Source organism: Eptesicus fuscus, chromosome 7, assembly GCF_027574615.1.
Source record: "Eptesicus fuscus isolate TK198812 chromosome 7, DD_ASM_mEF_20220401, whole genome shotgun sequence".
NCBI lineage: Eukaryota > Metazoa > Chordata > Mammalia > Chiroptera > Vespertilionidae > Eptesicus > Eptesicus fuscus.
In genome coordinates this window covers 18597105-18668405 of record NC_072479.1, presented here as the reverse complement: position 1 = coordinate 18668405, position 71301 = coordinate 18597105, and the positions used below count along the sequence as shown (strand labels likewise).

The 71301-nt window shown below is 48.6% G+C and overlaps 1 protein-coding gene across 1 annotated transcript; it reads right to left on the bottom strand.

Annotated features, from left to right (window-relative positions):
• Positions 1–16858: 16858 nt before the first annotated feature.
• On the bottom strand, positions 16859–44284 carry CCND2 (cyclin D2). The gene is made up of 5 exons (XM_008143744.3): positions 43972–44284; positions 41942–42157; positions 39088–39247; positions 30960–31108; positions 16859–22205 (listed from the first exon to the last, which is right to left on the bottom strand). The coding sequence occupies exons 1-5, from the start codon at positions 44164–44166 to the stop codon at positions 22056–22058; spliced, it is 870 nt and encodes a 289-aa protein (XP_008141966.1). The 5' UTR covers positions 44167–44284; the 3' UTR covers positions 16859–22055.
• Between the last annotated feature and the right edge of the window lie 27017 nt (positions 44285–71301).

Here is a 71301-nt window from a genome sequence, read left to right as displayed (position 1 = left end):
TGGGAACTGCTTTTAAAGCAGAAGCAAATTCAGTCCACCAGGATGAGACTTTTCACTAAAACTAATCTCATAGATATGAGATGATAGAAATAGCAGTGGGGAAATGTTAGGGGAAAAAATAGAACAGTGGGGACTAGATATGGTTATGGGAAATATTAATCATGCTCTGTTAACCATGATTGCCTTGTTCTGGTACACGTACACGCGCGCACACACACACACACACACACACACAAAGACATTCTAACCTGGCTGGGAGTTGTATGCCCCCGGGACCTGGGAGTCAACCTTGGACCTGGGATTCAGTCCATTCTCATTCAAGAACTGCTTATTATCAGGGAAATATTAACAACCTTGTTGCCCAAACAATGGGGTCCCATCCCAGCCTGCATAGCCTACTTCCGCATGCCTGTAAGCTCCACATCCCCATGTACTCTTTGTCCTACCCTGTATAAGCAGCTAGTTTATGGGGGTTGCAGAGCAGATTTTTGTGGATGACCTGATGCTCTCCCATACTGCTGGCATTATTGGAATAAATGCTCATATATGATTCAACCCTGTCTCTGCTGAAGTAGTGACAGGCAGCCCAGACCCATTCTTTGTCTGGTTTCAAGCTCACAGCTGGTCAGTGTTGACACAGGACTAATTCAGAGATTCTCAGATCTACCAGCACATTCGGACAGTCTGGGACCTTTTGAATTCCAGGCTACATCCCAGAAAAATTAAATCTAAGCCTCTGTGGGAGGGACCCAGGCATCAGCAATTTTTAAAAAATCCCCAGCTATTTCCAGTGTGTGGCCAGTTTTAAGATCCAGAAGTTTAAAGCAATGTTTCTCAAAATTCAATGCGTACACAAATGATCAGGGGCTCTTGTTAAAATATTGATTCTGACTTAATAGGTCTGGAGTGGGGGCCAAATTCAGCATCTCTAACAAGCTCCCAAATAAAACTGGAGGCATTCTCAGGATGAGGGTGGAAGGATCACTTGGTGGGCCCTAACAGTGGGACCCAGCTTACTGCCTGTACATTGTTCTAAATGACTGAAATGAACCACTCCAACAGATTCTCCTGGAAATTTGACCTAGAAAAGTGCAATTAGTTAGGTGGTTATTGTTAGGTCTGATCAAATAATTGAATCAATACTCCCTCCCCTGGGAACTGACCTTTAGGCCACTTCACAAGGGACATTCCACTTGCTTAGACCACATTCCACTTGCTAAGACCATTATCTCTCCCCTCCGGAGTTTCCCAGAATCTGGACCTGCACAGAGAATTCTCCACCTAAAGTCCTTTTAAAAATCTCTGACTCCCTGTCTTTGGCAGCTGGCGCCATTTTTGGGCTCAGCCCATCTGGGAATCCAGATGACCTAATACATTTATAATTCTTTACCCCTTTTGGCCTCATGTGTTCCTCCTTCAGTGACCCTAACATTTGGTGTCGAAACCCAGGAGGGTTCCATGGGGATGGGGAGCCATCGCCCCAGCTTCAGTCACCCCAAGTTTTCTACTCGAAGAGCAGTAGACAGCAGCAGCTCGACCTGGGCCTACCTCTGAATCCTACTCAAGTAACTCGATTGCTGGCCTTGATTAGGCCTCCCTCCCTTATGGACCCTCCCAAACTAGCCAAGGAGGACGCCTGATTGGGAATCTCTCCTTCTCCATTGCTGACTCTCCATTCCATACAGGCCAATCTTCTCTGTTTCCCTCATCTCAAGTCTTCTGCCCACTCTCTCTCACTAACTTCTTGAAAGTCTCAAAAGTCCTAGGCCAGAAGACTCCTCAGCCATTTGGCTCTGGGTCCTTCTAGACTGGGGACACCCAGTCCAGAGGGTCACCTCTCATTTCTCATGGTGATTTGTTTAGCAATGGGACGCCTGCCCTAAACAGCCACCTTTGGATTTGTGGTCTGTCACTCATCCTTCCTCTCTGGAAAGTGCTGGGACAAACGGCACTTTCAATTTTAACACATTGTACAATTTAGATAATTGCTGTCACCACAATAGAAAATGGTCAAAGATTCCCTATATCCAGGCCTTTTCACCCTCCAGTCTCAACCCTCTCTCTGTCTATCCTGCTCTACCTAGCAGGTCCTTCTCCTTTACACAAAACATCATACCCCTAACACTTCTGATTCTGGATCTATTCTCATGCCCAGCAGACCACAGACCTCCACCTCCTTACATGCCTCACCTGCAGTAGATTCCCAAAACCCAGACCCTTCTAACCAGCAACCACCTTTTCTCTGGCCCCCGAGAGCCCAACTCCCAAAAAAGCAAGCTCCAAATCAGCCTTTTCCCACTTAACACTTGCTCTTGGGCCACCCAAAGACCACCCTCCTCAGCAGCTTCTTCTATTCTCATGCCCATTCTACCCCTGAGGGAGGTAACAGGAACTGAGGGTATTGTGGTCAATTATGACAAAGTTAATGAACTCACTCAAGGCCCTGATGAAAATCCAGCTCTCTTCCTCTCCCGCCTCACAGAGGCCTTGCAGAAATTTACCACCTTAGACTCCACCTCCCCAGAGGGAGCCCTTCTTCTGAACACTCATTTTATATCCCAGTCAGCCGCCGACATACGCCACAAACTTTGAAAAATAGACACAGGTCCACAAACCCCTCAAAAAGACCTCATTAACCTGACCTTTAAGGTCTTTAATAATAGAGACAAGGAGACACAAATCCAAAAACAAAGGCAAGATCAGGCCAAGGCTGAGGCCCAGAAGGAGGCCTTCCAGCTCCTAGCCACCACTCTCATAAACCCCAAACGAAGTGCCGGTCCTCCAATCACGAGTAAGTCAGGAGCTAAGCCTCCTCTGGGCCCATGCTTCAATTGCAACAAGGAAGGACACTGAGCCAAGTCCTGCTCAAACCCAGACCCTCATAACCAGCAACCACCTTCTCCCCAGTCCCTGAGAGCCCAAATCCTGAGAACATGAGCTCCAAAACAGCCTTTCCCATCTAACAATCATTCTCAGGCCACCCAAAGACTGCCTTCCTCAACAGCCTCTTCTATTCCCGTGTCCATTCTATCCCTGAGGGAGGCAGCAGGAACTGAGGGCATAGTCTGAGTCCACATCCCATTCTCTATGTCCAGCCTCACACAGATTGAGAGGCATCTCAGGTCTTTTTCCACTGACTGACCCCCTTTACTAAGGAGCCTGACCCAGTCCTATGTCCTGACATCTATGTCCCCCTGTCCTCCTCTGTAGAAATTTACCACCTCAGACCCCACCTCCCCAGAGGGAGCCCTTCTTCTAAACACCCATTTTATGTCCCAATCAGCCCCCGACACAGGCCACAAACTTCAAAAAATAGATACAGGTCCACAAACCCCTCAAAAAGACCTCGTTAACCTGACCTTTAAGGTTTTTAATAATAGAGACGAGGAGACCCAAATCCAAAAACAAAGGCGAGGTCAGGCCAAGGCTGAGGCCCAGAAGGAGGCCTTCCAGTTCCTAGCCGCCGCTCTCATAAACCCCAAACGAAGTGCCGGTCCTCCAACTGCAGGTAAGTCAGGGGCTAAGCCTCCTCCGGCCCCTGTTCCAATTGCAGCAAGGAAGGACACTGAGCCAAGTCCTGCTCAAACCTGAGACTCCCGCCTGGGCCCTGCCCAAGGTGTGGAAAGGAAGGCCACTGGAAATCAGACTGTAGTCTGGCCCCTCCAGGTCAGACCTCAGCCAGTCCAGTAAGGCTGCCCTCTGGATCTGGTTTGAAGTTCCCGGACCCCCTGGGACTGGCCACCAAATATTGAAGCTGCCCAGGCTCTGACAGGGCCTCACAAACTTACATCACCAGGCAGAGCCTCGCATAACAACTGTGGTGCCAGATCTCCTTTTTAATTGACACTGGGACCACTAATTCTGCCCTCTTTGAATTCACTGGGACCCTTGTCTCCTCCTCAGTCTCTACTATAGGGGTTGACGGATTAGTCTCACAGCCGTTAGCCACCTCACCTCTACACTGCATCTTACTAAATTCCCCCATTCACTCTTTTCTCTACCTCGGTGCCCGGCCAGGACTGCCATGCATCCCCTCATAAAGCCCAGTTGTCCCAAACCACAGTCATCTACCCCAGTTTCACTGTCTCACGCCACAAGGCTGAACCACTTCTTGAACTGTAAATGCCTTATCTCCTTATCTCCTCCATGCCTGTCCCTCCTCTAAACAAGAAATAGTCTCCTTTCTTGGGCTTGCTGCACACTTTCACCTGTGGGTTCCCAACTTCAGGCTTATCCCAAATCCCCTCTATGACACAGCAAAGGGACCCCTCACTGAGCCTTTAGATCCCAAGGCCAGAATTCTCACCCCTTTAATGCTCTAAAAAAACTGCTCTCACCTCAGCACCTTCTCACGACCACCCTATTACTTAGCAGTCTGGCTACTATCAGAGGCTGAACTCATTATCACCCAAACCTTAGCATGTTGTCTCAAAGGGAAAATGTGGCAGTTTTAAATCCAAGAAACTGGAGGTCTGGAAACTGCAGTCCTAGAACAGGTTTTGGGGCCTTGTCCCCAGCGCACCCTGCACCCCTTTTCTCCAGCCACATATTCCTATACATAATTTTCCAAAGTCTTTGATAACTTAAAGGCTTTGGAGCATTGCTGAGTTAAATGATAAACATCTAAATATTTTAAAATAACAAAAATATTGAACATTGATTTCTAGGTAAGTTTTAATTCACCTGCTCTTAGCTTTTATTACAGATGGTCTCTTGTACTTTGTTGGAGGTATATTTTCTTGAAAGTAAGAGTGCATTTAAAATGTGTTCATAAATGTTCATCTAAGAAATGCTGGCTGTTTACTTTTTGGTAATCATTGGAAAATTAAGGTTTCTAAGAGTTGACAATAGAAGGCATAGGCATGGACATGCATTTTGAAGGAAAAAGAAAGTGAGTTAAAGTTGTAAGAATGTCTGTGAAAGTTTTAAGAGGATTTGTGAATGTTATAGAAGGTTTGAGGGAGAAATGTTAAAAGGAAGTTATATACATGACACAGCCCAGTAAGCCAGGACAAGCTGAACGGGGAAACTGGGATAGTAAAACAGTAGTTTGCAACCATCTAGAAAGTCCAGATGCCAAGCAGTTTGCAGCCATCTAGAAAACCCTATCGTCCCTAAACCAAGGACACTTAAGAGTAAGTGATTTGAGGATAAACCTCATTTTGGTATATTAAACTATAGCCCTCCAAACTAATGTCTCCTTCTTTCCACCAGACCATTTATCATGATTCTTGTTCTTCTAACTTTTGCCCCAGTAATATGAAAATTTATATAACAGAGAATTATCTGAATGTCTTGAAGCAGTTCTTAGATACTTCCTGTATTTGTTGTCCACAGCTACTCAACTGGCCCTTTCAAACTGCTAAGGTGAAAAAGCCCACCTAGAGTCCTTTAAAAACCTCTGACTCCCCATCTTTGGTGGCTAGCGCCATTTTGGGGTTTAGCCCATCTGGGTATCCAGATTACCTAATCATATATAATAAAAGGGTAATATGCAAATTGACCAAATGGCAAAACGACCAGTCACTATGACATGCACTGACCACCAGGAGGCAGATGCTCAATGCAGGAGCTGCCCTCTGTTGGTCAGTGAGCTCTCATAGGGGGAACACCACTCAGCCAGAAGTGGGGCTCACGGCTGGCGAGCGCAGCAGCAGTGGCAGGAGCCTCTTCTGCCTCCACAGAAGTGCTAAGGATGTCTGACTGTCAGACATCCCCTGAGGGCTCCCGGACTGCAAGAGGGCACAGGCCAGGCTGAGGGGACCCCCCCCCCCCTTGAGTGCATAAAATTCATGCCCTAGGCCTCTAGTAAATTTATAATTCTTCACCCCTTTTGGCCTCATGCGTTCTTCTTCAGCGACCCTAACAGTTATCTGTGAGGAAGAAGGCAGAAAGAGAAACCACGAGATAGAGTTAGAGCTAGGAGGGATCACATAGACTGAAGCAATGAAGAAACAGAAACTGCAAATAAAACAAGCTTGAGAACAGATGTGTAGAGGGTAGGAACAAGCAAAGGTAATGGAAGAACTGAGTTGATACAAAGACAGAAGCAGGTACAAGTGAGTAATGCAGAGATCTCCTGCCCCTGGTCCCTCAGGATGGCATAGTACTGGATAGTTCCTTGTAGGTTCTAGTTATTAAGTATTTCTCTCTGGACCATGTCCAGCGTGGCTAGAGAGTGGACAGGAGTCCTGCTATGTGATTAAATGGGAAGAAAAGGTAGGATAGAAAACTATTCACTATGAGCCTGATTTTTAAAAAGATTTTTTAAATTGATTTTTACAGAGAGAGAGAGGGAGAGAGAGAGAGAGAGAGAGATCAGAATGAAACATTGATCGGCTGCCTCCTGCATGCCCCCTACCGGGTATCGAGCCAAAACTGGAACATGTGCCCTGACTGGGAATGGAAATGGCAACCTTTCAGTGCACAGGACGATGTCCAACCAACTGAGCCACACTGGCCAGGGCACTCTGAGCCCCATTTTATAAGAAAAAATATATGCATTAAAAAAAAAAAAAACAGGAAGAAAGAAACATGTCATTTGTGTGAAGGGTTTCTCTAGATAATATTTATAATGTTAAAAATGCGTGTGCTACAAGGGCATAGATGCCAGAGGGCAGAGGCTCTCAGGAATCATCTTAGATGCTATCTATCACATTTATTTATATATTTATGTATGCATAATTGTTCATCATTTTTTTTAAATGTCAGCATCTCTCCCTAAAGTTGCATGCATAACTTCTCAGAATACATATGCTTCATTTTGTTGTAAAAAAAAAAACTATGTGGGCAAACTGGTCACCTAATAAATGTTAGCTAAAGTTTAAAAAAATGCTTGTGCTAGTTTATTACTAAAGGATTTTTTCCCAGCGATATATGCATATAATTAAGCAAGATGTGTTTCACAAAGGAAATTATCCAGAGGGTGGATAGGTAAGAAGGCATATATTGTTCTATGTACTATGTGGCCACTCATGCATACTAAGGCAAGCCAACTTAGTATTATTACCATTTAATAGAGTACAACTCTGAATATTCAGAAAATCTTAGTTGATGGGTAGGTGTGTTCTTGGTATTTGTTCTGTTTACTTCTGATTATGTTACTTTATGATTCTGAAATAAAATTCTTTAAGACACATAAGAATAGAGACAAAAATATTTTTAGTTTAAGACTAAAAATCAACTGACATCATATATTAGTATAGATCGAAAGTCTTGGGAACCAACTGAGAATTGTGGTTTTGCAATTACGCAGGTTATTTCCAACACCACTACTTTGCTTTTTTTCTTCTATGGCTTTTAAGTTGGAAATTGTAGTGGTTTATGCAAATTTAGTAAAAGAGAAAGCCTTGGACTTTTACTGGCGGGGATATTCTTGCACCACCCACTGTCATAATTGATTACATGCTGTACCCTGATGGAAGAACAGCATTTCTCGGCCAACAGAAAATCACAAATACGTGGTAAACCATCTGCTTTGTCCAGCAACTGAAAAATAATAATGTGACAATGATCCAAGAGAGAAGGGGCTGCCAGGCCAACTGTGCCCAGACTTCTATCCGCTTGATGTCTGAAGGTGGGAGATTTGTTTTGACAGCTGCCTTGCCAACATCTGGCATCTGTCACCCATAGTTCCCCATTATTGCTGGTTTCAAAAATCAAATCTGCCAGTCAAACAGCTTTTCTGCTGATGGACAGTCGAAAGATGCCTTGTAGGCCTGATATGCTTCTGGGGAACTCCCCTTTATTTTAATACATGCATCCACTAATCCCTTTTCATGCTTTGCCTTTTGGCCTGTAACTTAGTCAGAAAAAGATTTCTCCCCCAGGCCCAAGTTCATTGCTCTTTGGAAGAACGGCTGAAGCGCTGAAGGGGATACTAGGAAAATTGCAAGTGCTTGTGGTTTTACTCCTATAGGATCAAGAGTAGTTTCCTCCTTCAGGATCTACAGAAAAACAATATCCCCTCCATCTCTGCCTTTTTGGGAAGTTAACATTTGCATCTATAACTCCTTTAAAAATCATGAACACGGTACTTGGTGTGTTTGCATATATTCTTGTTGAAGCGTTCTATGTATTAGGCACCTTACATAGGCTACCTTGCTTGATGCTCTAGTAATACAGTGAGGTTTCTTTTCATAAAGGAATAAGCAGCCGGCGTGACTCAGTGGTTGAGCATCTACCTATGAACCAGGAGGTCACAGATCAATTCCAGATAGGGCACATGACTGGTGTGTGGACTAGATCCCCAGTGTGGGGAATGCAGGAGGCAGCTCATCAATGATTCTTTCTCATCATTGATGTTTCTCTCTCTCTCTCTTTCTCTCCCTTCCCCTCTGAAATCAGTAAAAATATTAAAAAATAAAAGAACAAGTAGAGCTCAGAGCTCTTATAGCTAGTACGTGGCAGCTCTGGGATTCAAACCCAGATCTTCTTGCTTAAGTGAAACTCTCTTCCCACACAGCATCCTGACCCTCCCCATCACAATCTACATGACAATTTGTATGTAATATATAAATATCCGATAGAGTCAGCAATATTCCAGGCAGGTGGCAAGAACTGGGTGTATTACTTGAGAAGGCCAAGGCACTTGCTTTTGCCACAGCTCTGACAGAATGTTAAGGAAAAGAGAAGACTTTTAGGGTCCTAAAATCCTGATCCCCCAGCCCAAGTTCTAGAAAGATTTAAGGTATAAAGCAAGTAAGGTGGTAGGAAGTGCCGTATCAGAGCAAATCTTCCCTAGTCCCTTCATGCTGATTTCACAGAGACGTGGGAAATATAAGTGAGTGAGTGCTATTAAAACACCTGCGGCATCGAGACTTCCCAGGAAAGTATTAGCCAGGGTGCCCAGAGCTCACTGCCTGAGCCATGCATGGGAACCTGCAGAAGCTAGGAGTTCTCTCACCACTTTGATGCCTCCATGGCTGGGTGATTCTAAACTGAGAAAGGCAAGAACCCTCGCAGGGCCTCAGATGTATCCGCTGTAGAATAATATTTTTTGAAATAGTAATCAGTATTTTTCCTCCAGTATTTCCCCCCTGCATTTTTTTTGGCCCTTATCCTGTGTCCCCTTTTTCAGGCAATGGAAGGTGACAAAGGAGCCAAGGAAAAGAATCTCTCTCCCTGGAAGATAATGGAAAGAATATTGATGTAAGCAAGGGCTTCAGAGAATGTGATGAGAAGAGCAAGTCTTCCCTGGACTAGAAAGATGCTGTGGGCTGAGTGTGTGTGTGTGTGTTGGGAGGGGGGTTGGGGGGGTTTGTTGGAGGAGAATAGGTATGAGCATAGATGTTGATGGGTCCCTGAGCAGTGGGGACACACTAGAAATGTGATTTTTAAAAATATATATTTTATTGATTTCCGAGAGGAAGGAAGAGGGAGAGATAGAAACATCAATGATGAGAGAGAATCATTGATGGGCTGCCTCCTACACGCCCCCTACTGGGGATCGAGCCCACAACTCAGGTATATGCCCTTGACCAGAATCAAACATGGGGCCCTTCCATCCACAGGCCAATGCTCTATCCACTGAGCCAAACCAGCTAAGGTGACATGTGATTCTTTTTAAACGACACACGTTGTGGTTTGAGAGGAAATCAGAGCCCAATGCCCCTTCCCACATGGATTTCCCATGAGGTGCAGGATCCCAGAGAAGAAGTGGCTATGCAGCATCCTAGACCGGGTCTTAGACAACCTTTTGGCTCCCCCTCCCCCAGCATGGTGTGGGAGCAGCACAGTCTGACTTTTATATGCAAGAGCAAGAAAGCCACAGTTACAATGTTTGTCATTTTCTTTTAACTATTTCAGAATATGCAGTTAAGTGGGTGACTTAGATAAGCTATACCCCAGATGCTACAAGTATTGTGGTAGTCAGCTCAGGCTGCTAGAATAGAAAACCATAGACAGGCTGGTTTGAACAACAAACATTTGTCACACTTCTGGAGGCTGGAAATCAAGGTTGGCCCGCCAGCATGTTTGAGTTCTGGTGAGAGCCCTCTTCTGGGCTGCAGAAAGAGCAAGCTAGCTCTCTGGCTTCTTCTCCCTCCCCACCCCCCTCTGGCTTCTTATAAGGGCACTAATCCTATTTGTGAGGGCTTCATCCTCATGACCTAATGACCTCCCAAAGGCCCCACCTCCAAAACCATCTCATTGGGATTCAGTTTCAACATATGAATTTGGGGGCGGGGGTGTGTGTCACAAAAACTCAGTCCATAACATATTCTAGTCAAGAATGTACAATCTAAGGATATTCCACTGTTGTCCTAATCAGGAGAAGCACAGTCCACAAGAACTTCTGTATCTTACTTTTTGTTGTTGTTAATCCTCACCCAAGGATATTTTTTCCATTGATTTTTAGAGAAAGTGGAAGGGAGGGCAGGAGGGAGGGAGGGGAGAGAGAGAGAGAGAGAGAGAGAGAGAGAGAGAGAGAGAGAGAGAGAGAGAGAAACATTAATGTGTGAGAAAGACACATCAGTTGGTTGCCTCCCGCTCGTGCCCCGACTGGGGAGGGGATTGAACCTGCAACACAGGTATGAGCCCTTGACCGGGAATTGAACCGGTGACGTTCTAACCATTGAGCACACCAGCCAGGGCTGTATCTTGCTTGATGATGCATGCTTTACTAATTAGTATCCTAAATTTCACAAATGAAATTATATTGGTGAAAACAGCAGCCTGTCTACTATCATGATGCAAGCTAGACACAGGCCTCACGGAAAGCAAGGCAGGTGTATTGGCTTCCTTAGACATTGTGGAGACACTCCTCACCCTGACTGAACAGGGTGCAGAGCCTAGGCAGACTGGCCTGCAGCCTTGCTGAGCTTATCTCTTTAACAGCTCTTCCTTCAGCCCTTCCTCCAGGGTCAGGGGGCCTTCTGCTTGCTTGTTGCAGACTCTAAGGGTAAGAGAATCCTACCTGTAAAATATCTGCCTGGAGGAGTGGTTCTTTCATGCAAGGTGGTTGTGGAGACAGAGCCCTGGGTGTCACAGCACTAGGGGCCAGAAGACGCGGACTGTTTAGGACCTGCCCCTTGGTCTGCTAAAATGTGGATGTTCAGCAAAGTTGTGAGGGAGAGGCCAACGCTCACCCACTTTAACTTTTTTAGTGACTGTCAGCATGCAAAAGTTGTTGATCCTGAAGAGGCTCTGCAGGCTTGAACAGGAGGCGCACCCAGCCCCTCCACCCCACCCTGAGTGCTGTGGCTAGGTGACCCCAAACTAGAATGCAAACCTGGGGAGGAAGGAGAACATACTGTGAATGACCCAAGAGTCAGAGTCTTCCTGTCAAAATGAGCTTTAGAGGAAGACAGTTACATACCTGAACATGTGAGTTCTGAGCTGAGAAGCCTAGTGGCCACGCATTTATAGGCCACATGTCCTGGGAGAAACCGGGACAGAATTACTGTGAATAACCAAGAAGCAAGGCAAACACCCCTCAAAAGAAAATGCGATTTCCAGACTATAAATCCCCCGACAAACTTCTCCTTCGATTATAAGGCGCTTTTCTTTCTTCTTGGACTTTGTCGACATTGAAGGTGACAGTCCATCTCCTGATGATTTCAGCAGTGATATCACCGTCCAATTCACCCCACCTCAGCTGAACAGCTCACTCCTTCAGCTCAATTCTCAGTGAGCAAGACAGAAACAAAGCAAGCAGCCCTCTGTGGGGGAAGGTGTGTAATATTTGAAGTCAGCCACATCTGGGTTTCAGTCCCAGCCTGACTCCTTACTGCGAGCTGTGTGACCCTCTGTTTACTCAGCTACAAAATGAGGTATCCACTTCCCAGGGGGTTGTGAGGCTTACTAAAATGCTTATGTAAAGTCTCCCTCATCTCAGTGCCTAAGTTGGCAGTACTGAGTAGGCAAAAAATTGGTCCCTGTCTGTAAAATGAACTTTTAAAAAGACTGAATTGGATCCTAGCTGGTTTGGCTCAGTGGACAGAGCATAGGCCTGTGGACCAAAGGGTCCTGGGTTGGATTCCGGTCAAGGGCATGTACCTTGGTTTCAGGCTCTTCCCCAGCCTGGGCCCTGGTCGGGACATGTGCAGGAGGACATGTTTCTCTCACATTGCTGTTTCTCTGTCTTTCCCTCTCCCACTCTCCCTAAAAATCAGTGGGAAAATATCGAGTGAGGATTAACACAACGAAAAGACTGAATGGGGCCTCTCTGGCAGTCTGCTTTAGCCTTGAAGACAAATAACATTTACCAAGCTCCCGCTACAGGCCAGGTACCATGGAAGTGCTAAAATGAAGGAGCCCAGGAGGTTCTGTTATGTCACCCACTTCACAGATGAAGAAAACCAGTCATAGAGGGGCTAAGTGATGTGCTTAGTGTGAGAATACACAAGTCATCTTTTCTGTCAAAGAACAGTTTAGACAGCCGCCATTTTGGACTGCGTGACTTGGCAGCCGCCATGTTGGCCACATGGCTTGCAGCTCCCCTGGGGGCCGCCATCTTGAAACAGCAAAGGCCAACCCCTCCCTTTGAATTAGCCAATCTCAAAAGACTGTTCACCTGAGCTCCAATCAAGAGCAAAGGACAGGTCATGAGCGTCAGGGATTATAAACCCGAGCAGACCGCCTGCTCAGTGTGCACGTACTTCCAGACCGTGTGTGCGCACCCTTCTACATAGAAGTAAAAATGTTTGCCTTGCTGCCTGGCTCCTGAGTATGTTTTGTGTTCTACAAGGACCCCTGACTTGGGGGGCTCACCTTATTTCTAACATTAGGATTCCAGGGCAGGCAGTTGAGGGAGCATCCTCAGAAGCCCTGTGTTCTTTTTTGTTTTTTTTTGTTAATCCTCACCCAAGGATATTTTTCCATTGATCTTTAGAGAGAGTGGAAGGAAGGGGGAGAGAGAGAGAGAAGAGAGAGAGAGAATCATCCATGTGAAAAAGACACATCTATCGGTTGCTTCCCACATGCGCTCCAACCATGCGCTCCGACCAGGGCTGGGGATCATGCCTGCAACCAAGGTACGTGCCCTTGACTGGAATCAAACCCAGGACCCTTTGGTCCGAGGACCAATGCTCTATCCACTGAGCCAAACTGGCTAGGGCAGTCCTAGGCGGAATTTCAAAAATCTGGCCCACCACCATGTTAAGTAAGTCGTCTGTGACTTCTTGCCTGTTTCTGCCATTAGCCACTGAGCTCAAGGAGTGCCTGGAAAAGCAGGAGCCAAAGAACCATTTGTTGAATGAGGTGTTGGGTGCAGAGTGCCTGGCACACAACCAGCCCTCCTCTGCCGAATGAAGAGCAGGGCCAGGAGCCCCACGCGGGAAAGGGGTGATGAAAAGTCATCCTTACTGATGGATGGGATCATTGAAGCGTAGCTGTGGCATTTGTACTTTTTCAGCAGAAGCAGGTATCTCAAAGCTTTGTCTTCTCCTGGGCTCATTAAGGTTCCAGAGAAGTAAAAACAAATGACGGCCAAAACAAACAAACAAACAGCAGAGAAAAAACACTGATCTGTAATCCAGCCCACCTGGCGACCTCAGCTAGGCTGACAACTCACCTGGTCTCAAAGGAATTTCAAAAATCTGGCCCAGCCCCAACTTAAAACCCATAAAGAGAAAAAGGGGATTAGAGCCTAATGGGGAGTGCAGGCATTTTTTATTTGGGGTAGGAAAGTGGAGGGAGGGTCTCAGGCCTTCTTGCTCCACCTGAGGCTTACAGGAGTCCTACTTCTTAATCAGAGAGGTGAGACAGACACAGTTTAGGCTCCAGAGCTGCAAACTCATTAGGGCACAGGCAGGTGGCATCCATGACCGAAGGTGGGTGTGAAAGGAAAATGGGGCGTGGAGGTGGGGAGCTTGCAACCTAGTTCAGTATCTGTTAAAACTGTAGTCTTACTTCCCCACTCTGATTGAACTTGGGCGGAGCTGCGGAGCCAAACCCCAAGGGCCCACCACAGCTGCCTTGGGCGGAGCTGCGGGGACCCTCAGGGGCCCACCACAGGAGGAGATATATAGGTCAGAGCCTCCCCACGAGTTCAGTTCAGGCATTGGATCCGGAATTCCCCTGGACGAGCAGATCTGCAAGCTGATCCTTCTCCCGTGCATTCTGCCACAACTGGTGGGTGCTGGGGGTGGCGGGGAGCAGGGTCCTCAGCTGCAGCTCCTACTGCCTCTCAGGCCTGTCGTTGCTAGAAGGTAGAGTTCCTGGGTAGTTAAAATCCTGACGTGTATGTGAAAGCCCTCATCCTATATTAGCAAGAAAGTCCAAGGCAATTGAAAACACGGTGGGAGTCAAACTAAATACATCTGCAAGTAGCAGTTGGTCTGTAGGCTGCCAGTATGCCATCTCAGGAATCATGAATCGCACCAGCCACTCCCCGGTGGTCAGACGGTGGTGGTGCTGAGGGAAGCTGGTGAGGGAACTGCTGGTCCTGCTGGGGAGAGGTGTTTGGTTCTGGGCATCCCCCACCTGGCTGCACTGGTTCATGTTGTTCCGTCGTGGCATTGGTGCCACCTAGTGGACTTTCCAGGGAGCGCCCTAGGTTTAGACCTCCAAGTTGAGTCCTGCAGAGGTCTGAGGGTGGTGGGGGAACATGCTGACAAGTAAAAGCCAGTGCTGAAGCAAATCACAAGTGAAATGGAAGTGTGTTTTGGGTAAACATCGACTTAAAGCTGAGTGGGATACCCAGGTAGGGCCAGAGGGAAATCAGTGGGGTTTTGTCTTGCTGTTTCCTTAGGCCGCCCATCCTGCTTGGCCAAGCCTGTGGTCTGAGCTGATAGATTCTGCCCCTCCATTCCAAGGGAGGCGCCCAGAGCCCCGAGCGGGACATAGGAAAGTCATGACTGAAGTCATCATGTCAAGGCTGCAGGCTTTATCTCTGTAGCCTCCGGGGAAATCAGGTAGGAGGGAATCCCCAATCCATGTCTGGGGCCGTTTATCCTGTTTCAGGAGGGTAACACCTGTGCTTACAGCATTAAAATCCCCTCTTTCGTGTGTGTTTGTCAAGCTATTTTACTATTTTCCCTTCAACTTTAAGATCACTTCTCACTCCTTTATTTTTGGAAAAGGACAACCTTTTGTTTCTACTGTTTACACACCATGCTGCATCTTACCAAGTGTTTTCCTAAAACCCATTTGCTTGAGGACACCTGCCCCAGCTCCGCAGAAAGCACCCTCCCACGCTGGGGCATCACCTTACTCCACGGGCATTAGCGCTTGCGGTTGCACCTCTGTGCAGCCTCCTGGGCCTGGGTTTTGTCTCCTGTGGGACGTTGCTTAATCCATGGGGCGTGGGTTTTGTTGTCGGTTTTTCCTGGAAGGCCCGATGTAGCCCTGCACACACGGCTTGGCTATGGACGCTCAGCTTTCCTTTCCTTACCACTCTGAACCTTCCTGCCCAGCCACCAGCATTTTTGTACCGTTGTTACCGCTGTAAGAGCAGGGGGCAGTCATCTGGGGTGATCTTCAGCTTTGCATACTGGCTTCATGACAGTATGTTGAGGCTATTACGAAGCCAAATGAAACACTGTGTTTTGGTGTTAGCTCTGTGTGCTGACTGAACGTTCCAGATCTCTGGGAAATCGTTAAGACATACAAACACACTCACTAAAGCACAAACAAAAGGTCTTGGGTTTCTAGGTCTTCATTCCATCCCTAATTTCCTCTTTCAGAAGGGGCACTTTTGTCTCAACGTTGAGCTTTTCTAATTGGAAGATGAAACAGGTCTGACAGTGCGTAAAGGGGCCATCAAGTGTGTCACGAGCCCACTGCGGGGAGTGGAGCACATGCTTTGTCTGCTCTTCCCACCTTTACACGTCCACAGCTCTGAGTGGGAGACACCCTGTCTGGATGCATTTGGAAGGAGTGGAGTTTTAGTGTTATTAACAGACACTGCCCCAATGCTGCAGGGTAAGCCGATGGGGGAAGGGTGGGAGGTCATGCAGAGGGAATTCGGAAGATGGGTAAGGGTGACAACCTGGGAAACACCCAGGGGGCCCAGCAGACTCCACTAGGCAGAAACCCAAGAAAAACGTTATCCCTGCTTGTCTGCAAGAACAGTGATGTCAGTCGGGGATGGAGACAAAGGGGAATTTCTAGAGTCCTTGTAGGATTAAAAATCCTATTAGGTGTGGTTACTTGAGATGAACAGGGACTGTCTTAATCTGGATGTAGCCAATGAGCAGCATTAATCTTACTGCAGACAGCTTCAGCCACTATTAAACTGGAAAACGGCCTTCAGTAACTGAGAGTGAACTATAGAGAAAAGCTTTTATAGTAACATCAAAATGGCTATGAAGCCACTCTGCCTTTTGCATTACCCGTCACTCCTGCAATGGAAGCTGATCTGAGCAGCTGAGGGCCTGGCGCTGCTGGGACCAGGGCCTGGCAATTCACGTAGTGTTGACTCTCCCACCCCTTTCCCAGGCTCTGCCTCACCACCTCTCCACCAAGGGCAGTTGTGGCACAGTCCTCGAGGGAGGGATACAGAGGTCAGGAGTCAGATGAGAGCCAGGAATGCTGCAGGGGTAGGGCTCTCAGAGACCCTCCATGTGGAGATGGCACCTTCCACGCCAGGAGAGGCTGGCTCACAGCCAAAAGGGAGCAGCTGGCAATAGCTGGGGCCAGCATCTGAGGCCTTATCCTGACAGCAATTGCTTTCACACCTTATGAAGGTGGGCTGAAGCTTCTAGTTTATAAGATGGTAGCATGGGTGACCCAAAGGGGAAAATATGTAATTAATTACTTGCATTGTGATAGCCTGGATGCACCTGTAGGTTACCTGCCGAGTTAGGATCGGCATTTTACACCACTACCAGATGTTGGCAATAGAGTTCTGACATGAGAAAGATATATTCCTTTGTGCGAAGTTCTGGTCTATAAATAAGTCCAAGTGGCCAGAGAATTTAGGTCAAGGTGAGTTTATTGTCCACATAGCATTACCTAATCGCATCCAAAACCATTTCCAAACCCATCTTTAAGCTAGTCAGAATAACAGGTTATTATTTCTTAAGATCACTTAACACTGAACAGATAGGACCTCTTCAAAGGCAACTGACTATACCATGTCACCATCATAGCCAATAAACCATTTCCCCAAACTTCCTAAAAACCTTTTTATACTGATCATGCTACTTCAGCACTTGCTAGCATCCCGACCAAATAAACACCCACACCTCTTATAGAGTACATTGTGAGAGAAGTACATTGACTCGAAATGGCATCACACTCGTTTAAAGCAAAGAAAAAAAAATTATAATAATAATAAAAGAAGTCCAAGACGAGAAACTGTAACTGAGAGAAAGAGAGATCTGAGGTACATGGTACAAGGGTAATGAACATAATGGAAAAAATCCAATGGCCCGGTGGTTTGCTGGGGATTTAAGAGGTGGCTAGCAATAAGAACTGAAACCCATTAACAACAAAACACCACCTTGCTTTTAAAGGACAGGCACCTGTTAAAATACATTGAATACTATAATGGCTACACTCAGTAAGGCACTTTTTTTCCCCAACCTAGGCTGCAGGCAAAGGAATAAATGATGCGGCTACAGCGTGCATGGATACATTTGCTGATGGCTTCTTGAAACCTGAGCCAAGATTCAGGTCTGATAGCCCAGCCAAGCCTAAAGCAGAGGCACACAAATATAGGAGAATCGTTGTGAAAAATGTAGGCTGAATGATGTTCTGGGTTTAGAGTCTAGAATCATGAAAAACCATGTGGCGCGAGGAAGTCATAAACATCCTCTGAGTCTCCCTGCCCTATTTTGTACAAACGGACAGTGGCATGAGCAGCTCTTGAGAACTGGTCCAAGCCCATAGCAGTGGAAGCCTGCACTTTCTATAGCTGGTTTGTTGGCTTAAGGGGACTCGACTGTCTCAGCATTGATTTCCCTTTTAAAGCTATTCTCAGGGTTGGACTGGCTCAAAGATAAACAAAGAGGAATCCTTTTGGCTTAGAAGCCAGCTGGCTTACTCAGACTTCCTCCCATCCCTACCTTCCATTCCCACACTACCAATATCATCTCCTTGAACTAGAAAATCATTATTTACATGATATAAGGTGCAAGTCTATTTCTTCTCCCAGGCCTACCCGCTTCGGCCCATGGAGAGAAAATTCCCCTGCCCTCTTTGAGAAGTCATCCAATCCTCCCTAATGTCCTTATTAACCTCCGCCCCAGAGCCCCCAGGGCAGTGTGGAGAGGCCCTGAAGGGGCCGGACTGCAGGAAAGCCGCGGCTCCCTCTGAGAGAAGCCCACCCTGCTAGCGAGGGAATGAGGCTGATGCAGTCCGAGTTGCTTCCTCCCCCAGCCTTGCCACTTAAGCCCCTGCTGGTCTCTGAGCCCCGTGTGCCCCTGGCAGGACGACAGAGGCAGAACAGAGCCTCTGGAACAAAGCGTGTAGACCGAGGAGGACCTGGCTGTCAGGCGTGGTGAGCCCTCAGCGGTCCTGGGGCAGTCCCAGCCCAGGCTCCTCTAAGAGCAGCCGTTCTGAGGGGCTGTCCTCTCGGCAGCGGGGAACTCTCTGCTGGGGGACCTGTCCCCTGCTTCCACCTGCAGGCTTCGTGGCTGATATGAACCCGCATGGAATTAAATTATGCTTAGCATATATTTTTGGCATGCTAGGATTTTCCCCACCTAGGATTTGGCCAAAACAGGGAGAGGAACAAAATTTGGCAAGCTCGGGGAACAACTTAGCCCCCACTGATGGAGAAAAACAAAAACACAGAGAGGAGGAAGTAAAGAAGAGATTTTTTTGTTTAAAGGTAGAAAAAGATCAGAACAGGTTTGGAACCCCTCTAAGTAGGAAGTGAAAAAGAAAAAAAATAAAACCACGAGAACTGAGCTTCTCTGAGACAAAAGTCCCCTACCAAGGAAACCAAGATCCAAGGAGAGGGTATCAGCCACTTAAACGACGAGCTCCTTCTTTTGTTTAAAGGAGGGGACAGTCAGGAAAACCAGACAACTAGCACCTTCCCCATCAGCAACCCCTCACCTAGCACCTGAGCCCCAGGACAGGAAGTAGGAAAGGCTAGAAGGCCCCGGGGCATCTGGGCCTGCAGAAAAATCGGGAAGTTCTAGGCTGCAAGGAGTCTGTTTCCTGCCTCGTCAGGTTCTCTCATTTGCTGCTGCTTCCGTCTGCGCTTCAGGGCTGGTCCCTACGGAGTAAGTTTGTTCCTCGTCTTGTCTTTAGGCTCCCAGACCCTCCAGAACTCTAGGACCACGCCTCTCTCCGTGCTGCGGGCTCCTCAGGGCCCAGCAGTGTCCCGTGCAAAGTGGGCTCTTAATAAAAGACCGCCTGCGGGCTTTCCTCTCCAGAACTTCAGAACTCACAACCCACTACCCCACCAGAAACTCCCTAGAATTTAGGGTTATGCTAACTCACCGAGTCCTGAGCCGTCTAAACACCCTGTGAGAATCTCCCGCATCAGGACTCGCATCTCTGTAAGGAAGCAGCCTCACCACCCCGCTTCAACTACCATCCAGTCATCACCTGACCTATTTCCCCAATCGAGCCAATTCAATGCGATTTGCACCTAAAAACATGTGCTGCTGCTTAGCAGAGGACCTGGCCTTGCGCAGCGCTTGCTGCCCCGTCGGAGACCAGTGGGGGAGGAATCCCCACAACACTGCGAGCTGCAGATTCAGACCTGGAAAAACCTGTGGTCACTGTGAGCTGGGGATGCCTGTGTGAGGGAAGGAGAGGGAGGGAAGGGTCCCTGCAAGATGAGAGGACCCTAGCGATGAAAGCCCTGCTTTCGGAAGGGCTGCAAGATGAGGGTCTCCAAGCAGCCTGCTGAATGCTTCAGCCTGTCTCCTGATACCTAAGTGCAAAGCATGACTTCCTCATCCACTGCCTAAATGTCTGTGCTGAATGTCTGCGTGGGGGGAGGGGAAATCCCTTGGTTCAATTGTATTTTTTCCATCATGATGAGGATACCAGAGTCAAAATGGAAGCCTGATGACCTTCACTACTGAAAAGGTCCCTGGGTGTGAGGCCCCGGGGCCAAACCCACCCCGCTGCCCACAGCCTCCTCCCGCCTTCTTCTCTCCACACTCATGGGCTCCCAAGCAGAAACTGTATGGTTGTGAGGTATTATGAAAACAAAAATGTGAATTGTTTTCTGTTGTAGCTATTGATTTTTGTCCAGTAAACCTGAGGTAAAGAATACTCTGTCTTTGAAGAATGTGATCAGAGAGGAAAAAAAAATCCAAAAGGAAAAAAAAAACAAAAAACACCAACTGTGAATATGCTACCAGAAGAAAAACTATGGAAGGGCTTTTCCAGTACAAAGAACTCATATATCAACCATCTACTTCAGGACTTGGAATTTAAGCAGTAAAATAATATATTATAAAAATGTTTATAAAATAGCAGCACACTCTGTGAAAAACATTACAGCTAGGTACTGTTAATGTGAATAAGGATGAATTAGCTTCTTAGCAGCGCAAAAAAAAAAGTAATAAAAAAAACTGAACATAATAAAATGAAAATAAGAGACCCTTAGGTTTTTCTCCATCTTCAACCCCCATACTATGAAACAAGGCAGAATCTGTGTATAAAATAATTCTTCAAAGGAGCCCTGTTCTGATTTTTCTTTTTTGCTTAAAAAAAAAAAGGCAAATATTTTAACAAATAGCTTCATTACCTGTCAATTATAATTGTGCAAAAAAAAAAAAAAAAAAAGTTGTTGCTCCAACCTCTTGGCTAACTGAATGTGTGTAAGAAGTGGAGAGGAAAAAATTCAAGTACACTGAACAACTTTGCAACTAATTAACAAAAAGTGTAAAAGGGAACAAAATGCCACACTGCTGTTCAGCTGTCTTTGCACCAGCAAATAACTTTTCTTTCCATGTCCAAAGGGGAAGTATATAGGTGGGAGTTAAGATCCTTACATGCCATCAAAACGATAACAGATCTTTGTTTTCAGGCTTTTCTGAGGAATGTTGTGATGGGAATGTCAGCGGAGAGGGTTGTCTCTCCAGTCCTAGGAGGGACACCAGAACTATGTACCAGAGAATGTCAGATACCAGAAGCGAATAGTACCAGGTGGGAGGGGGCGGGGCACCGGAGAAGAAGGGAGGAGTCTACTCGGTATAATTTGCATAAACCATCCCATCTATCCCTCTGGAACAATTTTTCAAAGTGCTTTTCGAATGGAATGGTTTATAACAACGCTAAAGTGTGGACCAGACATGCCAATCAGCACCAAAAATTAGTTTTCTCCTAATAAGGAATGCCAGGGTCACATTACTCTCTTTAGACGTTAAAAGATTCCATTCCAGATCCCACCCTGGGTCTCCATCTGCCTCTGTTTCATGTGAGGTTTGGTAATGGCCCAGAGCTACGTTGCCCCTTTAGACAAAATATGGTGGTATACGCAATGAACCATGTTTGGAAGAAGAAGCAAGGTGTCAAAAAACATAAACCCAGGTCCCAATCGCCTGTGTCCAACTGGGAAGTAAAACATCTGTTTTAGGTAGCAGCTACTGTAGACAGCAAGAGTCCCTAACTAGAGATCCAGCAATGCTCCTGGCTTAGTCATAGGTGGTCAAGACCAAAGGTGCTTCTGCATCCAAAATGGTTCAGTCACGTTGAGAGATTGTTTCATCCTCCCTCCCCACGGTGTCCATCCTTGTTTCCAATTCCTTCTCAAGTTCATGGCTTAGCAATCTAATGCCATAAAATGTATACGCAGTTCTTGGAAATTATCCTAGTAGGGGTGTATACGTGCTAGTTCATAACATGAAAAAAAAAAGTCTCCTCTAATTTCTTCCCATAATGCAGGCGTACATTTTCTCTAGCTACTCTGCAGTATACCTGTAAGCATTTTACTATGACTTTTAACATAATCAAGCAATAACTGTTTGAATACACAAGGGATTCCCTTCTACTGTACTTCAAATAGGCACCAAATGCTTTTAATTATTCCGGCTTTATAGGACCTTTTTCTCTCACTTCTAAAAGACCTTTCAATATGATCTAGGTGGGAGCAGAATTTTGTTTTGTTTTTAATTTCACCCTAAAACATAAAGAACAAAACAACCAGAGAGGAGAGAGCAGATTTGAACACATCTCTCCCACGCGGCCCGACTGACATCTCACAGGTCAATATCACGCACGTCTGTAGGGGTGCTGGCTTGGTCCACCACTTCCTCCTCCTCCTTGGATCCATCCCCCTGCTCCTGAAACTGCTGCAGGTTGCTGAGCAGCACCTCCTCAATCTGCTCCTGGCAGGCTTTGAGGCAATCCTAGGAGAATGGTCCAGACCAGAGAACTGTTAGCAACATTAACAGGGCATAGAGCATTTGATAAAAGAAAATACACGCAAATATGTATATATATACACACACACACAGTTCAAGCCGCCTATCATTCCATACTAGTTTTGCAGTAGAAATAAATGTGAAGTAAAGGAGATGTCTTTTTGACGTGCCATGGAACCTCATTACTCCAAGTCCATGTTTCGCCATCACCTGGGAGCGTGTTAGAAATGCAGAATCTCAGGGGACTCATGTGCAGAGGAGAATCTGAGAAGCTCTGGCCTAGATGGTGAGCCACGGAGGGGCACGCAGTGTCCGGGAGTAATCTAAGGGCCATGAGACACTTCCTGCTTGGGGAAGTTGGAGGTGGCGGAGAAAAGGGGCCGACAGCGCTGTAGTAGACAAGGGGTCAGAGAAGAATGGGCTGAACTGCACCCGCTCTCACTACAAAAATTCCGTTTTTCTGCTTATTTACCATTCCCTTAACTCTCAGAAAAATACAATACAGAATGCTTACCAAATTCTGGACACTTTGTGCGGTCCAATTTGGGCATAAGCCAAGATGTGCAGGATTGCTCTGATATTAGTGTATTGGTAGGGAAAATGCCAAGTGTCTGCCCAAGGCAGAAGCCTCTGGTAGGTGGCTGGTGTGGAATGCAATGGCAAGTCATGGTGTCACTAGGGAGACTCTGTGGCTCCTACTAACAAGCAGGGCGTGAGCTGAACCACTTGCTCAGTGGGTATTCCAACCTCTGTCCTCTGCAAGGCTGCTTTCCTGCACTCTCTTCAGCAGCACATACACATGGAAAATATGCTCAGTTGAATCTGCCTGGTTCTTTCCATTTGTCTGTTTCACTGTGCAGCTGTCAATGAACAGAGGTGACTGTCTGCCAAGCACAGAGGGGTCATCTTTATATCCCAAAAATCTAAAATAAAGTTGGAGTTAACTACTCGGGAACAGAGTTTCCAGTCCCCTATCTCTCATCCACTCCACATTTCAAACTATAGCTTTTTATGAAAATTAAGAGTAGGAACAACTGCAGACGAGTGCTATACCCCCCCAGAATGTAAGAAGAATAAAAAAGAGGAAGGGCGAGGGAAGGCAGAGGAGAGTTTGGGGGTGCGGGGGTTGAAAAAATAAAAGAGGAAGGGTGGGTATTTGCTGACCTCCCACCATACTTGAAGGCAGCAGCTAAGTTAATTTCTCTGATCTCAATTTCCCCACTTGTAAAATAAGGATAATGAAACACTCATGGAGTGAAGATCAACTGAGATATTATGTATGATGTACTAAGTGGCAGTTCTATAAATGATCATTATTAGTTATGAAAAACAATAGATAATCAATCCAGGGATCTGAAAGAATTCTTTAGACTTTTTTCCCCCAAATGTTTTTTTATATCTTTTGCTTGATTTCAGAGAGGAGGAGAGAGGGAGAGAGAGAGAAACATCAATGATGAGAGAGAATCATTGATCAGCTGCCTCCTGCACGCCCCCTACTGGGGAAAGAGCATGCAACCTGGGCATGTGCCCTGACCCGGAATCAAACCATGACCTCCTGGTTCATCAGTCAATGCTCAACCACTGAGCCACACCAGCCGGACTCTTTAGACTTCTTAAAATGAAGGATGCATTAGCATTTGCTCAAGATCGGTGAAGGGCACTGTGACTGGCACTGCGAACTGAATGTCAACCAAGACAGACATAACCCAGCTGCAGAGGTCCCCATGCCACCCCGAGGAAGATGAGGAGTCGGGGGCTGGCAACCAAGAAACCTACTGACATCTCTCAGCTTTCCTGTGGCTTTTCCTGGTCCTACCCTCTACCCTGCTAGCCCCCCTCAGCAGCGATTAGGAAGCTGGTGGGCCTCTCCTGCCCCCCACTGCTCGGATCTTCCCCTTGCTCCCGCCCCAAGGGCATGCAACAGCACCGGGGCTCCTGAGTTACTCACCACTTGTCAAAAGCTCTAGGCGGTGAAGGCTAAAGGCATCATGTTTATAAGGACACTGGCCTTTTAGTAGGAGACATTTGAAAACCTTAAAGCCTTACGATCTAAAAATATAATCATCTGAAAGTCAAAGTTAATGTGGGGTTAACATACCAGGCAAACATAACGTGGTAAGACAGAACTAGTCTTGACCATCCCTTCGGAAGGTCCTGCAGAGACGGACAGTGAATCCAACTCTGCTGGTTTTTCTTCTTAAGCTGGATGGACAGCTCGTGCTCCGTTTGAGCACCATCTGAAGGAGCTGACTTGTTCTGGGGGCCATGTGGTGGGCACACATCCACCTTCAAATGCTGGGACCCACATGGTGCACCGATGTTCCCCGGGAAGAGGGAGCAAGACTCAACAGCAGCACTCCCGGCATTCCTCACTGAGAAATTTAAGTTAATATTCTCTCTCTCTCTCTTTCTTTTTCTTGCAGAGAATACGGAATTGAATCCAGGCAGTGACTGCGCGATGCCCCTTCCAACTGCAGAGGTACCTCAGGAGCTATTGAGGGTATGTTTAAACGTGTGTTTCTCAGAGGCAGGGGGAAGGAGTCAGAACCATTCCAAACCAGAGAGAGTAACTGTGGCCTCCAGGGAAGACAAATCCTATCCAAAGCACCCAGCCTGAGAGGGTGTGTTCTCTACACAGGATGCAGGATTCTCCGCTGACGGAGAGATGGTGTGTGCACGCAGGCACCCGCATGCATGTCGGGCAGAGGGACAGACAGAAGCTCTGAACCATTACATTTAAAAAGGAGCTCCTGTTAGGTGTCAGCAGTGAGACCTCAATCAGCTGGGAATCCCCTTCCTGAGACAGAGCTCACTCCTGCATATTAACGCCCTGGTTTAGCATTTAGGGCCCTCCTTGGGCTTCCCAGGAGCATGCGAATCTTCTGGGAGCTGGTGGAGAGCGGAGAGGAGTGGCGGAGCCATTACCTGCAACCAGTGTGCCTACTGCACAGAGTCCCCTTCCTGCCCGCGGAGCACCTCGCTCCCCAGGCCTCAGCGCTGTGCTGGGGCTGGTGGGGCGGGCAGTGACCCGAGGAGAGGCGCCTGCCTCCAGCCCAGCAGGGCTGCTTGTGCTAGAGGTCACGCCGAGGGAAGGAAATAGAAGGGGAGGCCAGCTGAGGAGCCTGAAGGGGAGGAGGCCAAGCTGAGAAGAGTGGGATAAAGTATTCCCAAAGGGCGGAATTATAAGACGACATACGCAGGTAACTACAGAACCTGAGAACTTGGGGGTCCAAAGGACTTTTGGACATCAAACAGCAAAATGCTCTCATTTTACAGCTAGACCCTAAAGCCTGGCTTGTCTCCCAGATATTGGTTAAAATCTAAGACTGGGCTTAGGAAGATAAGCCGCCAGTTTCAGAACTCTTTTCCCTCTGTTCCTCTTTTTCTTTCCAGCTCCAAGGAGAGACTTACAGGCCAGAGATTCTCCAAGGAAAGGAGATCTAGCCCGAGGGGCACCCCCCAATGCAAAGATGCTACGTGCACGTCAAGTGTAGCGCCCGCGACCTCCGCCAGCCTCTGCCAGCACCAGCACTGTGGTACGATGCCCCGAATGAAGCCGAGTCAACGGGGAGCCAGAACGCTCGTCTGTCAGCTTGGACAGGTGGCACTCCGCAGCGCCGGAGGCCGGGAAAGCCTCCAACTCCCGTGACTCCGGCCCCTCCTTGCCCGCGCCCCCAGCCTCGGCGCCCTGACAGCGTGTTTGTGACCTCCAGCTCGTCGCACGGCCCGACTTCCTCCACTGGCTGGCTCCAGCCCGAGCCCTGCACCCTCCTCTGCCTCCATGAATGGGCCGACGACGGAACTCCTACCATTAGCCCTCCGTGTCACTGCATCACTCCATTGTCGCCACACACGCACTGCACTCAACGGGCGACAAAGGGCTGAATGAGCCCCAGACCCTCGCCAACTCAGGCAGAGACAACTTAGGAAACTGCCTCATTCTTCCTTTCTCCGCAGGCTGTTTGGAGTATTTCCTTGCATCCCAATGAGGCCCACAGCAAAAATATGGCGAGAGAGGGAAGCCTCAACCTCCAATGCTATCCCCCACCTCCTACCCCAGCTCCCTTTCCAGCACCCCTTCGCGTGGGTCTTGTGAGAGTGGCCTTAGATAAGGGTGCCGGCAGGCCTAGGAGGACCAAGACCATGCGAGGGACCCTGTGACCAACGCTGTCGAAATAGACTTCTTTCACTTCGCTGCTAACTTCTTAAACAGCTCACTGGCCGTCAGGATCATGACATGCCAGGATGACCCTGAAGAAGGGACATCTCGGGACCTTCTCTGGGCGATATTTTAGGATGTGACAGAGTTTTGCTGCAACCTAAGAAGAGGAGGATAAACGTAATGGCCAGATCACTCGAGTCTGTGTCTGTTCTGTTAAATATCTTCCAATAACCTCACATCATCATCATGGTCTGCCAGTCTCAATTCTACTTTTTCATTAGCCCGTTAGTGAAGCTGTGTCGTGTGAAACTGAAGCGACTCGCTCTAAGACAAGGTCAGGTGAGACTTTCCGAGGACCCTGGGCCTATAATTGATCTTGAGAAATCGAAAGCTTTTGAAAAGCCCTGGAGAGACCGGAGGATTAGGAATGCACTTGAGACGCATGTGCCCAGCTTTGTCCTCTGTTCCTTCCTTCCTCCTCCCCTCCTTGTCTTCAGCATCGCTCCTCCGCAATGACTCTGCCAGGGGCTCGGGAGAAAGAGCCGAGTAAAAGCTGGGTCTTGTTCAAGAGGTTCTATAGACAAGTGAGCAGTGAGATCAACGCTGGCACCGGGCGCGAGCCGAGTGCCCGGGGGGCGGAAGAGGAACCCCAATCCTGCCTGGAGAAGCAGGGCAAGGTTCACGGGGAACCAGCCCATCTCGCCTCTCAAACTGACCCTGGGCAACGGAAGCCGGTACAGGCTCCCCCAAAAGCCGGCACGGCCTCTCTGGCTGGCGTCTGTTTTTAGCAACACTTACGAGTGGAAGGAAAAAGTACTTAAAATATACCACCCTCTGAGACTTTTATTCCCTGTAAAACTGTCAGGCTTCTCACTCAGCTTTCTGTTTGGAATGAAGCGTTCCGGTTTATTTTGGCAACCAGAGGGAGCAACAAAGACCAACTTTCTCAGAACCGCATGGGTCCCTCCTATCAAAGCTTTCTGCTGCCGGCCAGGGAGCCAGAGGAGCTTGTCCGGCTGTCTCCAGCCCATCAAGCGGACCCCCTTTTCAGCAGTTTGATCCCTGACAATCCCTGCATAGTGAACGTTGTAAGCTTCAAGAGACCACAAATAACCAGGTGCACAGGGCAGGCCCAGCCTGCAGGGACTCCAGGGTAGGATGCTGGCTCCTCCCGATTCCCACTCAGTTCCCACTGAGTGCCGAGAGCCCGGGGGTGGGGGAGGTGGGAGGGCGCAAATGCAGTACTGTGTGCTTGACTTCCTTGTGGGAGAGCTCACGAAAACCTTTGGGCATTTCAGTGTGGCCCAAGGACACGGTATGTATGTATCTGTGTACATGTATGTTTTATGACAAGATATGGGTAGCATAAAATTGACCATCTTAATCGTGTTTAAGTATGCAGTGGCTTTAAGTACATTCAGTTCGTTGTGCTCCCATCACCACTCTCCATCTCCAGAACTTTTTCATCAGCCCACACCGAGAGACCATAACCATTAAATAGTTACTCCCCGTTCCCTCCACTCCCTAGGCCCTGGTGTCCTCTAGTCCACTTTCTGTCTCTATGAACTCGACTACTCTAGGTATCTCACATAAGTAGAACTATAAAATATTTATCTTTTTGTGTCTGGTTTATTTCACTTAGCATGTTTTCAAGGCTCATCCATGTTGTAGCATGTGTCAGAACTTCATTTATCTTTAAGACTGAGTAATATTCCACTGCGTGTACATACCACATTTTATTTCTCCATTCCAACGACATTTTCAGTGATCAGGGTTACTCTGTTGGGAGGCCTGCATTTGACGGGAGGCCTGGTGAGCACCTTCATCTGACTTGATTTCCTATTGCATTTATAGCTCCTAACACATGACTTGTCATTCATTTGTGACCTGCATTTGCGAGGGTTTACCTACCTTACTCTTGATTCTCCACACCGCTGCTAAAGTTCCTTGAAGGAAGGAACCTCATCTTTTATTTTCCATGCATGATTCACACCCCCAACTTCTACCTTGGTGCCTTGGGTCTATTCCTTGCTCATAATGCAAGCGTCTGGGACAAATGGGCCTTCAATAAACACTTCCACAAGTGATGGAGAGTAAGTGCTTGGATGAAATATACCACTTCTCAACCCTAGATATGGTACACAGAGCTCAGGAAGCAAAACTCACCTCCCTCCAAGAGCTGGTGCATCCTAAATTCTAGTCCTTACATTTCCCTTCACTCCGTGCTTCAGCTCTTCAGAGAACACAGGCTGGCGGGTGGGAGGAGACTTAGCACTTGGAAGTTAAGCACACAGACAGCCTGGCCCGATGATGCTCAAGCCTTTCCCCTAAGAACTTTCCTAGCAAGAGGGTGAGCAAGCCCTCTGGGGACTAGGGGTAGGCTTGGAACTTACTGAGGTCTCAAACTGTTACCTGAAAAGTGGTATAATTTCAGATTCGAAGTTTCTGCTTCGTTTTTTTTTTTTTTTTTTTTAATATATTTGATTGATTTTTTACAGAGAGGAAGAGAGAGGGATAGAGAGCTAGAAACATCGATGAGAGAGAAACATCGACCAGCTGCCTCTTGCACACCCCCTACTGGGGATGTGCCCGCAACCAAGGTACATGCCCTTGACCGGAATCGAACCTGGGACCCTTGAGTCCGCAGGCCGACGCTCTATCCACTGAGCCAAACCGGTTTCGGCCCTTCTGCTTCGTTTTTACTATTAAAATGTTTAACCCCAAGCTCTGTGAGAAGGAGGCACGTCCACACTTCTGGGGTTCAATAGCTGGGATTTATAGAACTCGGAGGGAGTTTGTATCCATTTAACCCCCATTTAACCCAGTCTGACCGCTGACTTGAATGGACTGGCTACATCGTATCTGAAAGGACAAGTAGTTTCTCCAGCATGAAATGACAGACAGTGGTTTGCAGTCCTGAAAAGCCAAGCAGCCGGAGAGCCTTGGTGGTGCCCCAGAAATGACCTCTACCCGTTTGAAACCAGGAAGGGGTGATAGAGAGAGAGATGGGAGAAGGACGGAGACCCCCCAGTGGGGCAAACAGCCACCTGGAGCAGGTCTGTAAGCACCTGAGAGATGTTACAAGGCCTGGGGGTCAAACTCTTGTCGCTGACATTTTTGTTCCTGGGGGTCAAGGAAGGGCGTGTCTTAAGCTGGTTGGGAGTCCTTGTTGAAAGGCAGCCTTAATAGCAGGCATTACTCAGAAAAGGGAGGAAGTGAGTCATTTCTATAAATGTTAAGTCCTGTCTCTAGAGGATTCAAAAAGCATTCCTCACCTGGAGCTGCCCTGGAGGGGTCGTTTCAATCTATATTTTGGAAACCATGTTTCCAACGCCTATGCTTTGGAGCCAGCATTTTAAAAGCATATCTAAGAACTGTTTCAGAGGAGGCCGGGTTGGTTCTATCACAGCGTCAACACCTCCCTGCGTCACTTCCTGGAGATGGTCATGAGGGGCAAGGTGGGTGGGGGAGGAAGCCAGCAAGCGGCAGGTTTTACCTTCTGCTCAGTGTCCTCAGTGAAGGCACAGGCCAGAGGCCTGTCAACCACATCATCCCTTAACTCAATATATTCCCACGGCACGACATTCAGAATCCCCCCTCCCCCCAAGAACACCCAGAGGGGCCATCATAAAGTCCCCCGGCATTCCTGAGCCTCTCCATGGTGACTCACAAGGGCCTCAGAGCTAACACCCGCTCCAGTTGCCTTTAAACCAAAGGCCTTTTTCAAACAAAAAGATCCCAGGGCTGCGGCAAGGGTGGAGAGCAAAGTTCCCAGGCCACGTCAGAGCTCCCAGGTTCTAATCCCAGCTCTGCCACTGCCCTCCCCCCAGGCTGGCTATCCCCCACCCCCTCTGTGCCTTCCCGATCTCTCAGAACCCCCTGGCTCAGACCTTCTAAGGGCTGCAATCTTCTACCAGCTGACTAGGAGGCTCACTTAACCCTGGTCTGTCTCAAAACCTTTCTCCTTGTAAGGAGCTTCAAATTCTGACAACCCGCATTACAGCCTCTGGGCCTTCCACAGGGCAAACCCACGTCTAGTAACAGTTCCTTCCGTTGGTGTGGCCCTTCATTCTTCTCCAAGTGCCTTGTAACCTATTGCCACATGGAACAGAAGGGAAGTGAGAGGCAGAGGAGGCGGAGGGGCTTGCCAAGGCCGACACCACTCTCATGTGGGGTCCTTGCTCAGGTGCACCCTTCTCCTCTGTGCCTTCCAGCCCTGGCGTGAGCAGACACGAAAGCTCGACCCAAGCGGGAGGAGGCAGCCTGTCGTGTATGTAAATGGAAAGGAAGCGAGTTCACATCCACTGGGTAGCCCATGCCATAAAGCCAAATTAGTAACCAGCCTGCCCTCCCTCTTGCACCTGCTTGCTAAGTGCTTTTCTCCGTTTTAAGGCTTTTGAAACCTGAAGAGAAGGCCTTCCCTGCTGGATTTTGTACTTCCTGGGTTGTTGATCTTAGAAAACAGAAACCACCACCAACAAAAGTACCTGACACATCATCCTCAAACCGGCTACCCTCTTTCCCTGAGCCGAGCAAGGAGGTGTCTGGTCTTAACCGAGAAGGTGGCTGCCACCTACCACATCGGTGTTGGTGATCTTGGCCAGCAGCTCCACCAGGGCATCCGCGGTGAGCGAGCTCACTTCCTCATCCTGCTGCAGCCCGCAGACGGCAGCTCCCACACTCCCAGTCGCAATCATCGATGGTGGGTACATGGCGAACTTAAAGTCTGTGAGGACGAGGCACAAGGTCAGGGCACAGGAAGGAACGAGATCCAGGAGCTCCCCAGCCTGAAGGTACTCAGAAACAGACCCCGGCCCTACAGACCCAACCTGTAAGGTTGGGTGGGGGGTGCAGAGGGAAGACGTGGGTTGCACTTCAACTTGAACCTTCAAAAACAGTTCAACCTTGTATTTCCCTTCCTTCCTCTACCATGCACAATTACAACCGTCCACGGGAGCACTTCTATCAGTGACCCCACTGCCCAGCGCCAAGTCAGTGGTGTTCCTAGAAACACTGCTGCTCACGGAGCCATGCTCAGCCCTCCCTCCCAGCTCGGCCAACGCCATGGACGCAGCAGGCCTGGCCATCTGACGGTCTGTCTGGCGTTCTTTCCTGAGCCCTCTCACCATGTCTACCTCTTGAGGGACATCTATGATGATGATCTGCCCACAGCCTGCTGTCCACGAGCTCCTCCAGTGCCATCCCCATCCCCGTGGACACTAACAGAGCCAACCCCCCCTGCCTCCGGCTCTGCTGTAGGTCTCTTCCCCAGGGGGTCACAGGAGTGTTTCTCTGCCCAATAACCTCATTAGCTTCCCCCTGTGGCATTCATAACGCAGAGGAGTAAGCCAGCCCGTGGCCCTGGGCCCACGAAAGCCTGGGTGGGAGCATCTGGCAGGGAAGGGCAGGAGGATATCCGTGAGCTCTCCTCCCTCTTTTCAGTTCTCAGACCAAGAAGCACACCTCACACATGCCTCTCTTGGCTGTCCCTCTGCATGCAAAAGCAACTTCTATTTTTAGCAAATTAACTTCTGGAAGCCAGGATGCATATATAGGTGGTCCTGGGTGCAGCAGGCACTAGTCACCCAGGACTCTATCCCTCTCTTGTTTTGCTAGGAAAACACTGCGGGGAAGTCCTGGGGACACTGTCCCCTCTCCCCAGAACTGGGGAGCACCGTGTGCATGAACACAGCTGCCTCTCAACAGGTCAGAGGAGCACAGGCTGGCCCTCGCACCCCCATGGTGAGGAGCTGCTGGTAACCAGGCTGGCCCCTGCTCCATGCCACCCTCTTTGGCAGCAGACTGGCATCCTCTAGAGCCAGGAGCAGCTGCCCAGCTCGCCTGCTGAGTCAGACAGGAGGCGGCCTTAGCACTCAGAAGCCTGGTCCAGGCGATGGGACCTTGAACGAGTCACTTCCTCCCACAGCCCTTGGAATCCCATTAAGATCAGCGTTTTTCTAACCTCCAGTTGCAGTTCATTAATGGGTCATGAAATTCATCAGTGGGGCATGACCAGCATTTTTAGTTGTTTAATGGAACAGAAGAGGATAGAAAGTATCAGGAAGCAGTGCAGGTAGTAAGAGTAAACACCATTTTGAGAAACTTTTGTATCAGTTTGACGTATTTATGTGTCTCCTGAGTTGTGTTATACAGTGTATTTCTTCCTTCAAGGTTTAGGTCAAAAAGTTTAAAGACCTCAGGCTAGCTAATCTCCCAGATGCCCTCCAGCTCTAATTTGCTTTTACTCAACTATCTGGAATAAGAGACTCGCCCTGGCTGGGTGGCTCAGTTGGTTGGAGCGTCGTCCCATACACCAAAAGGTTGCGAGTTCAATTCCTGGTTGCGAGTTCATACCTAGGTTGTGGTTCAATCACCGTATGTGTGGGAGGTGACCAATGCTTCTTTCACAATGTTTCTCTCTCTCTAGAAATCAGTTAAAAACATATCCTCAGGTGAGGGCTAAAAACAAACAAACAAACAAACAAAGAACAACTCCCTAGGAAAAAGCAAGGAAGAGACAGCAGAATACAGCACGGCCTCCATCAGCCAGCAGTCACAAGGCATCAGGTGCGGCCCCAGGACCGCCTCAGGGACACCCCCTCTGCTGGTAGGGAAACAGCAGCGAGAAAAACACTAGAATGAAACATCTGAAGGGTCATGAACTTGCACTGGCTCTAGTCAGCCAACCCTCCCTCCCACCCCTCCACCCCCCACATCCATGGAACATTCTACCAACCCATTTAGCCATTCCTGGAAACTTTAAAACTTTGGCTATGTGATCGGATTGAGAAATGCCCATGATATCACTTGGGGGTGGGGAAAGGACAGAAAAACATGCATAGGTACTAATTTTACAACCTCTCATCAATATGTAAATATATATACACACACACACACATAGGGATGAACTAGGAGCGTACATAGAAGATGTATACAAATTTTACTACCATTTGGTTGGGGAAATAAATTTTTGTGAATTTTCTTTTAGTATTATTTTACTTTAGCAAAAAAAAAAAAAAAAAAAAAAAAAACACACAAAAAACAACAACAACAACAAAAAAAAAACAAGTAAAAATCTCTCAGAAATCTCTAAGTCTCTTGGTCAAAAATTCCAAGAAGCTGTATCTGGGTGCAGAAGGCACATTCAGGGTAAGGTTCTCTTTCCACCCTCGCTGCCCACGGAAAGGTGAGATGTTTGTGACTTCCCGAGACTCCTCCTTCTCCTGAAGTGTAATGAGAAGCGATGGACTGGCCAGTGATCCATTCTGAGGGATGGCTCCCCCAGGAAGTGAAACACAGTCAGATGGTACAGCCTGGTGCATTCCCCATGACTGGTGTACACATGGGTAACTTCTAAAGAAACTTCTCAAAGAAAGGAGGTGCTTAAGCGGCTAGAAGCCTTGGAGACACTTAGGAGGACTCTCCAAGGAGATGGGTAGGATTTGGACAGCAGAGCCAAGAAGCTCCAAGAACTGGAAGGTGGAATGCATGGAGGCTGATGTCCCACTACCTATAGCTGTGTGAAAATGGGCAAGTTACCTGACCTCTCTGAGCCTATTTTCTCACCTGCAAATAAGGATAATCATACCCACCTCATAGGGTTGTTCTGAAGATTAACTAAAATAATCCATGTAAAAGCGCAGTGCCTGGCTCATGGTAAGGAATCTGACAGCTGCCACCACCACCATCACTGTCATCACCACCACTGTTCTTGCCACTGGAAACTCATGTGGGATTGTGATGGGCAGTTCTGACGGCTGGAATCTGCTCAGAGAGGTGAGGAGAAAGGTTCCCAGCATCCCGGGTCTGCAGGCAGACGCTGAGTGAGAGCAGGCCCAGCACGCCAAGGGTGAGAGGAGAGAGGGCTCTGTGCGACCTGGAGAATCTGACCTGGAGAATCTCTCACTGGAAGTTGCGGGTGAGTCCCAGAAATGACCTCATCAAGTCCCCAAAGCCTCCCGATGGTTTGTCAGGAGCGGGAGGAACCGAGGCCCCACAGGAGAACCGAAAGGGGTCACAAGCACACAAGGAAGACGTAAGGTGGCAACTCCTCCCAGGGCCCTCCACATTCACGCAGGTGTGGTTCACCCAGAGCCAAGGAGCTGGAAGCCTCTGGCACAGCCTCCCCTCTCCTGGAGAGGGGGTGGGGGCACGGGGGAGACTTGAGGGGAATCCACGGGTACACACAGGCACTCTGCTGCTGTGTGCTCGCTCGTCCATGCGGTAGGAATAGTGAGGAATTAATGACAGTGTACAAGTCACCTGTTCTGAAACGTGTCCTTTGCCGATGAAGCAATGAAGTCTCGAGAGGAGAAGTGACTTATCTGATGTCTAATGCTAGGCCTGGGTTAAGATCAAGACTTTTGGACTCTGGATCCAAGTGCTCTATATAACGTATCAGAAGGGGTCTTCTCCTCAAGATCACCTCCGTCATCCCACTAAGGAACACAGGGTCCTCCTTCCTAGCAGAAGTGGAAGAAAAGCCCAGAAGAGAGAGCCCTGGCTCAAGGGTCAAAGAGATGGGTGCTAGTCCCAGCCACGGCCCGGGCGTGCTGTGTGACCTGCACAAGCCACCCAAGGACACCAGAGGACCTCCCCGCCCTGCTGGGATCCTTCGTCTGAGCAAGGGCAGTGAGAGGTGCTCATATTTGTCAGGTTGGTATTTGTGCTTCTTGGTAAGATTACACTGAAGAAAGAGTTATGAGCTAACCAGGTTTAAAAGCACCGATTCCATGGCCTTGTGGGTAAATTTAGCGCAGATGGTTTTGGCTCTGGTGACCAAGGCCTTGAAGTACAAGAGAAACTGCTTTACTTTTGCTCACCACTAGGGGGCAAGAGACCCTTGGTCTGCGGCTGTAGAGAAACAAATAACCCAACCAGGCCTTTTCCTATCTCCCCGCTTCCTCCAACCTGCAAGTCAGGGGGGAGTTTAAAAGGCCAATGAATGACGTTGGTAGCACACACCTCACCTGCCACGCCCGGAAGAGGTTCAGCACACCCTGTCCAGGCGGGGCAGGGCTGCCATGGCAAGCTAATGCCAACTTCACTCCTCAGGCCTCGGTGGGAGGAACAGGGGGGAGGCTGGAGAATGGTGAGCAGCCTGCCCCTCATTCATCTGACAGCCCGATGGGAAGTGAGATGTCACACTGCCTGTCCCCACAGACGCACTTAACAGAACTGAGACTCTGGGTTCTTCCCGGTTCAACTGGCCGCTTCCCCTCAGCCTCATGACCTTTCAGCTGTGGAGGCAGCTAGAGACGCACAGCGGGAAAGGTGGTTTCAATTCTTCCTTCCGGGCAACCATGAAGGTAAACCTCCCCTCTCTGGGTCAAGAGGCCAAGTCATTGGCCCTCTCTGGGCCTCTACTGTCCCTGGTGACACAAAGTCATGAGACACCCTTTTGGCAAAGCCGGGAGGGCTGGGCGGGCACATGGTTCTCACCATCACCTGGGCTCAGGCCTGGGGGCTCTCCTGTGCGTGGCACCAATAGCTAAGCAGGGCATCTTGAGGTGGGGCTCCCAGGCTCGGGGATGTGGAGGGGCCATGGATAGGGAGGATAAGCACCTCCTCCCCCACCGCCACTCCCACTTCAAACTCAATGCCACCGTCTTCTAGAGTCTACTGGAATCTTCTGCTGTGCCTGGTTTCAGGTGTCAAGAATCTCCCAACACAGGAGTGCAAGGCCGAGTCATCTGAAATGGGCTCCTTTCCTTGTTTGCAGACCTGGGGGGTTCTGAGGCGCGGCTCTGCCTCCCCAGGGTCAAAGCTCTAGGAAAGGGAACACCAGGAGTAGTTCTGACGATGGCCTCACCCTCGCCCCAGTGCCTCCACTGAGCAGGTCGGCTGGGAGAGGAATACCAGGCAGTTGGAGGCAATCTCTTCCAGAAGCCACTGGGGCTGCGCAGGGAAGGGAGGAGGGCACCTCTCCGCCCTGCCACCACCTTACCCTTCAGCCCTGAAAAGGAAGGCTGACTTTCCGCTCCCCTTCTCGCGGCCCCCCGGTGCTCTCCGCGCTCTCTTCCCCTTTCACACACACATTCGCTCCCCGGACTGCACACCCTGCCAGCTCTTTCACAACCAGCTTTCCCCACGAACCAGCTCCTCCGGACCCCGCGGGCCTCCGGCCTTGGCCGCAGGTGCTTCTTCAGCTCCGTGACCGAAGGCCCAGGGCTGGGGGGAGGGAACGAGACGTGATGTGGAAGCGAAGGGCTGGAGGGGCTCCTACCTAAAGGCTGGAGGGTCACCTACCTGTGGTGCCGTTACCCTGGGCCTGCTACTTACCACACAGTCCTAGGCTCTCACCCATCTGCCAGTCTGGCCCCAGGATGTGGAATCTCATCTAATCAGGGGGTGTTTTCTCCAAGGAAGGCAGCCCTTAGCCTTTAGTCTGTCTGTGCCACCACGTAAACCTGCACCCAGTGGGTTTCTGTAGGGCTCAGTCCTGCCTCCCACTCCAGGACAGATCAGGGAAAGAGACAGGAACATCCTTTCTCGACCCAGGACACGTCTGAGACCCTCCCTCTGCTCGGACAGTCCACACTGGAGGCTTAGTACTTAGCACGTGGTTTTTCATTTGGTGAGCGGTGTTCTTTCTCCTCTCTGTCCCCAGACTCTGCCCCAAACCAGCTCAAAGTTCCCAAAGGCAGTCTTCCTAACTTCCTCTGCCTCCCCTCAGACCTCTGTCCTCAGTCCCTGAATCCCAGGCTCCCTACTCGGGCCCCAGAGTTGGCAGCTACCCCAAGGATCTGGGTAAGAAGGCCAGGAGTGGGGGATGGAATCCCCAATTTTAGAGAATGGGCCTTTGCAGAATCTGGGGATCTGCCCATGCCTGGGTTATTCCACTCACCAGCCCTACCCCAATCAGCAATCAGAGAGGAGAAATGAGTGGAAAGACCCCAAAAGATCTGTCAGTCAAGAGACAAGGTCAAAGCAGAACTCTGGCTATCAACAGCTGGGCAACGGGGGAGCTGAGGGTTGCGGTCAGCTATCCTAGGGCCATAGAAAAAAGGACTGGTTCCCCCCCCCCCCCCCACCCCCCCAGTGAATACTGACAAGGGAGCGGAAAGAAACAGCCAGGCCTGGGAGACAAAGTGGCAAGTCAATGAGGCCTGACCTCTAGGGCCCAGGCTAGACAGCAGAAGGGAGGAAGCAAAAGAATGGCTACTGTCTAAAAGCAGCAAGAACCCGGGGGGCTCTGAAGAATGGCCCCCACGGCTGCAGGAAGGGGGCTAACTCTCCCACAAAGGGGCACAGGGCACACACACACCAGGAGGCCTGGTCCGGACCTGGAAGGGAAGGACCCAAGAAAACCAGCGAAAGGAACCCTGAGCCCTGGAATCAAATGTGGGTGGCATGGGCACAGGGTCCCACCGGGACCGGATGAGGGCAGCTAGAGAAGCAATCACACCCATCTCGGCTGGAGCCGTGAACACTGGAGACAGTGGCATTTTCCGTTAGTGCCGTGGCACGTTGTCCTACACATTCCTTGGTTTACAAATTACTTCCTTGCATATCCTCTTTCTGATTTTCATTTTTCTAACCACCCTGAAAAGGCTGTAGAATCATGTCTCTATAGGCGTGTTTTGCACATGAAGAAGCTGAGGTTCAGAGAGGTTAAGCAACCTGTCCAAGGTCTCCTCCATGGTAAGTGGTAAAGCCTGACCTTTTGACTGTGAACATCAAGCATATACACTATGACATATTATAAGATCATCTGTACCCACTTATAAATAACATGCAGTAAGATTTTTAAAAGTTAACCCCCTGGAGTCCCACCCATACAATCCATACTACTCTTGGCAAACTTGAGCTAAACTCCCCTCCCTCCCGGCAAAAGATCTTTACCTAACATTTCTGAATGTGAAAATGTAAATTCCTGAAACCTTTCCCCTGCAAAACGAAAGTTCCAGGTTCTCTCTCGCCCGTGGCCACCACAGGGAAGAAAATGGTAGAGACTGGCCAGGGTTCCGTTTAACGGGACAGTATCAAACCACACTGCCTTTAGCTTATTCGGAAAATGCAAAGCAAATGGGGCAAGCCCTATGTATCAACTGGGGGACCAACATAATGGGTGGAAAGATCTGAACGTGAAACGGCCAGTCGAGGTTGCTATATTTAGTCTGCAACTGAAGTCAAAACAGCAGCACACGGAGGACATCAGAACCCAGTGCAGAAAGTGAGTCCTTGCTGAAAGCCAACCAGGTTCACTCCCCCACCCAGCAAGGGAACAGCAAATGCCCTCCAGTAAAAAGAATTCCTTTGGCCTCCCTCACCACTTATCAGTGCAGGCCGTGTATTTATCTTGACAGTGTTCCTTTCACCTGTATTTGCTCCCACCCCCAAATTTCCTCTTGGGCTTATCTCCAAGCCATCCTTTTCCTCAAAAGATTAAAGATTTAAACACAACCAGTGAACAGTATATGTAATCTTCAAAGAGCACTTTAGACATCATAAAGGATATTTTAACAGGCACTATTTTTCTTCCTTACCACACCTGTCCTCATAAACCATTTATGAGTTCAGTAGAGAAAGAGAATGTGGCAGCTCACATAAAGGAGAAACAGCCCAGGAATGAAACCTTGGACTCTCGATTTCTCGAGACCACCCCCACCCCCTAAACCCCAAACCCAGTCTGCCTCCCCTTGACCATTCCCCAAAGGACCAACAGGGCTCTCCAGTACCCCACCACCCCCAGCCTGCTCCTACCGGTGGCACACAGAGCAATGAAGGTCTGGGCATGCTTGCGGATCAGAGGCAACTTCTCGTTGTCCTGGGGCAGCCTGCGCAGGATGGGCTCGATGAAGTCATGAGGAGTGACCGCAGCCAGGTTCCACTTCAATTTCCCCAGCACCACCAGCTCCCACTCCTGGTGGAGAAGGGAGAAGAGTATAAAACCCACAGGCGACCTGGTGTTGCTGGGGCTGGGGGGTTGGGGTCCAGACAGTTTTAATGATGCTCATTAGGACGCTGCTAGGTTGTAAGGCTGCCCACTTGTCAAAGTGCTCCTCAAGCTTTGAAGTTGCTGAAGGCTCTTCTTATGCTTCAAATGTCAGGCTCCACCGAGAATAATGAGAGCCCAGGTAGCGGCTGCCAAGATTCTACTTTCTTCTATTTCTTTTCCTCTCCAGCTCCCCACCCCCACCCCACTCTGACTTCCATGCAATGCTATTGCTTGCCCACCCAGAACGTTGAACCTACAGTAAGCTGCTGCCAAGGTCACTGTGGCCCTTTGGTAGTAATTTATTGTATATGTCTCCATCACTGAAGTCTTTTCAATCCTCATGGAAAAATGATGCACACAGATAAAGCTCAAAATAAGGTTCGTTGGCCCAAATCCTTGGCAACCAATTAGCTTGCTTATAGTTGGTGCCAAAAAATTGCCATTTTCCTCTCTGCTAAAACTTCCCCCTCAACACATAATGCAGAAATCTTGGGGCGATGATACACAGCCAGAGCACCCTTTCATAGGCCTTTGTCATCGAAACTGAACCACCAAGATGGTCATTAGCAACCCCCTTGTGCACCTGGGAGGTGATTCAGGGTCAGGTGAAGGTGCCTGTCCAGGGTCGCAGAATCTCTTAGTGCAAATGCTGAAGGGGGACAATACAACCTTGTCTCTTTTAGGCCTTTCGCCAGCAGCCCACCTAGTGAAAAACCTTGCTTTTCTCCCTTATTGAGATACTTCTGGGCAATTGCGTTCAAAGGGAAACAGGCCAAAAAGAACACCTTAAAAATGTGTAGTTGGAGGGGAAATGGGCCTATCAATTGATCATCTTCAGGAGCACCCATCCTGTCATGCACCCTGCTCTCCCGGTCCCTGAGAACAGCTGATCGGACTCCCTTCCATCTGCCAGGCCTGCTTCCACAGCGCTGACTGCCTGTGGGCCTGGCCTCGCTCCCTTCCTGGACTCAGCTTTCTCAGATGTAAAATACTAGGACTCCTCAAGACCCCAACTTCTGGGATCAAGAGATGAGGAATGGAAAAGGAATATTTGTTTGGAGCAATATAAATTAGCCTGGTTGGTCCTGGAAAAATTGGGGTGTCCTAAAGAACACCTCAGTCTACCATCATGTTGAAACAAATGAACCATATGGAAGATCAGTGTTCCTGCCCCCACCTTGAGGAAAACAAACTGGTTGCCAATTCGAACAATTTTTTCTTTACAAACTGTAAAGACTATTGAGGTAGAACAAAATCCCTGATAAGACGACTAAACCACCCGTGTCTTCTGAGATGTCTTGAAATTCCAGCCCTTCCTTCTCACAGGGGAATGTGAGTATAAATCTCTCATCTTGTACCATTATTAAAGGAAGCAGATCTCCCAGAAGAAAGCACCTTTCTGGGCCTCTCCGGACCAACCCAGAAGCAGCTGAAATCTGGCAGCGGTTCAAAGGTGAAGTCATTCAGGCCCCTCTACATTCTCGGCAATTCCTCCCCCACCCTTGCACATGTCTGCCACTAGATGGCAGCACAGCTCCAGAAAGGAAGGCCTCTCACAAAGAGCTCAGTCCTAGCAGCCAGTCAGCTCTGTGGACTTTGTGCAGGCCTTGCCAGTAAGGGAAAGGGCGGTAGGAGGGGGCCCCTTTTTCTAAACAGTGTAGAGAAAGGTGTGCAGACACTGAAGGTGGGCGGCTCTACCATTCCACTGCTGCAACATGGACGTCTTATGTGTGACGCTGCAGGGAAAGAGAGTTAGATCAGGTGGGAAAAAGGTTTGCTGGTAGAAAACCAGTGAAGACAGGACCCATGTGGTTGTAGAGGTCACAGCCCCACTGGAGGCAGGAGCTCATGTCTGAGATTCCTCCAATGGGGGCCACATTTTGACTTTGCTCAAAAGTCAGTGAACGCGTATTTATTGAACAGCTACTATGTGCAGGTATCTTGAGACTTTATAGCAACATAGACACTACCTTTGAACTTCAAGTTCTTAGGGGACACACCACCCACACATTCCAATCATGCAGATACATTCCTATCATGTGCGTAGCCAGACTGTCTTCTCAGAATTTAGTGATTGAATTTTATTAAAATATTATCATGGGGTTCCAGGCCTCCCCTACACACACACAGCTGCAAATGAATCTCACCAATACAAATCTCCATGAAGACCTTATCTGTAAACGTAGCCTCAGTAGTTCATGGGAACACACACACAAAAAAAACTCTTATTAAAAGAAATATATCCCGTTATTCCTATCATGTGTGTAGCCAGACTATTTTCTCGGAATATGGTGATTGAATTTTATTAAAATATTATCATGGTGTTCCATGCATCTCCTAGACACACACACACACACACACACACACACACACACACAACTGCAAATGAATCTCACCAATACAAATCTCCATGAGGATCTTCTCTGTGGATGTAGCCTCAGTAGTTTGTGAGAACACACACAAAAAAAAATCTTATTAAAAGAAATATTTCCTGTAAGTGTGAACATTCCAGTGGTGGGTAATTCTGCATCCTAAGAATTTATTTGGAGACCAGGAGAGTGCTAGGAGAGAGCTGGAAGGGGGACACGAAGGGAGGGAGGGGGGGGGGACAGTCATTACCAGCAGTTCCTGGGGCTTGATGGAGTTGTCGGTATAAATGCACAACTTTTCTGCCGTCAGGGGTATGGTCTCTTTGAGCTTGGAGGCCAGGAACATGCAAACAGCACCCAGGAGCTGAAGGTGGGTCTTGGGAGTCGGCACCCCAGCCAAGAAGCGGTCCAGGTAATTCATGGCCAGAGGAAAGACCTCCTCCTCACACTTCTGCTCCTCACAGACCTACAATGTGGGAGAGAGTTGGAGGGAGGGAGGGGGGAGAAAATATCAGGAAAAGAGAGAGAAAAAAAGAAAAAGCATAATTTATAGAAATTACAAAAATATTTAATTTTTTGTGGATGGGGGAGGGGAGTAGAATGTGATAAGAATAAAAATGAGGAAATTGGGGTAAATCTAAATAGCCCATCCGTGCTGGGGGATTCTCCAGAAACCTTAAAAAAACAAAAACAAACAAACAAACAAAAAGGTGAAACTAAAGATCCAAAACGGGGGGTGGGTGAAGGCAAAGAAATTCGCAGCGCCGCCCGCAGCTTCACGCCGCTCCATTTGGCTATTCACTTCTTCCCTCACTCTAACTCACTCACTCTCTTTTTTGGATTTCGTCATCTTTTCAAAAAATCAATAAAAATATTCTGGAGGCTCCGGGGGTCTTCTTCTTGGTCTCATCCGAACCCCCAGACTCTACTCTATCATTCCCGACAATTGGAAAAATTGTCCCGGGGGGTCCCCGCGGTCCAGGCGCCGCTATTGGGGGGGTGGGTGGGGAGAGGTGGGGAAGGGAGGGGGAGGGCAGCGAGGAGGAAGAGCGCCGCAGCCGAGGCGGCAGGAGTCGGAGCAAGGGGGGGACGGTTTCAAAAAATAATTAAAAATCGAGGAAATGCCCTAGAAAAGCCCTTTTGGCGTGAAAACCCCAAAGAGGATCCAGGCTTCCCAAAACGGAGGTTTCGGGTGCCGGAAAGGTCCGTTTCTCTATCCCTGGGGCTTTGGATCCCGAGGGGAAACTTGGAGGGGTGAGAGCCGCGGCGGGAGTGTCCGGCTGCGGCCCACAAGGGCAGAAACGGGGGGACGTGGTGAGGAGCTGGGGGAACGAGAGGGCCCGGGAGCCGCCGGAGAGGCCCGGGGACTCCGATCTCTTCTTTAGGGGTGCCCCAATATCTCCCCCCCTGCACACACCTCCTCCCCCCTTCCCACCCCACCCAAAGCTCCGCACCGAGGAAACGGGAAAGCTAAACTGTGAGTAACCATGTGAACTGCGGGCTGGGGGAGAGGGCCGCGGGAGAGGTGGGGCGGCCGCGATCCTGGGGTGCGAGGGGGAGCGGGCGACGTGTTCTAGCCTTTCCAACCCGAGTTTTGCAAAGCAACATGGCGAAACCACGGCAGGTCCAGAGCTGTGCATACGTGGGCACACGGCTGGCTCTCGGCAAAGATTTGGAGCAAGGATAAAGAAATGGCTCTTTTGGTCTCCCCTAAAACACACGTTTCTTCACTGTGACTTCCGGGGCTCCTCAATTCCCCGCTCCTCTCCTCCCTCCGCCCTCCCCCTCCCCCTCCCCCCGTGAGTGCCAACGCGGAGTCGCGACCACATGCGGGGACCTGGGGCTGGGGCGAATGTGCTCTGGCCTGGGGGGGGGGGGGGGGGGCTGCTTTTTTTAAACCTCTAGGTCCCGATTTCATCGTCCTAAGTCTCGTCTTAACTGCACCGAAAGCGGCCGGGGCTTCGCGAAGGGCAGGTCAGAATGGGGGTGGGAAGAAGCAGCCACATGCACGCACACGCGCGCGGATGCTCCCCCACCCCCACTCCAGGACAGCCTCGTTTCTCCCAGATTTTCCTCCCCTCCCCTCCCCTCCCCCAGTTAATCTTGCATCTTGCAAGGAACCGAAATAAAGCCACGCGTCTCGCCGAAGGGCGCGGGGTAACCTCGAACACAGGAGCGGGGAGGCGGGAGCGGGAGGCTCTGCTCTCCCAGCTTTAGGGCCCCCGCGTGGGTGCGGGGCGAATACGGGCGGGGACGGGCGGGACGTGGCCGCAGACCTACCTCCAGCATCCAGGTGGCCACCATCCTGCGCATGAAGGGCTGGATGTCCTTCTGCACGCACTTGAAGTAGGAGCACTGGGGAAGGTAGCGCTCCTCGATGGTGAGCAAGTTCTGCAAAACGCGCTCGTCGTGGAGCAGGTTGCCGTCGGGCACGGCCCTGCGGACCCGGTCCATCTCGCAGCACAGCAGCTCCATGGCCAGCTGGGTGCCCGCTCGGCCCCCTGCTTTCTCCGGACGGGAAAAGTTTTTTTGAAGGGGGGGAGGGGAAAGGGTTCCCCTGACCGCCTGGCTTTGGCTAATTGGGGTTGTCGGGGGGGATATTTAGGGCAGAGAGGGGAGCCGAGGGAGAAGAGAGGAAAGGGCTGGGTGGTGGAGAGGAGAGCCGCGGGGTCCGCCGACTCTGCCTCTCCTCCCCTCCAAAGTGTCTCGCTCTCCCCAGCTCGCTCTCCTCTTCTGCTCTGCGAGGCAGTGACGCACACTGGCTGGGCAGTTCTCCTCCCTCTCGCCGCGCTCCCCTCTCTGGTTCCTCCTCCCCTTCCCTCCCCTCCTGTCCCTCCCCTCCTCCTTTCAGTCTCTCCCTCCCTCGCTCCTTTCCCCTCTTGTTATTAAGGAGAACAGCAGCTGGCCCGACCTAACTTCAAACGCGGTCCCCCCCCCCCCCCCCCCCCGCTTAGTTCTCCGAGGCGCTCTCCCTCCATCCAGCCCCGCAGGCCAGGGGCCCCGGATAGGGGAACCCACAAAAAGCACCGATTCTTATGTATTCCCTTTAACGTCGCACACGCTGTAGATGCATCAGACCAAGATACGACCCTCCAACTTGGGCTTCTTCAAAGCTCATCCTGTCACTCCTGCCCATGTATGGGAGATCCAGGAATGAGGGGCAGATTACTTGAGGACGGGGCGAACTCGGGACCATTCAGAAATAGATCCCTTAAGTAAAACATAAAGAGTGCGATTTCAGAAAATTGCCACCTCGCCTGCCCGGAGATACAGGTTATTATATCCCTGGAACTTAAGTTCCTGATCATTTCGAAGGTGTTTCAAAAGCCCACTCAAAGGGACCAGAAACACGTCCTCTCTGCATCACCCCCCCCCCCCCCCCCGCCTGCACACGCACACCGAGTGTGTGGCGAGGAAGAAGCGGGGCGGGGGGGGGCGGGGGGTGATAGGAGGGAGGAGGCAGCTCCTCCGACGTGGTAGAATGTGACCCTGAGCCGAAACCGTCCTGTTCTTGGGGGCGCTATTGGGAGGCGAGGCGAGGCGCCCAGAGCCGCTGCAGGCGGGGACGGGGCTGCCACGGGTCCTCCGTGGCCAGCGGCCACGCAGGAAAAACCCGCCCCCGCTGACAAGCCGCCCGAGGTGTCTGCGCCGAGCGTGGCCGCACCGATACAGCTTTCTAGGAAACAGCCGGGAGGGGGAGGGGAGGGGTTAGGTGGAGCTCACCCTCCCCACCCCGGTGCAAAAGCCACCCTCTTCTTTCCCCGGAGGCCCCTGACTCCCACCCCCGGCCCTTCGTCCGCATCCTCGCAGACCCCTCGGGTTCGCGCCCCGCTCGCCCGCCGGGCTGCCTCCCCGGTAGCGGTGCTGCGGCGGCGGCGCTGCCCGCACAGTCGGCTGTGACACGTGCTCACAGGCATCCTCGGGTCTGGCTGCTTTCACAAGGGACATGGTGGCGTTTCCTCACCTCCTTCCTCTCGCCACCCCTACCCTGCCTCTCAGTGTTACTTCACTTTGGGAGGAAGGGGGGGTGAGTCCAGCACCCCAGTGTGTTAGCGGACCTGGCACGTGCAGTGAGCTTGGCGTGGGTCGGGGTTCTGGACACACCGAGGGCCGCCTTTACCGAGAACTGGGGCCCCGAGCCGGGGTGTGGAGAGCAAGTGTGTGTGTGTTGGGGGGCGGGGGGTGAAGGGGGGGGAGGCTGGGTGAGCAGCTAACTCCGTTCCCTGAAAGGAGGGGGTGGAGGGGGTGGTAGAATAGAGGTGGCAGGGACTGAATAAAACCAGAGGTGCTAGCGATTAACTCAGGCCCGGGGCCAGCCCCTCAACGAGGGTGGGGCGGAAGGGGAGGGGGAGGGGGTATCGCTTTAAAAGGGTGTGTAAGAGTTTGGGGCGCCGTCTCCCCTCCCTCTATTTGCATAGCCAATGGCTCTGGGGCTCCTGCTACTGCGCGCTGATTGTTACCGGGCAGATTACTTTTTTTTCTTTTCTTTTTCTTTTCTTTCTTTTTTTTTTTTTTTTGGTAGGAAGAGTTCCTCGCTACATCAAAAGGAAGCCAAGGCTGGGCGGAGGGAGAGCGGGGACCGGCGGGCGAGGCTGGGGAGAGGCCGGGCGCCTCGGTCCTTATCAATAGCTGCGGGAATTAGTGTTCAATCTGCTGCATAGAGAGAAAGGGGAGGGGAGGGGCGGGCGAGGAAAATGACTAATTGCTGGGGAAGCCATTAGTTTTAGGGAAGAAGAAGAAAAAAAAAAAGCGTACTGAAAAACCCGAGTAGCAAATTCAAAATGAAACAGTCGAGGGTGACACGCTCAAAGCGATGACACTCGGGCGGAGGACTTGTTCCCCGGAATAGAGTCGGCCCCTAACAATCACCTATTGATTTTGCTCAACTTGGACTTCGCGACTCAAACACTGAGTCACTCCGGGTGAATACACTAACTTACATTTGGAGACCCCCATAAAGGAAATACTCAAACGTAGCCGCCTTTGAACGGGTCCAAGAAAGCTGCGGGGGGCGGGGGGGAGAGGGGTGCGGAGAGAGGTATTTTTAAAGTATAAATCTACCCCGACAGGCAAGGACGGAAGCCAGGGAGGGCTTCAGCCTCCTGACATCACTTGATAACTGATCGAGAGGGGTTCTCTCCCCACCCCCCATCCCCCCACCCCCCGGCAGAGAAAGCGTCCCCAGCCCCGGGTCCCCAGGAGGGGGCGGGGAAGAGGCGGGTGGTCTACCTCCGGGCCTCGCCCACCCTGGGGAGAAACCACGGGCGGCGAACCCTCAAGTCTCTGGCCCTCTCGCCCCTTCCCTCCGCCCTGCTCCTACCCCTACCCCAGTCTGGCTTTGGAGAGAAATTCCAGCGGGGAGCGGGCGGGGGCAGAGGTAGCTGCGACGGGGCGGGGCGAGAGCGGAGTCTCCCCCCTTCTCCATTCGCCGGGACCCGCAGGTTCGGGCGCTTCCCGCGCAGCGGTCTCGCCTTTGCAAGTTCCCCCATTCACTTCCCCTTCCTATTGCGGACTGCTCCTGAACGTCAACTTCGCAGCGAACCAGCCCCCCCAGTCCGGTTTCAGTCTCCCCAACTCGTGGGGTGGGGCGCGAGAGGGTGCGGAGGTTGGCAGGAATGTCTCGGAGAGGCTTGGACCAGAAACCGAGTTTTCCCTTTGGTCGCCACTCGGACCACGTGTTAAAATCTTACTTTTGCTGGGCGAAGAGCACTCCACCTAGCACGTGGGGGGAAAGCGTGTTGCCTCCTGGGCAAAAGGGCGCGTTTTCTTTAAGGGTAGACTTACTCTTAGGGAAAAACCGAGCGCCTGTGCTGAGGCTTCGAAGTAAAAACTGGGCACTTGGGGAGGGGTGGTGGGAAAAAGAAAGAAAAAAAAAAGTTGGTTCTTCCTTACACCTTTTCACCCTTCAAGGCGGAAAAAAAAAAAAATCCCTGTCCTTTGTAGGATCAATGATAAAACTTTGGCAAATGCAAGTTTTAAAAGTCTTTTTAGTCCCTCCCTTGCGTGCTCCCCACTTCCTACTCCTTGCGTTTTGGAGTTTCGGTTGGAAAGTGTACAAAACCCTGTAGGTGCAGGGTGCAGCCGGTGTTGGGTGTTTATAGGCACATTTCTGCAGGAACTTGCAACGCTAAACACACAGACTCCCAAGCTAACCTGGCGGATGCCCGCCCTCCAGGTGATCCCGCAGCCTCCAAGCTTCGGCGTCCCGAGGGTTCGAGCCCCGCCGCCTCCGCGCGGGGCTGTCAGGCCGGGTTGGAGAAGGGGAAAGAGTTCGGGCTCAGGAATGGGGGCCACCGCCCTCCCCTGCCTTCCCCGAAGGGTAGAACGGTCTGTGTGGTTCTCCTTTGAGGGATGGATGGCCAGACAACCAAAACCGAAAACCCGACGGTTACTTAAAAGTGGATGGCAATAAGTCCCAGTTCCAGCTTCGGGCCTCGGGAATACCGGGAAGGAACGGAAGTATAGAAAGATAAATTGGGGCGGGGTGGGGGGGGGAGGGAGTAAGAAAAAAAAAACTAGAAAAAAAAATGTGTGAAAGTAAAAGAGGGAAAGGTCGGCAACTGGAGAGCAAGGGGGAAGGTGGGTGGGTGGTTCGGAACGGGCTGACGGGAGTCTCCCCGAAACCTGGGCAAGGCAATTGCAGGTGTGAATAGGCTTCCGGGGGCCCTCTCGCCGCCGCCCCCGCCCCCCGCCACGTCCCCGGGCGCTTGGGGTCCAGCGGGGGGCCCAGTCGGGGCGGCCTGCGCCCCGGCGGCGCTGCAGCTCGGAGCGGGGCTGCGCGCCTGGGCGGCACATGCGCTAGGCGTGGGTTCGGCTGGGTTGCGCCTGCCGTCTGTTCGCCCACCTCGCATCTCTCTCCCCTCTCTTAGGAAAAAAAAACAGTGAAAAGACCCGAACTTCCCCCTCTTCCTGTCTGATTCAGCTGCAGGACACGCCTCACAGGGCCGAAAATAGCTCTGGAAACGCATTAGCTTCATAAAAAGTGAATTTCCCAACGCGATTTGGGGCGGAGGGCGTCTGGCGCGCGGCGTCGGCGGGGCCCTGCCTCGGGGAGGAAAAGGAACGGCCCTTCCCGGCCCCTCGCCTCCCCTGGCGCCCCGGGAGGGGGCCGCTGGGCGGCGGAATCGCGCCTCCGCTCGCGGAGCCACCACGCGGCTTTTTCGCGGAATTTTTACGTCACCCACACGTGGGGGAAGGGGCTGGGAGAGCGAGAGGAAGCGGCGGGGGAGGGGGCCGGCGGCGGGGAGGGCGCGGGGCGGCGGCCGCGTGTCCGGCTCCGTGCGGTGGGCGCGCGCCCCGGGGCGCCGCAGAGCCGCCCGCCCCACCGACCCGCGGGCGGGCGAAGGCTGTGCTAGTTTGCCCGCAAGCCGCAGGGCCACCCGCCCCAGACCTCCCGCCCCCGCCCCCCCCACAGCTCCCCCTCCATCCTCCACCCCCAAAGAGGTTTTTTGTGGTCGTGTTTTTTTGTTTGTGCTTTTGTTTGTTTGTTTTGTGTGTGTGGTTGTTTTTTTTTGTTTTGTGTTTTTTTAAACCAGGAGCAACTCTTGACTCCGGAAAAGGCTTATTTCTCTGGCTTGTGGTCCAGTTCCGCTCGATACTGACATCTGCCCGAACATCCCGATTGCTGGTCGCGACACCGCGTCACTTAGCTTTTTTCCACCTTCTCTCCAACGAGGGGGACGTGGACGTGTTTTTCTGTCCTTCGGAGCACGAGTTCTGCACTTACTTTTATGCCAGGAGTGTTCCACGCGAGACCCATTCCTTCCTGCCGCCCGCCCCATTCACTATTTAAATACTCTGAGTTGCTTGATACGATGGTAATTACGTGTAAGATGTATCTCCTGATGATGGATGTGAGCAAAATTGGACCCATTTTGTTGTTAGGAGCAAATTCGTCTAGAAACCTGCTTGTCAAAAACAAACAGATGGGCATACGTGCAGGGGGCTCCCCTTCCACTCGCGGGGCGCCCCTGTGGTACCCTCCTCGCGGGGAGCCCAGACTGCAGGGCTGAAAGCTGCGGCGGCACAGTGAGCCCACGCACCTTCATTTCCCCTAAACTTGGGCAACATCTTTTTAATCTTTCAGTCTAGGGGGTGAGATCTGAAATATGTCATTTCCGAACCCACGGTGACAATTCTGAGATTTTGCTGAAATTTACAAGGACCTTCGGTGGGAATGTTTGGGAGAAAAACAGTAAATATGAACTGGCTTCTACCTCAATGAGGTAAAGAAATGGTGGCAGGAATCAGATGCAGAAAGCTCGGGGCTTCTTCGAAAAGGTGGATTTGAGTTGGAATTATTTGTTTCTAATGTAAAAGGAGAAGCTTTCTGTTAGACTCAGATTTCAAGTGTGAAAATTCTTTTTTTAAGATGACAGAATTTGGTTATGAGCAGTACTTTCTTGATTTTAACACGGTCCCTCTATTTTAAACTTATTATTTCTTTTTCGTTTAATGGTTGCTGATCTGACCCAAGTGACTTTGTTTTGTTTCTTCTGGGAAAAAAGGTTAAAATTAATAAAAATGTCAATATTTGCTGGGGATGTTCAGCATGAGTGAACTGTATTTGAGGGCTTGCTTTTTTGGTGCCTGATTTGATGGACACTTGGTTTGTGTACAAAGGTAGAAAAATAGGATAAATTATTGAAGAGGAAAAAAAAAGGGGGGGAAGGAGTCAAAAGAAGTATTTTAAAAAACCAAAAAGACAACTGCCCTTTAAATTTTGCTCCTGCTTAATTTCAGACATTTAAGTGATGGGAGGTCAAGTTAGGCACTTTGTAGATCTAAATTCTTAGTAAAATGTCAAGACTATTCCCACCAGAATTTTTTTTTGAGCAATAGTCATTTTTATTTGTTTTCTAAATTCTTTAATTTGGTCAAAGTTCAAACATTCATTTCCCTTAAAAATGTCCACTTTCTCAGTATGATTGAATATTCTTTCGATTTCATGGATTTATTCAGCTTAAATGGCAACCAAATTGAAGCAATATAAAATATTTCTAATTAATATTTCTTATTCATATTTTATTTTCCAATCTCTAAACACAAGGATTGCCAGCATCTGTTAGTGCCGTTTGTAACATAATTCTACGACATGCTGAATTCATATTCTCCAAACCTTTAAAAACTAATTAACAAAAACTGGAGAAATAGTTTTCTTGTTGAGGCTTTTTTCTTTCTTTCTTTCTTTCTTTTCTCCCGGAGGTAAATATCAGGAGGCAGATTGAAAATTTTTCTAAAATTATTTTCGTGGTGGTCTTTTGTTGGCATTAAAAGGAATGAGCTTTGAAGTGTGGAGCAGGTTGTTTTTAAAGTTTTATAATCTGCAAAATGTGCACCTCTGGAGAGAGATGTTGTTTCTATTTTAGGATTAACCTGAAAGCAGGCAGTTTGTGTAAGTATGCTAGACACTCCAAACTAGGTTGGATTTAGACTCTTCGGAGGAATGCATTTCCTCTTCGCTCAGCCTGAAGAAAGGGCATCTGCTCTTACATGAACTTGAAACAAAGTGTGCGCCTGTGCATTATCTAAACAACTTAGAAAAGCCCAAATCCAGAGCTGAGGGGTTTATGTGGAAGGTGAAATTAGAACAAAAAAAAATCTATTTTATTTCTGCTGTTAGCAATCTCAAATCATACTTTCACTGTGGTCCTAGCAACTATAAACCAAATCATTCTTGTGATGTGTAAAGGTGTTCCTCCAAGCCCTGTTTAATAATGATGATGATGATGAGTCCTCTGTCCCTTCTTTTATCAATGAGCGTATGGGTAAGCCGTCACTTTATTTTTCTTTAAAAATTGTCATCAAATTGTAAAAAAAATTATGGATGTTAAAGTTGGGTTTTTGTCCTGAAAAATAATACCAAAGCACTCAATTTTGCGCTTTTGAAAATAAAAAGTCACCAAAATTTAATATACCTATTGCTAAGGTGAAGAAAAAAAATACACAGGATTAAAAAAGAACGAGAGAATTTCTGTGCCTAACTTCCAGATTCTTTCCTTCATCATGCCCACATATGTTTCCGTTTTTGAGAGCAGCTAGTCCATCAAACAAATGCAAACCCAGGACCAAAACTCTCTCCTGGTGTCAAGGAAAACGTCTGAGACAAATGGTTTGGGTTAGTTTACATGAGGTTTCAGGTGAAATGCCTTACATGTGGCATCCTATGGACATCAGTAATTCTGAAACATTATTTTTAAAAATATTTTGAGAGGGGAGTCTAGATCAGAGGTAAGATGTGTGCAGACCCTTTTGTGTGTGGGTCTTCCTGAGATCATGTGGTCTCAGGAAATTTCGTTGTATCCAGGAGCAGCCCCTGAGGTCTCTGTTGCGTGATTCCAATTAACTGGTAAATAGCAAGTTTTTCTAACCCCTACTTCTAAAGATTACTCTTCTAATGTTTCTCTTTTTAAATAAGATGGTATGTCTATTGTAATATTTCCCTAATAGAAAATTGAATAAAGCTTCAATTTACTTGCCTTTGTACAAGAAAAGTTAATAAAATTACTCTTTATAGTGTAATTACCAGCAATTTTATGTCATCTAGCAAATGATTTAAGTCAGTCCGTAATGGAACGCCAGTGAAATTTGCTACACTTGGGATGAAAACCAAACTTACCTTAAGAAATCAAAGTCTGACCTTTCGTTTACACATGTAAGACTTTACCTAGCCTGCCTGTAAGTTTTGCTGAGTGGAAATCTTCCGGATTTAGGAAAGCCTTGTTCTCTACCATAGATTAGATGCAGTCGTGTTTGGAAACAAGGGAATAGACGGTAGAACCTCATGACATTTTGGCCAGTCATAGAATATGCCTCCTGTGTCTGGGAGGCTAAGATTGAAATTCTATATAGTATTCATCAAGGTTATTCATGCTGAGCGATCACATGTGTTACACTGATAACATCACAGGTCTGTGCACAGATACATCAGAGCATGTGGGGGTATGCTTCAGATTTGTAAGGTACACTTTAAATGGTTTTAATGGAGAAATCAAGTACCCTGAGATTTCTGTGCTTTGCAAATGCCTTTGGTTTTTGTGATTTATTCATTCATTTATTTGATAAAAATTGAGACCTTAACATGTGCCAATAAGTGTGCTAGGCATTGGGGATGTAGTGGGCACATAGTTAGACACTCAATGTTTTAAAAGGCAGGCAGGAAAAAGAGTTGAATACAGCGCGCCCCCTCCCCGCCCCAAAAGAAAAAAGAATACAGTCCCTGTCCCTGAGAAGCACATTGTTTAGTGATTAAGTATGGGAAATAATTAATAACCCATAAGCAGATGCTTTAAAAAATAATAATAAAACCAAAGAACAAAGGGCATAGAATGAGATGCCATGCTTTATCCCTGTTACACAACCTACCTTAAACCAGGGACATGGAAATTTATCTTCTCTTTAAAACTAGTCTAATCAAGTAATTATTACTTGGATTTCACAGTATTTTTTATTATGTTCTTAAATTATGTCCTTAATTTGTTTATAATCTTTAGAAACTACCAGTTGGTTGGATGTCTTGGTCACATTCTGGACTTTGTTTTTCGTCCTTTTAAAGTAGCCAATGATAGAGCAGCTTTCTTAGCCCACCATTCTGAGAGCATTCCTTTCTTTGAGTAGCTGTATTTCCCAGAGCATCTGTTTCTTGTCTGAATGAACCCACCCTGAATCTGACAGGGCATTGATTAGCGTTTCACTCCTTTGATTAGGGAAGCTGATGTCAGAGTAGTTCATTTACTTGTCCTAAATCACTCAGACATGGGCAGAGCAGAATATAGACCGCTGATTGTTAGCCTGGATGTCTCCTCAAACGGATGCAGGAAGTAATGTCCTTGTCATTGGCCCCAGGTGGGTGAAATGACACTAGGCTGAAAGTCAGAATACTTGCATCCTGGTTCCTACTCTGCCACCAGCCAGCACTGTGTGACCTGGGGATAGCTTAAATGTTTTCATTTCTGAAGTTCCTCATCTGCACAATTTAGCTAGCTGGAGTAAAAGGCATGAGCCTCCCGTTCAACTCTAGATTTATAAAGTTCCCAATGGCTTTATCAAGCATCATCCTAAAAATAGGAATCATACCTTATAGCACCTTTTATATATTTTATGTTTTACATAACGATTCTTAAATTGTGGATTTAGCTCTATTGTCACTCCCCAGGTATCTCACTCACCATGGGTTGGAACTTTTAAAATTCAGTTCCTTCTATAGGTAGACATGATGTATGTTGTCAGGTGAAGGAGAACGTTGTTTTCCTTATCCTAAGTCAGTAGAATAGAATGGCAATTCTCAAAATTATATGGGATGTAAAAATATATGGGATATATCACTGTTTCAGGGTGCTTCACTCAATCCCAGCACATAAGTTAAACTGACATACTTATTCCTACAACTCAAACACAGCCCCCGTTAGAGCACATAGAGACATCCAGTTTTGAATGGATCCTGATTTGCAGATCCTTCTTTAGGTGACTAAGTGACAGCTCAGAGCCATTGTGGGACTTATTAAATGAGGCTCATCCTGAGCTACATGAACTCACAGAGCATCAGGTGGTTCCTTTGGTAAAAACAGGGCAAGGCAAATTTCCTAGAGTTGCAACATTAGATAAGACATCTCTGCTTGCTTTCTGGCATGTTCTGAGAACTAGGGACAAGCAAGCAAAGCTGTCTGTTGTGCCCCACTTTTCTTCCTCACTTTTCATTACTTTGAATGTGTGAGAAACATCGGGATCCTTTGTACTCCAATAAAATACCCTTAGATACAAATTATTTACTTTAAAAATGTATGTGTTTGTAGACATTTTTCTTCTTAAATTGTGACTAATGAAAGAAAAAAATTTGTAGTAATTAATAAACAATTATATTTGAGATAGGTTCTGGACAGTGTTCTATGTAACTTTTTATTTTTTATTTTATTTATTTTAAAAATACATTTCTTTATTGATTTCAGAGAGGAAGGGAGAAGGAGAGAAAGATAGAAACATCAATGATGAGAGAGAATCACCAATCGGCTGCCTCCTGCATGCCCCCCACTGGGGATTGAGCCTGCAAACCCAGGCATGTGCCCTTGGCCGGAATCAAACCTGGGACCCTTCAGTCCACAGGGTGACACTCTATTCACTGAGCCAAGCCAGCTAGGGCTCTATATAGCTTTTTAAAATGTATGATATATGGTGTCATGGAGAGAGCACTGGGCTTAGGGTCCGGGCCAGTGAGTACTAGTTCCTGCTATGCCACAAGCTGTGTAACAGGGCAAGATCTGTATGATAATACAATGTTTTAGGGTTGTAAAAGAACCCCACGGGTCTCTTAGTCCATACCCTTGACTATCACAGAGGAACCCCTTTAGAACATCCCTAAAAGTGATGTCTTTGCTCAAATATTTCTACTGATAAGAACTCGTGTCTTAACTCCATTGTCTATCAATTGTAAGTTTATACGTTGCTTTCTTAGGTTGAACAGGACTCTTTTTTAAAAAAGCAATTACTTTTTAAAGAAACATTTATTTTTATTGATTTCAGAGAGGAAGGGAGAGGGAGAAAGAGGTAGAAACATCAATGATGAGAGAGAATCATTGATTGGCTGTCTCCTGCATGCCCCCTACTGGGGATCAAGCCCCCAATCCAGGCATGGGCCCTTGCCCGGGATAGAACTGGGTACCCTTCAGTCTTCAGGCCAATGCTCTATCCACTGAGCCAAACCGGTTAGGGCTGAACAGGATTCTTTATCAGCATCTAAACTCAGCAACACTGGTGTCTACTTACTATTGGTGGGCCTTGAGCTAGGTCCTTTGCCTTAGAGGAGCTTCCCAAGAACCATGTGCCTTTGCAATCCTGGAGGACAGGAAGGTTAAATAACTTACTGAAGGTCAGTCAATAAGGCGCCCCAAACTTCCTGCTTCCTGGCCATTTCTGCCCAGAAATGCAGTCTCTGGCCACTGAAACAAGGCAGAATTAACCATCTCCCTTATTTATGCTGACAATTGGTCAGGTATTTGAGGATGCCATCTCCTCACCCATTCCCCCCCCACCCCCAGGCTGGACTACACTTTCTCTTCAGCTATTCATTTGGATACTAGCAGGCCAGTCTCCTCTGGATCTCAAATAGTTCACTGATACTCATCTTAAAGTGTGGTTTCCTTAATGTTAGGCTAATAGGAAAGCAACTTGGAGCAACTTAGAAACCTTCAGATAATCAATGTGGTTACAGCAAAACACACTAGGCCAATGGATCTTCCCTCACCCCATTTTTCCAGAGCAAGCATCCCCCAGGACCATTGAGGACTTACCTATCTAGAAAGGAAATATAAAATGGTTATCCCATCTTCTGGAAGCTACTTTTATTAGTAAAACCCCAAATTTCACTTCATTTTCTCACCTATACATTAGGTGAATTAAACTATGGATGATCATACCTTATCTGTGCTCTCTGGCTCCGAGAACAAAACCAGTGTCTCTGATAAAACATTAGAAGGAGACATATTTCTGTTCATATAATGAGCTTTCTCTGCCATCCATCCTAACAGGGCAAGAGGTACCATCAGAGATCAAATAAAGGACCAGGTAATTCACTAGGGATGTTGTGAGGGGATTGATGAGTCTTTTTTTTTCTCTGAGCCTTGGTTTCCTCATATGTCAGATGGTAATAATATCTACCTAGTAAAGTGGTTGTAAGGAGTAAATGTTTGTAGTGTATTTAGCACAGTGCCCTAGCATACAGTAAGCATTGAAAGAAAGCTAAGTGAGGTTTATTATTATCATTAAACCTATTTTTTGTGTTTTCTCAGCTCTAGGAGTTCATGGAATTATTAATATATTTTATATCCTCTGTGAAAGTGTCAACATTTCTGTACCATATCTCAGCTCTGGGTGTCTGTACCCACTGTTTACCACCAACATGGGCCAGTTACTCAGGGATGCTGCCAACATGGTTTACTCTCAAACAAGTCCATTCTAAGCTCCAGATTACTTTGTCCTCAGAAAGACATGTATTAAGAGATAATCTGAGTAGAAGGGCCAGGGAAAAACCCATCCACACAATCCCAGAGGTTGATTAAATGTGTAACTTTAAGTCAGTTATTTCAAATATAAAGATGTTCAAAGCACTAAGGGAAACTACCTGTAAAGAATTAAAGTATAAGAAATAGAATATATCAACCAAGAAGCAAATTAGTAAAAAAACAAATGTAAATTCTGGAGTAAAAATGTATAATAAGTAAAATGAAAATTTCACTAGAAAGTTTCAATAGAAGATTTGAGCTAGCAGAAGAAAAAATCAGCTAACTTGAATATAAGTTGAGATTATTCAGTCGTAGGAACAAAAGAAAAGAGAGTGAAGAAAAGTGAGCAATCTCAGAGACCTGTGGAACACCATAAAGCATACCAGCATACATATAATGGGAGTCCCAGAAGGAGAGGAGAGAGAGCAAGAGGCAGAAAGAATATTTGAAGAAATAATGGCTGAAAATTTTCCAAATTTATTTTAGAACCTACACATTCAAAAAGCTCAACAAACTCTAAGTAGAATAAACTCAAGGACAGTCACAAATACACATATCATAGTCAAACTTTCAAAACACAAGGAGAGCCCGACTGGTATGGCTCAGTGATTGAGCATCAATTTGTGAACCAAGAACTCCTGGTTAGGGCACATGCCTAGCTCAGTCCCCAGTAGGGAGCTTATGGGAGGTGGCCAATCAATGTTCCTCTCATTGATGTTTCTATCTCTATATTCTTCTCCCTTCCTTGCTCTCTAAATAAAAACAGATTTTTAAAAAGCAATAATTATTTTTTTTAAAAGACAAAGAGAGAATCTTAAAAACAGCAAGAAATAAAAAGTAACTTTCATATACCAGGGATCCTCAATAAATTTAATAGCTGACTTCTCATCAGAAACCATGGAGGCCAGAGGCAATGGAATTACATCTTCAAAGTGCTGAAGGAAAAAGACTATCAACCAATAATTCTATATCTGCCAAAATTATCCTTCAAAAATGAAGGCATAATTAGGACATAGTTCATGTTTATCCTCTTCTTTCTTATTTCCCAGCTGGCAAGGTTGGTAAGGTTGCTGTAGAATTGCTCTAGACTTGTCACTATAGTGAGGCCATGTGGCTTCCTACTCTCTACCCTCCCAAGGCCTTTCCATGTTCATAGGATTTGGCTGACTTACTTTGGTCCCATTCAGAGTTTCCAGGATTGCATTCGCTGCCCTTTTTCTCTCTTTAGAGTCTCCCCATGCACCTTTGATTCATTCTGATGGCTTCTTATTTCATCTGTGGGCTCAGAGAAGTCAAATAACTTGGAAAGGCCAATCAGCTTATATGTAAGTGGCAGACTTGACAGCTGTCTGACCCCACTGTATTTGTTATTTCCGCTATAATGTGATTCCTGTGTCTGAAGGTTCACTTAATCTAATTTTCCCATACTTGCATAAGACCTACCACAAGCCCTGCCTTCTCATCACCTCAGCCTGGCCAAGTTCTCTTCTCTCTCAATTTACCCAGCCAGTGTCATCTGCAATACACATCAGGCACCCGCTTGGGACTGATGTCTTGATTGATTCTATGGCTTAGTGGTTATGAATGTGGGGTCTGGAGTCAGAGGGCCAAAGTATGAATCTGGCTGTATTACTTATTAGCTGTGTAACCTTGGGAAAATTGTTAACCTTTCTGGGCCTCACTTTCCTCAACTACAAACTAGAGATGCTAGTAGCACTTACCTCATGTGTAAAGCCAGGTAGCACAGTGCCTGACTCATGCAAGAAGCATTCAATCAATTGACTTCACCACCAGATCTAGGGGTAAGCCCCAACTGGCCCAACCTGATCAACATAATTCCATTCATCTTGCCAGAGTGATTGAGTTAGAAATAGGTACATGAATTTGACTAGTTCAGAGTGGCTTTCAAGACTGCAGTTTGATGATATGGTCTCAGATGTGAGGCCTCGAATTGCTAGAAATATATATATATATATATATATATATATATATATATATATATATATATTTTTATATTTTTTTTACTAGCAGGAAGCCAGCCTGAGAACAAAGCTGACACATGCAGTAAGGCAGAGCTGAGAAATCAAAGAGAACTAGAAGCACAGGGCTGATCTAGTATCTTCCTGAAGTTACCCTAACCTCTGGAATTTTCCATGGCTTGAGCCAATTGAAAAATGTAGCATTAAGCTACTTTGTTGTTGTTGTTTTTTATTTACAACTGAAAATATTGTAATTGATACTCTATATTGTCATCTTTACCTTCCCACGTACTAGTATATTCAACCTTTGCCATTAGATTGTAATAGCCTTCAGAGCAGAAACGAACTTAATGAGCTCTGTGCTGCCGTGCACCCTGGTCCAGTTCTGTCACACAGTAGATTCTCATTCACCTAAACTTCAGGCCATAGCACTTATTTCTCCCTGCCTTTCGTGGACTTTGAGCATCCATCTTGGAGGCAGAAAGAGAAGGTGGCCAGAGTGCCGTGTAGGGTGGTTCTTGGCTGCTTCATCTTCCTGCTATGGTATAGTAATAGAATATAAAATGCTTCCTACATTAGCTAAGCCTTATTGAGCACTAAGCATTTTTCATTGTACACACAGAGTCATATGTTTCCTCTCGGTTACCTATGGCTACTATTATGATGCCCTGTGTTACACATGAGAAACTGATGCTCAGAGAGGTTATTTAAGTTGCGTAGGTCACACCACTGATACATATCGTTAATTTGGAATCCTGAATTCAAATGACTGTATCCCTGTCTTTAAGTTCTCACTCCACTTTACAGAAAATAAAACTAGAACACTTAACCAGTGCATTATGGGTGTGACTACACATAAAAGGTGGTGCAGAACTCTAATCACCAGACGTGTGCTTAAAAATAGGCTTTGGAAAACATAAAAATATGGTAAGTAAATGTATAACTTCAAAGAAATGTTTAAGGTATATATGATTTTTAAAATGATTTTTCACTTTCCCAACATTTTCAGATAACTCATCATTTTCCGAATCATACCAGTGAGATCTTAAAAAAAAAAAAAAGTTTACAAACCTGAACAGGATCATGCCAAACATATTGTTCTATAACTTGATTTTTTTTTTCAGTTAAACAATAATTATTTGGAGTGTTTCTCTGCTGGTACATATAGCTCTATTTCATTAATTATATGTGCAGAATGTTTCTCAAAAGTATCCTAATTTAACCATTTCCTACAGTTAATAGACATTTGGGTGCCCTCTCTCGCCAATTTTTTGCTTTTGGAAATATATTCCATCAAGCATCATTATACTTTGCTTCTTTGTGCATTTGAGTGTCCATAGGGGGAGGAAAATATTAAGGTCTTGATTCTATAAATTAGGTGGGCCAAGGTAGAAAATGAATGTCTGAGGTTTCTGTCTTCTATGGCCTTACAGGGCATAAGGGAACAGGCACATACACACATAGCTTTCACTGTAATATAAGAGGGGGCGCGGGATAAGGATTACCACAGTGGGAGTGCAGAAAAGGGAAACGGGTTCAGCTGAGTGGATGATTGAGAAGAATGCCTGGAGGGGGTGGTACTTGAGTCCGAGCTTGGAGGATGCTTTGTCCGCTCATCCTTCTATCATTGCCTGGCAATGTGCCTATTATTTGGTTGGACTCTGTTAGACCATTTGGTTGGATGCATAGTGGCAGAGAAGGAAAGGAAGGAAGCTCTGGGCCATGGAGACAAAGCTCAGGAACAAAAGTGGAAAGTGCACAGTATGCTCAGAGGCCCAGGAACTGGCTGGTGTGGCTGGAGTATCTGGAGCATGGGTCACCTGGGAAGGGGGAGGGAGAAGAGATGTCAGGGGCGTGGGCTAAAAAAGCACCCAAGGGGATTCAGATTTGCCTGGAAAAGGACTTTTCTTCAGAGTGTGTGATCAAGGTTGGGTAGAGGATTTAAGGACAGGGTAGACAGCTCGATGATTGGGATGATATGAGCCGGATAGATGGATCCCTGTTCTTTACAGGTGCCCAATAGCCCCAGTTTTTACTGAATCTGTTACTATGGCAGCCTCTATGCTTCACTTTTGGGGGTTGTGTCTGCTTTGCGTTCAAGTGAAGCAGCCATGTGGAAGAAACACTACAAAGTTTTAGGGGGAAAAAAAAAATCCCAACCTACTTTTAGCTGCCACTCTGTCTACATCCATAAAAATTCTTTCCATGCCCCATGAAATCCAACATGCAGTTTATCTTGTTTGTTCCATAAAACATCAGATGCGACTTTAATGGCCTAACCCCAACAAGATAACTTGACAGACATCAAACATTCAGCAGCATTCCAAATAACCTTTTGCCGGAGCCTGCCTTCTACGGGGCCATGTGGATGTCAGCCACACACAACTCGAGTCACGCTGACATAGCTGGCATGCCTGCATTGCGATGGAATCTCGGGGGTACCAATCACAGGCCAGAGAGAAGCCATTGGCCACAAGAAACAATGTGAGAGTGTTCACATCTCTGCAAAGGAGGAGTGTTCGTGGTGACGGGAATGACAATTGCAGCCAGAGGAGGACGCTGACTCCAAAGCAGGATGGGCACGTGTCAGTAACGCGGGGCCACTGGGCAGGAGCACTCCAGGGGCTCAGGCCATGGCCACACCCTTCTCCTCCTGACCCCCAACCAGAAAAATTAGTCAGATATCACCAGCTTTTCCCTAGAACCACTTCCTGAACAAAATGCCCTGCTGTCCTCGGGGGTTCGACAAATCCAGAGTGGATAACAGTGGCTGAAATTTTTTAAGCCCTTTGATCTACCAGACACGGTGCTAGGCTCCTTCCAAAGAATTCGTTTCATACAACTCCATGGTGAGGTAGTTTTCACAATTCCCATTTTATGAAGGAGGAAATTGAGGCTAGCACTTACCGGAACCCCATAGCCAGAAACTGGCAGAATCAGGACTTGAACCACTGTCTTTCAAAAGCTAAAACCTGGGCTCCGGACCACGGCACTCAGTCATGTGACTGCTGCATGGGAACTGTGCCACCCACAGCAGCCACCCTCCCAGGAGGTGGAACTCTGGGCTAAAAGGGATTCTTTTTACTCTCCTGGTTTCCTGGGGGTCGGGGAGGCATGTTTAAGCAAACTGTTCATTGGCCCTGGCCGGGTAGCTCAGTTGGTTTGAGCATCATTGCGATATGCCAAGGTTGCGGGTTCAATCCCAGTCAGGGCATACGAGAATCAACCAATGAGTGTGCAAATAAATGGAACAACAAATAGACGTGTATGGTTTTTTTTCTCTCTCCTTTCATCTCTCACTAAAATCAACAAATAAATAATAAATAAATAATGAAATAAACATGCTGTCCATTCAACTCTGGTTTAGCTCAGTGATTGTGTGGTGCAGGACTCCTGGAGAGGCAGGCGAGGGACGGTGAGGAGCTGGAGGTGGGGCGCTGGAGGGGCTGCAGAGCGCAGGCAAGGGCGCAGCCGCCTGCGTGTGGGAGGCTGGGCTGCACGTCTTAGATCTGTAATGAGTTTTCTCCTGACTTTTCTAGCGGGGTCTTTCTGTCTTCTTTTTTTTCTAAGATTTTTTTCTTCTTACCTTTTTCTAACTTAATGTGTATCAAGTAATTGTGCTCAATCATTAACAACACCCTGAGCATGCAGCATCTCTTTGGTTCTCCAACAATTGAATGAAGTAGGTACTATTATTGTTTCCATTTTAAGAAGATGAAGAAATGAAGCTCAGAGAGGTTCAGTGTGTCTGCTCATTCAGCGCCCTGCCCTCTTCACCACGGTAACAACGACAACACGGTACCAACGGGGCCCCCGCTCCGTACGCGGCACTGCTTCCAGTCCCTGGTTCAGGAAGCCCCGGGGTCCTCACAACGGCACTATGACAGAGACGACTGTCACCCTTGTGTAACAGATGGGGAAACTGAGGCACAGAAAAGTTGTTGTTTTGTGATTTGCCCAAGCTTGCCCAGCTGGTAAGTGGCAAAGCTGGGATTATCGTTCACTGCTTATATTTTGTGATAAAATAGGACATTTCTCAGTTTTGTCTTGTTTTTCACTTCAGATCTCCTTTGATGGCCTGGAGTGGGGGTGCCAGGGTCCTGAGAAGAGAGTCTCTGAGCTGAGCTGGGAAGAGGTGCCAGCGACCACGTCCCTGCAAGTCTGGAGATGGAGGGGGTGGAGAGGGTGATGAGATGGCAGCCACAAGCCTGGGGCTTTGCCAGGGGAGGCCTCAGAGCGCATCGTGGGTTGGCACCCCTGTGCTGGGCAGTGCACAGCGACGAGCCGCGGCTTCTGGGAGACCAGCAGAACATGGTGCTCGGGAGAGAAAACGGGAGGGAAGGGCTGGCGTGGCCTCAGCCTTCAGATCTGAGAAGGGCTGTTCTGTGGAATAGGGGGTGTAGGAGGCAGCTCTCCCAAGAGCCAGGCAAGAAAAAGTAGGTTTCTGTTTGGGCAGCAGCACGGGGGTTTCAGGGAAAAGGAGGACACATTCCCTACAGTGCACAGTGTTCCACCAGGGAGCGGTGGCCGCAGACCTGAGCCCCTACAGAGCAGATGGGCCATCCTTAAGCTGATCTCTTCATTGTCTCTGCCCCTAACCTGCTGAGACCGTTGGCTCCAAAGCCACCTTCTTCATGAAGCTCTTCCTGACCTGCTATCCCCCGAACCAAAGAACTCACAGTTCCATTGAGGGGACAGAAAGCCTAGGTATCCGAGGTCCAGGCCAGCCCACATTCACTGGGGCAGGGGTCCCCCGTGGGCTGAGGCTGAGACAGGCACGCTGGTGATGGAAGCCTCGGGCACTCTGGAAGCCAGCCCCGTCAGCCCCGGGACCTCTCCCGCATCAGCCCCCTTCTGCTGCTCCCTTGGTCTCCGTGTCGGTGTCCCGTCAGCTCTCTGGCATGATGTCTCCTGTGCTAGCAGCTCCTTGCAGGGATGCATTTCTCAGATGCTCAGACAGCACTTCTTGAGCACTTACCACGTACCAAGCACTATTGTAACTTGTCTTGGGATTATCCCATTTAACTCTCCCGACAACCCTGTGAATCTATGTTATTATTATTACCACTAGAGGCCCGGTGCATGAAATTCGTGCACGGGGGTGTGTGTCCCTCAGCCCAGCCTGCACCCTCTCCAATATGGGACTCCTCGAGGGATGTCTGACTGCCTGTTTAGGCCCAATCCCGGTAGGATCAGGCCTAAATGGTCAGTCGGACATCCCTCTCACAATCCAGGACTGCTGGCTCCCAACTGCTCACCTGCCTGCCTTCCTGATTGCCCCTAACTGCTTCTGCCTGCCAGCCTGATCACCCCTAACCACTCCCATGCCAGCCTGATGCCTAACTGCTCCCCTGTCAGCCTGTTTGCCCCTAACTGCCCTCCTCTGCCAGCCTGGTCCCTCCCATCTGCCCTCCCCTGCTGGCCATCTTGTGGTGGCCATCTTGTGTTCACATGGGGGCAGCCCTCTTTGACCACATGGGGGCAGCCATCTTGTGTGTTGGAGTGATGGTCAATTTGCATATTACTCTTTTATTAGATAGGATATTACTAAGAAGGGGAGAGAGGCCCAAGTCCGCAGCAGCTAAGGAGAAAGCTGGGACTTGAACATGATGTTGAAACCCCAGGCATCAAAGCCTGGGGTTTATCTCTGACTTGTCCTCCACAAAAAGAAGCCATGGACCTTCTGTCTCCTTTGCATTTCCCAGAGCTCCTAGCCAGTGGCTGTACACAGTAGCTGTTCGGTAAATGTTGGCTTATTGACTGTCCAAAGACATTTGTTGTCTGCCTTTTCAGTGATCAGTGAGTCGGGGTGCTTTTGAGAGGACAAAATAGTGTTGAATCATCGCTAGACAAAATCATGTACATTTGGGAAGATGTGACATTTGTAGGCAGAGTCTAAAATGTTTTACTCCAAGTCTTCAGGGTAGCTGTGATATAATAAAAAGTATCTATTTGTTTTTTGTCCCCTGACCCAGAGCTCCTAAATCCCTTGGAATTTCCTAGGTGATAGAAGTGACAGGAGGGTCTTTTGTTCTAATGAGGCCACCCTTGGTGGTCCCTAGGGAGCTTTAGGAGGCGGGGTGGTCACCAAAAGGACCAGGCATATCTAAAGGGTTGGAACGTTGAGCCCCACCCCCAGCCTCTAGGAGGGGAGAGGGGCTGGAGATGGAGTTAATCACCAATGGCCAATGATTTGATCAGTCATGCCTGGGAGAGTGGTGCATGCCAACTCCACGGGACAGAAGCTCCTTTGCTCGGGATCCTGCCAGACTTCACCCTATGTACTTCTTCATCCGTTGATTTGTACCCTTCATAATACCCTTTAAAATAAACTGGTGGTAATAAGCAAACTGTTCCTGAGTTCTGTGAACCACTCTAGCTCTAGCAAATGATCGAATCTGAGGAGGGTATGTGGGGAACACTGGATTTATGGTCAGTCAGGGCTACGGCTGGCAACATGGGGCTGTGACTGCATCCAGAGCGGGGGCAGCCTCAGGGATGAGCCCCTAACCTGTGGGCTCTATGCTAACTCCAGATGTTAGTGTCAGAATTGAACTGAATTGCAGGACACCATGTCCAGAGAGTTGGAGAACTGATTAGTGTGGAGAAATGGCCCCACATTTGGTGTTAAATGTGTTGTGAGTAGAGAGAGTTCATAGAAACAAAGGGAAAAGTGAGAGGAGTCGGGAATGAGGGGTTCAGGGAGACAAGCCATTTCAGTAAAACCTTGATTACTTGACTCACCCAATAAAAAACACGTCATTAACGGCTCTTATTTCTTCTGCCCTCTACTTGTAGAAGAATATGAGATAAAACTAGCTCTTACGCCGAAACCGGTTTGGCTCAGTGGATAGAGCGTCGGCCTGCGGACTCAAGGGTCCCAGGTTCGATTCCGGTCAAGGGCATGTACCTTGGTTGCGGGCACATCACCAGTAGGGGGTGTGCAGGAGGCAGCTGATCGATGTTTCTCTGTCATCGATGTTTCTAACTCTCTATTCCTCTCTCTCTCTGTAAAAAATCAATAAAATATATTAAAAAAAAAAAAAACTAGCTCTTACAAGGACTGATGTTGAAAATGTACCTTCCAGGAGATGCCAAGGCCTCTGTGTAGACTCAGCTCGATCTCCAACCCCCCTCCGCCTACATCTCCAGCCCCGGGGCAGTAAGACTTGATGCCCAGTGGTGACCTCAAGCCCAAAGAAGCCCCTAACCCAGATCACCAAGAAGGTTGCATCTGTTTCTCCGTGCTGAGATAGGAAAGTAGACTCCAGTTTTTGAGAGATTTCTCTGTAACAAGAATTGAAACATAAAGGATGTTTTTCAGATTAACATTCAGCTCATAACTATGGACTTTGGAAAAACTTCTGCAAATTCTGTGTGTTTTGGTCAATTGGCCTTTTACTGTAACAAGTAAATTGGAAGACACACACACACAAAAAAAAAAAAAAATTGGGGAAGAAGGTATAGACTTCACCAAAAGATTTGTTGCCTGAGCCAGACGCTCTCCCACAGTGCTTCTTTAAATTGAGAGCATGTCTGGTATGTTTTAAATGGTTTCATTCACTTGAAAGTGAGATTTATATATTCCATTCAGAAAATATGCAAAGTGTACTTGATTTTGAAATCCTTAAAAAAATCGTATGTTAAGACTGAAAGAGGCATTTGAGTCTCACCTCCTCACTTTAAAATCGAGGAAACAGAAGGGACTCGGTCACATCACAGGCGTTGTCTGTGGCAGGCTGTCTGGTTTCCAGCCTTCTCCCATCACTCTGCCTCTTCCTGTAGCCGACATATCTGACCGTCCCTCCTTAGGACTCTCTACCTGGTCCTCAGCTGCCGTCACGGATAGTTAATCATCAGTCTCCTTTTGGATATTTTTGCTATTATTTTCCCTTTTATTATGGAAAACTTCCAAACATAAAGGTAGAGAATAGAATCTAAATAACTCCCATGTGCTCCTCTCTCAGCTTCTACAAGTATTAACATATGGCCACCTTCTTTTATCCATACCTACCCCTAGCCACCCCTCCCACACAGATGATTTTAAAGCAATCCAAACATCATGTAATTTCCTCTATAAATGCTCCATGTGTAATCATGTAAGAACCTATATATATATATATATGATTATCACAACTAACAAAAGTTGGTAATACCTTAATATCATCAAATTTCCCTGACTGTCCGTCTGTCTCTCTTGCAATTGATCTGTTAGATCCCAAACAAAGCGGGAGACCAGATCTCTAGTGTCACGTAGAATGATTGGCTGATCATTCAAAATTCTTGCATTAGGATGTTGGCTGAACATAGGGAAATAAATTGCATAATAAGGATACTTTATAGTAATCATAGATCACATTTATATATGTCTACATTTTATGTGCTTCTTGGACCCACTGCGTTCATGTCAGAGCAAGTGCCCAGGCAGTGTTTGCCTCAGACAGGGAAAATCGAGGCCTGGAGGTGTTAGAAGACTCCATTAGTGGTCAAGCTGAGACCTCCTCAGTTCTCTTCTTACTACTGCAACAAAATGTCATTAAAACCTCCATCTCATTACAACCATAGCTTTTGTTTGGGGTGTGGGGGGTGCTCAATAGGTCCCCACCCTCTTCTAAATGCTTTCATATAGCACTAATGTAACTTTCAGAGCAACCCTATGAAGTAGGTGCCTTTATTCCCTTTTCACGGATGAGGAAACCCAGGCACAGAGGGTTGAAACATTTTCTCAAGTTCATGCAGCACCAGCATTTAAATCCAGGTCTTTCTGATTCCTGAGCCCATGCTCATAACCTCTGCAATGTATTAGTGTTGGATTACCGGGCAACTGTAGTTTGGGGGGTTGGAAATATACCTCCATTGACTTACCTCTTTTCCCTTCTAGCATTTGGCTTTCAACATGAACTGGAATTACATTTAAACAGTTTCTACAATTCAGACTTTTCATAAATGCGGACATGGTTTTCCTCTGTTCACACAGCCCATAAACATTGATGTGGTTTTCCTTTATCTGAATTGGTGAAGGTCTGCATAGCTCCCGACCCAGTAATTAAGAGCTGTCAATAAGCCCTGTACTCCCGGACCTGTGTGCCCCAACCTCACACAGCCAATGGCTAGCGTCACTCGGTCCCCGCCTGGGCCTGGCCCTGCTCACTCTGGGTTGTGCTTTCAGGGGCAATCAAAGCCCTTTTAGAAAACATTTCCTGGTCTTCTGTGGCCTTGGATGGACAGAGTTTTCCACTAGCTTTTTTTCCCCAGCCACACTGGCCCTTCAGAAGATATTACTCAGGGCTCCACACCTACTTCAAACATTTTTCAGGGGCCTTGGTAGGGCCTCCTGCGTGATTGCCAGGAACCCTACAGAGAGGAGGAGCCCAGCTCTGGGGGATGCTTTGGTCACAGTGTTTACCGAGAGCTTGGAGGCCCACTGTCCATGCGGCGGCGATGCTGTTTCTCACACTTCTCCGAACAGCATATTCTTGTTAGGCAGCTGCTGCTCAAGAGGCCCTCTCTCGAGCCCCCCTTCCCCCAAGGTGGCTTTTCCCATGTTTGTATCCCTGGTGGGGTTTCCCCCTTCCTTGTTTTAAGGGCTTTCTCCCTAAGTCTCTCTGTTGTGGAACAGCTGTGCTCTGATATTAGATAGAATGTTTTCTGTGCTCACCACAAGCTTATGAACAAAAGGGTTTTAAGAACCCTGATAAATGAACAAGGTCTCTGGGAAGATGAAATGTTACCAACATTTCAAACAATTACAATCCTTGTGCATCTCGGAGGCTTTGCCCTTTCAGCGGCGGGCTGGGCGGGTGTGTGATTATGGAGCTTGGAGACTGGGTTTTTTTCAGGCTCCCAATCGACCTGACATGGGAAAGTTGGTCAGAAGGTGGCCCTTCGCTGGCATCAAAGCTTTGAGCTTGCTTTCCCATCGGCTGTTTGTCCTGGGGTGAGGGCCCCTCGCGGAGTTTCGGGGAGTCTGGTCAGCAGGAGAGGCCAAGCAGGGCGTCTGGTTCCTGTTATCTTCCAGGTGGTGGTGAGCTTTCCTCCTCATCTGAGAGTGCGGACAGCTGCGGCTGTCGGCAGTGATGCTGAGCACGAGAGAGGACCCTGTTCCCTCTGCAGAGTAATCCTGTGAAGTCTGCGTTACTGCCCCCCGACCCCAACTTCCAGATGAGGAAACTGAGGCTTAAGGAGATGAAGCGAACGGCCCAAAGTCATAGCAAGCAAGGGGGTGGAGCCAGTATTTAAACTCAGATTTTGGGGGGTCCAAAGCCTCAGCTTTCTTTGGTAAAAATTGCACTCCTGAGTGTCTGGAGAGCGATGGCTAGGCAGGGGGCTCCTAGGCTATTCTGCTCCTACAGGCATGCAGGACCTACCTCTAACCTGAGGGGCTCTCCTTTCTTTAAACTCTTCACCCCATCCCGCCTCTCATCCACATCCCCTGAGGTGTGCACCATCACCCTTAATTCCCTGTTTTATTTCTTAAAAAATATTTTTATTGATTTCAGAGAGTACGGGAGAGGGAGAGAGATATAAACATCAGTGATGAGACAGAATCATCAATCGGCTGCCTCTTGCATGCCCCACACTGGAGACTGAGCCCACAACCTGGGAATTGAACAGCGACCTCCTGGTTCATAGGTCGACGCTCAACCACTGAGCCACACCTGCCAGGTGCTAACTCCCCATTTTAAAATCACTCAGATCCCTAGCTTTGGTTCATTCCCTGCCCAGTCCATGGTCCCAACCCAGACACTCGCTCCCCAGCCCAAGCTTCTTCCTGGCCCTGCCTTGCATGGGAACAGAAAGGTCAAGGCTTGAAGAAAAATGACAGATGGCGAGAAAAGCCTCTCCCAGCCTGTGGAGCTCCGTGAAATCCTTCATTATGGGATTTCCCTTGTCAGGGCTGCAAGGAGAAGCCTGAAGGCTCACGGCAAAAATCTACAACACATCAAGGCCCTGTACACACAGGCTTTGCTCATCACAGCGGAAACATCTGACAAGCAGCCCCGGGGGGGGGGGGGGGGGGGTGACGGGAGGAGGAGGGAGGACAGGCGAGGGAAGAAGAGGGGGAAATGACCAGCAGTGTGATTTCATTTCCTGCCTGTTGGCACCATGCCTGCTCTCCTTCACAGAGAACAGCAGAAGAGGGCTTTAAAAAAATGCAGCAGGAATGATTGAGGGTAGACGTAAGGAAGCGCATCAAAACCACCAGAGCCTGGAGACCCAGGCGGAGACCGGGAAGGCATCTCCTGGTCTGGAAATGTTTAAGACGAGGGTTCAGACTCATCACTGGGCCGGCACAGAGGCCGCGGCGTGGCCCCGGGGATGTGGGTCCCGTGAATTCAGGATGAACACAGCCGGGTTACCCTTGGAGGCGTTCTCTTCTCAAGCCTGGCTGGGGTCAAGTCCATCAGTCCACAGGGGAAACGGCCAAGAGTGGGCGTGTATGAGCAGAAGCCACGTCCAGCCCCACACGTGCTGCACACCTTTTCCTCTTCTGCCCTCAGACGTCCCAGGCTTTTCTAATTTCCTTTCCCCTCTGAAGCGTCCCATCACCCCTCTAGCAACGCACAGACCACCTCTCCTTCAGGAGTTTGCGTGTCGATAAAGAAAAAGCCTGGCCCGGGACACAGGGGTGATCACAAAGCACATGTTTCAGCAAGTCTGGGAGGGGCTTCGTTCTGTGGGAGAAAGGAGGGCAGGTTCTGGGGCCCAGACGTGGTGAGGCTGCCACCCCCCGCCCCCCCCACCCCCGCCAGTGCTCCCCAACAGGGTCCCTCCAGATTCTTGTCTGCAGAGGGAGGCTGTGAAAAGTGTAAAGACGTGTTTGCGTGGCCTCTGGGCGGACGTTGTCCCCCTGCAGAGGGGGTGGTGGTGGAGATGTGGCCTGAGGAAGGCTCCCCAGGTCCCTGCCAGCCAGCCCGCCCGGGCTCCGGGCTCCGGGCAAGTCATTCCACTCCCTCGGGGCGGGGCGCTGTTTCTCCTTTGGCCCGATGGGGTTCGTCCTCATTCTCCTGCTGCCTCACAGGGAAATTATGAGGGCCGAGTACAGTGAAATAAAATTTGGAAAGTTCTTGGAAAAGTTAAAAGTGACATTTAAGTGTGATTGTTGTTATTCTGGATTGCAGGACGTGGAGGAATAGGAACCCACTCTAGCGTTGCCCGCCCTCTTCTTCCAGGATTTACCCGCCTCCTGAGCGGCAGTGACCACCCCTGCCAGCGGCTGTGGCAGGAGAGGGGCTCCAGCAGCAGTTGGGCTGCGGCCGGCAGACACCACCCGACCTCCCTCCTTGCCTGGCCTTCCAAACCCCAGGAAAGTCAGAGTTTCTGTGGAAACTTAAGCTGTGCCTGCTGGACCAGACCGGGGTGGGGGTGGGGGCTGAGCTCTGCCAAGTGGTGGGCATGGAGGGGAAGCGACAGCTGGAGGGTACTGAGCTGGAGGGAGCCCTTCTCCTGCCAGCCTGCGCTAGGCCTGGGGACTGCCGCCTGCAGTCAGCGTGGGCCCGTGTGGGTGGCTCTGGCAGGCTGAGGGCTGGGAGCCTGTGTGTGGGATGCTGGGAGGTAGGGGCCAGCAGGCAGGACATAAGGTGCACACTGCCTGTCAGCCAGAGGGGATTGGGTCCAGCCTGGCAGTCCCTAGCTGG

Excerpts from the sequence above, each read along its gene's own strand:
- CCND2 (XM_008143744.3), bottom strand. The coding sequence starts at position 44,166 with ATGGAGCTGCTGTGCTGCGAGATGGACCGGGTCCGCAGGGCCGTGCCC. Across the intron at positions 39,248-41,941 it reads TCAAGCCCCAGGAACTGCTG|GAGTGGGAGCTGGTGGTGCT; the intron begins GTAATGACTGTC and ends CTTCTCCACCAG. Across the intron at positions 31,109-39,087 it reads CATTGCTCTGTGTGCCACCG|ACTTTAAGTTCGCCATGTAC; the intron begins GTAGGAGCAGGC and ends TCGTCCTCACAG.